This window comes from Ambystoma mexicanum, chromosome 7q (genome assembly GCF_040938575.1).
Source record: "Ambystoma mexicanum isolate Mex_15411 chromosome 7q, UKY_AmexF1_1, whole genome shotgun sequence".
In the NCBI taxonomy this organism is placed as follows: Eukaryota; Metazoa; Chordata; class Amphibia; order Caudata; family Ambystomatidae; genus Ambystoma; species Ambystoma mexicanum.
The window spans coordinates 977,713,256-977,785,134 of record NC_090941.1 but is presented as its reverse complement, the minus strand read 5'-3'; the positions used below and the strand labels follow the sequence as shown (position 1 = coordinate 977,785,134).

Below are 71,879 nucleotides of genomic sequence, written 5' to 3'. Positions count from 1 at the left end.
CTGAGGGGTCTCTGATATATAAAGGCACGTCATCTGCGTATAGTGATATAATTTCGGGAGTATCCCGCAGGCGAATCCCTTTGCGCACGTGGTTGTTTCATACGCTATCAGCCATGGGCTCGATGGCCATAGCAAATAACAAAGGAGAGAAGGGGCACCCCTGTCGTGTCCCCCTGTGGAGGGAGAAGGGAGCCGATAGGCGAGAGTTGACCAAGACTCTGGCCACCGGATTAGTGTAAAGCAGTTTAATGCAGGATATCATGTATGGGCCAATCCCCATCTTCTCCAGCACCGCCCACAGATATTGCCAAGAGACCATGTCGAACGCTTTTTGGGCGTCTAATGTCACAGCCAACGCGTTAGCTTGGGGATCAATTCTAGAGATGACTTTAAACAGCCGCCGAATGTTTAAGGCAGTGGAACGGGCAGGAACAAATCCGCTCTGGTCTCGGTGAATCAGATATTTCATGATGGGGATGAACCTGTTTGCTATGATTTTGGCGAAGATCTTGGTATCGGTATTGATGAGGGATAGAGGTCTATAAGAGCAGCACTCATCCGGGGGCTTGCCCGGCTTAGGAAGCACGGTGATGACAGCCTCTCGCAGGGACCGGGGGAGGGTGGCAAGGCGCAGCGACTCCTCCCAAACCTCGTGAAGGCGCGGAGCGAGGAGAGCAACATGCTCCTGATAGAACTCGGCGGTCAGGCCATCCAGACCGGGGGCTTTCCCCTTAGGGAGGGCCGAAACGACAGCAGTGATCTCGTCAAGGGTGAAGGGAGCATCTAGTTGTTCTTTGGGGGCCAGGGATGTAAGGGACATTGGGATGCGGTCTAGGAGGTCGTCCAGCTCCTGCGGGCTGTGCTTCGGTTGCTGGGCATAAAGGGTTGCATAGAAATCTGCAAAGGTCTCAAAAATGGGCCGGTCGGACCAGTGTCGCACTCCGTCGTTGTCAATGATACTATCAATTCGTGCCCTACCTCCCTCGGCCCGGGCGAGACGGGCAAGAGTACGGCCTGGTCTCTCTCCCTCACCATACTTTCGGGCCGCGATGGGGCGGGCGAGGTATCTTATCTCACTGTGGGCAAGGGACTCGAACGTGTCTAGTTCAGTTCTAATTTGCGCTAGTATGGGCGGAGTCAGGGTGGCCGCATATTCGCGCTCTAGCTCCCCAAGCCTGGACTCAGAACTGCGCAGAGAGTTTGTAATATCTTTCAGGACCCCAGCCTCCCTGGAGATGCACATGCCCCTGATGAAAACCTTAAAGGCCTCCCATCTCACCCTGTCCGTTGTGTCATGGCGTTTGTTTCTATCAAAAAACGAGGTGATATCTGCAAGAATGTCACCCTTGAAGACTATATCGTGTAGTATGTCTGACTTAAATCTCCAGTTAGAATGCAGAGGGAGGGCCGGGCGCAGGGCGATATCCAGCGTGATCGGGGAGTGATCGGAGAGTGTGCGAGGGAGAATCTGTGAGGTGAGTGTTTTGCCCATGAGTCCCGCAGAGAGAAGGAAAAGATCAATCCTGGAGTGACTGTCGTGGACGGAGGAGTAAAATGTAAACTCTTTCGACATCGGGTGGAGTACCCTCCAGGCATCCACCAGACCGGCAGTGAGCATGTGTGCATGGAGGCGGCGAGCGGCCCTGGACAGTGTTCTGGGTGCAACACCGGATCTGTCCAGGTCGGAGTCCAGGATGAGATTCATATCCCCCCACATATGATGGGAACCCCAACATAGCCAAGGAGGATGTCAAGGATATGGTCGAAAAAATCGGGTGCATCCATGCATGGGGCATATGTGTTAACCAGAAGGCACTCCGCATTGGCTAGGAAACAGTGTAGGATCACATATCTACCCAGGACATCAATATGGCTGGTGCGAAGTGAGAACTCCAAGGACTTGTGAATCAAGGTGAGGACCCCTCTGGATTGTGAGGAGAACACAGTGTAATATTTGTTGGGGCCCCATGACGGGGTGAGAGAGGACGATAATTGTGCGAGGGCATGAGTTTCCTGTAAGAAAAGTATCTTGACCCCATGCCTCTGGACATAGGCCGTACCCTGCGTGCCTTCGTGTAATTGCTGAGCCCTCTGATATTCCAGGACATTAGCCTAATGGCCATTCCATAGCAGTTTAGGGGGGATCCGAGTAATGTGTGTCATACATTGCCCAACAAGAGCCAGCCACTTGTGCGGTGGCCTGATGTGTCATATCAAAAGCTGCCACTGTCTCACCATTTTTGTTATTATAACATCCCCAAATAACACCTCCCCCCTCCCTCACTGCCACCCCCAACCTAGCAGTGCCCAAGAACCCACCCAAATTCTCATGGCTTTTGTGCCAAGCCCAACGTGGCTGGACCGACCCCCAAACCAAACAGGGGAATAGCCCATTAACTAAACAAGCCAAACTCGGCATTGCAACTGCAGCGGGGGTAGCTGCTGCCGTGAGCCCAGTCAAAATAGTTCAACGGTGGAGTACACCAAATAGCGTACAGCGGTGCTTAAGTTAAGTTGTAAGAGGAGACCGCATTGTAGGGCACAGTGAGTAGGGGCTGTAGGGATAGTGAGTCCAAGTATAGGTGCCATATACCGTGGACCTTACAGCTGTGACCCACGTTGCATGTCACGAAATTTCACAATGCGTTACGACAATAGGAGAATTCACAACAGGAAAGATACATGAAGTTACAAGTAAATCGCAAATAACAGGCGTGGTATTAGTACCACAATGATGCAAGTAACAGCTGCATGGCAGGCCGGCTCAATCCTCATCAACGGGGTCACCCCCAGGGCCTGGGACAGGAATATGGGACTCAATACATTTCACCGCCTCCTCAGGGATAGTGAAAAAGTACAGTTTATCACGGTGGGTGAGCTTCAGCCTAGCAGGGAATAACATGGCATATTCCACCTTTCTCTCTCTGAGCATTTTTTTCACACCATTAAATTGCCTGCGCTCCATTTGAACACTGACAGAGAAGTCCGGGAAAATGCGAATGATCTGGGACTCAAGTCTCAGTTCCCCTCTTTCACGGGCCAGCCGTAGGATGTGGTCTCTATCTCTGTAGCTGAGCACCTTGGCTATAATTGGTCTGGGGAAGTCGCTCGGTTTGGGGCGAGGGGCCAATGAGCGGTGGGTGCGCTCAATAGTAAAGAAGGGGGAAAGTTGAGGATCCCCCAGGAGGTCTCTCAGAAGGTCCTCGACTGCGAGTTCCATTTTGCCCTTGAGGGCTGTCTCAGGAACCCCTACGATGCGGATATTATTCCTGCGGGACCTGGATTCCAAATCATCGCACTTCGCCTTGACCTGCTTCATATCCCGCACCAAGTCCGAGATCGTATTCTGGAGCACGTGTACCTCGTCCTCAGTGGCACCAATCCTGGTCTCGGCCTCACCCAGCCTAGTGCCATGCTGATCCAATTTGGTGCGTAGGGAGGCTACATTGGCATTTATGTCGTCTAATTTTTCGTGAAATGACGCAAAGTTTTTGGCCATAGTCTCCATGAGCGACGTAAGGTCTGGCTGAGGAGAGCAAGAGGAAACATCCGAGTCGTCTTGAAGAAGGGCAGCACCAGCTTGGTCTTGCTTGGCTAGGGCTTTAGCAAACTTGTCCATTGCCCTAGCCTTGTTGGCCCCTCGTGCTTTGCCGGACATCCTCGGGGGGCACGTTGATAGGAAAGAAAATGTTTTCGTAGGAAGACAGCAATGGGGCCCAAGGGGTTTAGAGAGGGGCTTGACCCGTAATCAGCTAAGGGTAGGCCGTTGCCTGGGAGGCAGAGGGAGGGAGCACCCCCGACTGGCGTGTTCCGGGGCAATAAGTCCACTCAAGGGGCAAGCAGGGTGTCCGAGTGGCAGCATGGACCGGGGGGGACAGTGTCCTGCGGCACCCGCCACTGAGCCAGGAGGGCCCAGGCAGAGGCGGCCGGTAGTGGAAGTCAGCGTAGTCGGAGGTGCAGGGTGCCCCCGGGGCGTGGCGAGAAGGTGCACAGACTAGGGAGAGAAGAGTATTGGACGCCCAGGGTAGCACCAGAAACAAGAGAGTGGTCGCAGGGGAGCCCGATGAGTCTGGGGGTCACTTCCCTCTCAAAATGGAACAGGCGCAGCCCAGGAATGAGGCAGAGCAGGAGAGCACGATGCGCAGCGACCAGTTCCCTCACCCTCCTCACGTTGGGACCCTGCAGGTCGAAGAGTGGGTGTCCATCCAGGCCGTAGCAGGCCCAAGGCCCGCAGCAGTGGGTCCAGACGGAATCAGGCCCCCAAACCTCCGCTGGGGCCCCTGACAGGGAGGCCACGGCACATCCCCACGCCCCCGCCGCCACAGGGGACCAGCGAAGCAGGCAGCGAAGCAGGCGGCGGAGCCGCAAAGCAGAAGTGGACAGATGGCGTCTGTGCGGGGGCCGCTCCAGCAGCCCGCGCCGTGTCCCAGAGTGTCTTCGCCCCTGCCGTCACGGGGAACCAGCAGCGCAGGCGGTGGAGCCGCGAATCAGGAGTGCTCGGGTGGTGTCAGCGCGGGGGCCGCTCCGGCAGCCCCCACAATATCCTCGCCCGCTGGGGGCCGGCGCCGTCAATGCCGCCGAAGCGGCAGGAGCGGTCGGCGGGAGAGCCGCGCCGGCAGGCCACGGACTCCGGCGCACCCCTGCAGGGGGAGCGGGGCGCGGGTGTCAGCAGCACCCGGGAGCAGCCGTCCGCACTGTCCAGGGAGGGAGGGCGGAGAGGGGGTGAGGCCCGGGCCCCAGGCGGCCGCACACCAAGCCGCGGGGGAGCGAACCCTCGCGGGGCGATAGGGGGGGTGGGCTGCAACCAGAGTCACGCGGCCCGGAGGCCTCAACAGGTGGCAAAAAGTGGCTCTGAATGTCCGTTTTCGCCCAGAAACGGGGCAGTATGTAGCAGAGGAGATGGGCGGCAGAATGCCTGGGGTCCCACCTCCAATATATCCGCAGAACCGCTGATTGTGGTGGATTTGTAGCTCGCGGGCCACAGAGCTTAAAAGCTAAGCGGCCATCTTGCTGGCTGCTCAACAGCGCCCCCCACTTCACTATGTTTTTTAACCAATGAAAGCCTTTCTCTGTTGTAGTGTAGGGTATGGCTGGTTATGAGCTTCTGGTTCTTACACTTGGAGTGAGGGCTTGTCTACTTTATCTTGCAAGTTCTTGCAGGGAGGGTGGGTACGGATAAAACCCTTTAGAGCCAGTCTGCCTTGAGGTGGCATTGTGACTGTCCCCTGCAAGGTGACCTGAGGGTCCTTCCCGTACCAGCCATAGGCCCAATATCAGACTCGCTTGTGATGGCACCCCGTCCTCTGATTTACCCTGCTGTTGATCCCCGGATTTAGGTAGGGGACTTCATGGTTGACACATGTGCACAACCCTTGAACCTGCCGTATGTGGTCAGGTAGCCCCAATCTAAAGCACCTGTCCCTGCTGCAAAGCCTGGGTTCCTCCACCCCTACTTTTGGCTCATGGTCACCATGTGATGGCACGTATGGTCTCTGTACTGTCCAGGCTGCTGGAATCCGACACAGGAACCTAGCTCACTCACAGCAGCAGGAAAACGAAGAGCCAATGAGGAAAGGCCAGCGGTGCCACTGGATGGTGGGGGGTGTGGGGGGGTGGGGGGGTGGTGTTGAAGATATTGCTTGTGGGTGAAGGTTTTTCATGGGGAGTCCCAGGTAGGGGCCACAACTATAGACCAGTTCATTGATTATCAGTTTTCCGGGTCATACCAATAGAGAGGATATGTTTTCTTTTTTTATGTTTAAAAGATTTTTATTATGAGAAATCACATACAAGATATTCAATAGCCATTAATAATACAACAAGAATAAGTGTCAGTACATAAATCTGAGATAAGAGGTGCAAATGATTTACAACAATATCCGGTATGTGTATGTAAAAGGATGTAGTTATAATAAACAACGTAGTATTTTGTGATATAAAAAAGAAGGGGGGAGGTAACGAAACAGTAATAAAATAACATGCTATACATATAACAAACATGACAGACAGGACGGAACACATACAAAGGGAAAGAGGGGAGGGAGAAGGAAATATGCAATGATAGGATTAATGGTAGTCTGTATTAGATAAAAAATTAAGAAATGGTTGCCATTTCAAATTGTGTTTGCAGAGTAGAGCAGGAGAGGAAGCTATACAATTTCTAGCCTGTGGATATTACAAATATTATTCCACCAACATTTGTAATGAATGCATTGTAGACTTTTCCAATTAGTAGTTATAGGTTGCAGTGCGACCATGAGACATAGATCAAAACGTTTTTTGTATGTTCATTGGCTATTACAATTTGAAGGAGGGAGTTTTCAAAAATGAGAAAGTCAAAGCAAAAGTCTCGCTGTGTTTTGAAAATAAGTTTGATTGTTTTCCATAGAGAAATCCAAAAGGGTTTAACATGTTGACATTCAACAAACATATGTTTAAATGAGCCTGAATGTAGAGAGCAACTCCAGCAAAGATCATTAGGTAACAAGCCACATTTGAAAAGGGAAGCAGGGGTAGCAAAGGCTCTATGAAGGAAGGAAAATAGGGTTTGGGTTAAACTGGCTGACGAAGTAATTTTTTAGATGCATTCCCACTGTGGAGGCCCGTCATATTGAAGGTCTGGCAGTGTGCAGTTGTCTTTCCAATCTTCATGTAGCGGACTAGCTACTGGAGTTGCCATCAGAGATTTGGAGAAGAAAGGGGTATATTGGAGATATGAATACGTTGATCATAGTTTTCAAACATAGCAGCAATAATAGTCATGTATTGTATCATGGCAGATGCCGGGAGATATTTGATAGCAAAACTTTCAAAAACAATAGGAGCATCATGTGAGAAGAATTGATTGCAGTATTTAATGTTTCTAGATAGCCACGGTGTCCGCAATATTGATTTGCCTTTTACCTTAATGAGGGGATTGAGCCAGATAAGGGGAGAGGTAAAGGCAGATAATTTGGCAATAGATGGGAACATATATATTTTAAGATATAGTGCAGATTGGCGTATACAGGAACATTTCATACGTTTATTCTTACTTTTGATAAGGTAAATATCCGATAGGGGAATTGGGGAGGCCACAGCGTTTTCTAGCTGCACCAAATTTGGAGCATATTCCAATTCTTCTTGGATAAACCATGTTTGGGCTTGCTTAATAACAAAGGCTAAGTGATATTTAAAAAAATCTGGAAAAGTGACACCACCCATCGAGCGAGGTTTCTTTAATTTACTAAGTGATATTCTACGCCTTTCTTTACCCCATAGAAATGTGAGTAGGCAAGAGTCTAAGGACATAAAAAAGGAGAGGGGAAAGGAAATAGGTAGCATATATAGAAGGTAGAGAATTACGGGAGACAGCATCATCTTTATGGACTCTAAACGGCCCCACCAGGATAGATGAAGGGGAGACCATAAAGTTACAAGTTCATCGACTTTAGCTAGTATGATATCTATATTTCTTTTTCACATCTCACAGATGGGAGTGGTCCTATGAACCGCAAGATATTTGAGACCTTTCATTCCTAAGGATAGTGTATAGTGCGGCATGCAGTATTTGTTAAGGGGAAGGACTTCCGATTCATCAACGTTAAGCTTATATCCAGATACTTTAGAAAAGTTAGAAATAGTCTGTAAAAGGTGTGGACCACTTTATTCTGGATTTTTCAGAAATATAAGAACATCATCCGTATATGCAGCTGTTTTAATATGAAGGTTTTGATATAATATTCCTAATATATTATCATTTTGTCTGATGGTCTCTAAAAAAGGTTCAAGAGCTAAGATTAAAAGGATTGGAGAAAGGGGGCAGCCTTGACGTGTTCCTCTGGGCAGAGGGAAGAAGGTAGAAAGTTGTCCATTTACAAAAATTGCAGATTTGGGCATTGAGTAAAGTACATTAATCAGGGACAAAAAGGGAGGGCCAAAACCATGACATTTAGAGGTTTTGAATAAAAAATCCCATTCAACTCTATCGAAAGCCTTTTCGGCATCTAAGGCTACTGCAGCATGAGGATCCTTGGATTGATGTATTAAGTCAATAATATCTAAGAAAAGTCTAATATTAGAGGAAGATATTCTACCCTTAACATATCCAACTTGATCTTGCTTAAGAAGTTTAGGAAGAAAGGGAAGGAGTCTATTGGCTAAAATGTTCGCATAAATCTTACAGTCGGTATTGATAAGGGAAATTGGGCAATAACTTTGAGGGAGTTCTGGGTTTTTATTGGGTTTGGGAAAAACAATAATCATGGCTTCAAGAAAAGAACTGTGGGCCTTCCCTTCTGATATAAAATTAGAGTAAAGATTACTAAGCATAGGAACTATTAGGTTAGAAAAATTAGAATAGAAGTCTATAGGAAAGCCATCAGGGCCAGGTGCTTTGTCTTTTTTAAGATGTTTAATGGCTTGGAAAATTTCAGCAAGGGTAATAGGAGTATTAAGGGAGTTGAGATCTATCTGGAGATAAGTGTTCCTAGGTATGTTAAGTAGAAAATAAATCATCAATAGAGGTATTATTGGATGAAGCTTCTGAGGAGTATAATTTAGAGTAGAATTTTGAGAAAATTTGAAGAATATCTGCATCAGAGCATTTTCTGTTTCCTAAGTGGTTTTGTAGGGTGACAACTCTAGCCTTTTCTTTTTTGAATTTAAGATACAAGTCTAAAGATTTGCTAGCCTTATTGGAGAATTGATAGATTTTTGATTTATATTTGAGCATCTTTGCACAAGAGTATTGAGTAACAATTTTATTATATTGAAGTCTTAACTTTAAGACTTCTTTAAGAATCGTGGGTGAATTAGTACTGGTGAATTGAATTTCTAACGGTTTCAGCTGTCTAAGAATAGATTCCGACTCTTGCTTTATTTTTTTTATTTTTATTGGCTACAAATGAGATAATATTACCTCTCAGAATGGCCTTATAACAATCCCAGTTATTAGTAGTGGATGTATCTTGATCTTTGTTTTCAGTGAAAAACTTATTGGGGCTGATTCATGGAATTATTTGCGCTGAAAAACAGGGATTTGTGTGCCATTCTGCCCGCAAATCCCTGTTTAACAAATTGGGATTTGCGGGCAGAATGGCGCACGAATCTCTGTTTTTCAGCGCAAATAATTCCATGAATCAGCCCCATTATGTTGCTGGGTAATAAAGGGTGTAAATAAGACATCATTCAGTAGGCTAGTATTGATTCGCCATCTATTTGAGGGTTTAGAATTACTGGGAGATTGTAATTGGATGTGAATTGGAGCATGATCAGAGATCATAATGGATTCAATTTGGGCTTTTAGGAGAAGGTTTGCCATGGAGTTGGGTATGAAAATATAATCCAGTCTTGAAAAGTATTTATGGGATGCGGAGTAAAAGGTCAAATAAGCGTCATGCGTCACTAAGGCCTAGTTCCAATATAAAATTGTTGAATTGTTGATGAGAAGTAGAATTGCTAAAGCGGACACTAGATTTCCTATCTAAGATTGTAGTCACCACAAACAATTAAATTATGGGGATTGGTTTGTAGCATGTGATTTCTAAGTTGCCTTAAAAAATTAGGATCAGGGGATGTTGGGCCATAGATGTTAAATCGATAGTTTGAGCAAAACCCATTTTACCATATCATCAGCTTCATTTGAGAGTATGTTGCATTTAAGATGTTTACTAACCAAAGTAATGACTCCATTTCTTTTTTTGTTTGCGGCACTGGAGAAGACCTGACTGACCCAATGTTTCTTAAGCTTGTTTGCCTCTTGGTTGGAGATGTGGGATTCCTGGATGCAAGCAATTGAGGGTTTCAATCTGTTTAGATGAGATAATACTTTTTGTCTCTTAATTGGATTATGTAATCCTTTGATGTTCCAAGAAACTATGTTGAGAGACATGAGAATGCAATAATGAATCTATAAACCACATGATATAGATATACAAAGGTGGCAAAGAATAAGTTGCAAACATTCTTGTACCTGTAGATTAGAATGATATGGCATTTTAGTGCAGGCAATGGTAATGTATCTAGCAAAACAGATGGAGATATAAAGGGAGAGAGACATAAGGAAGGGCACACAACAGAAGGGTATAACATGAACTTAGATAACATTGAGACATAATAAAGGATTATGAATACAGAAGTGGCTAAAAAAAAGAAGCCACACCAGTCCATGTTAGTGTACAAGAAAAAATACAATGGGGGTGGGGGGAGCCGAAAAAAGAATATTAGGCCGCCTAAACACCATTCTGGTGGAGAAGCAGTAAAAAAAGACTATTAACATCTTCAAGTAAAAGAAGGTTATGTATCCATGTCAATCCTTTTCTGAGATTGGATATACCTAGGCAGATCTGCTGGATTCTGAAATGTTGAGGATTGTCCATTAATAGTAACTTTGAGGGTGGCAGGATGTACAATATCATATCTCGCATTTAGTAGCTTAAGTGCTGTTCTGAAGGTAAGAAGCTCTTTTATTTTTGCTGCTGTTGCTTTGGCTAAATCTTGTGTTATAAAAATTATTTTTCATTCCCAGGTTAAATTTCTGTTTTGCCTGACTTTTTCCATAATTAGAGTAACATGTGTAAAATCAAGAAGAGCTAGTATAATTGTCCTGGGTGGGTTATTGGAATTTTGTGAGGGTCTAATTGGGCTAATTCAATGTGCTCTTTAGATGTTAAGTTGTATTGAGGCAGAAATTTCAACAAACTGTGTATCTGGGAAATATGTGTTTTGGGTAAAATTGATTTTTCTAAGTAAATGCAAAGGGGGGTGTTCTTTCTGTATGCCATAAAATTAATGCCTGATGACACTCCATATCTTCCCCCAATCAAGGGAGAGAGGAGGACTTGGCCAATGATAAATTGTGAGGGGCAGGCTTAGTTATGCCCACGCACACACCCACTTGCAGAACACATAAAAAGAGACTGATTGGACAGGCAATACAGTCATTTTCCATTTTCTTGCGGAAAATTTTGCCGGACCACACAACATCTGGAAGGAACATCCAGAACTTAGACTCCAGATAGACTACAGAACTTAAAGCAAAGGCCTAACCCACAAGCTGAGAACTCTTCTCAGCAGGCCTTCAGAATCCAGCAATCCAACCAAATTATTCTACAGCCGGGAGAGCTGTTGGATTCTTTGCCAAGAACTTTTGCCAGAACCGGTAGCAGACCCAGAAAGCAGTGCTGTATCCAGAGAGACCAGAACCAGAGAGACCCAGACCAGACCGCTGTGAAGTGCAGAGCAGAGCTGACCCAGAGAGCTGTGACTTCAGAACCATCCGCCAGGAGTCCAGTCTAAACCTGATCAGACCTTGACGGCCTATTTCAACTTTAGAGTGTGAGTACTCAGCTAGACCTGTGCCAGAACCAATCTCTTAGTTTAAAATAATCTAATTCAAACAATTTTAACCTATTTAGAACTGCATCATAAGAAATCGTGTGTCCATTCTGCAAAACTGTCATCTGTCATTCTGAGCTTTACTTTTATTTTGAGAATCTACCTCCATTGAATCGTCCATATCTTTTGAACCGCTAGGAACGTGGTTCAACTTTCATCTTAAAGCTAAGATACTAAGCTTTCCAACAAGCCTAAAACCGACTTGCTACTCCTTATAGTTCCTCCATAATCGCGATCGACGCACTCGGAAAAAGGTGCTGCGAATTGACAGTTTGCTTCATTTCAACCACGTGTAAAAATATCTGTCTTTTGCTTCCATTACTGAATCCCGTTTTCAACCTGATAACCATCCCTGAATCATTGGTAGGGCTGACCTGAACTGATTTAAAGTATCTCTCACTCACCCTGAACCTCTAGAGGGAATTAAAAGCAATTTCAGCATATTATTCACTTCATTGCCACCACATGTAAAAGGATCTTTCCTGCTTTAAAATCATACCTGTTTTCCTCTAAGCTCGCTGGGGGGAACTGGAACTGGAAATTTGTATTGCATTTTGTATTGCTGAGAATTGTGTGCTCTCCTTCTATCTCCTTATCTTGCAAAAGGGGGGGGAGGGAATTGTCAAAGAAAAAGTGATCATATTATCTTTTGTTGAAATCATATCAAGTTTATTCTGTGCTGCATTTTTCCCTCATTGCTTCTCCTTGAAACCATAAAAGTATTTTTTGCTACCTTATCCTTCCTATACTAACTCCTCATTGATTGTAAAGAAGTGTGCTAGTGTCAGATTATCTATTGTTGATCAACATTATATTCATAAGGGTGCTATCAAATATTAATTTATTATAAAAATATATATATATATATATATATATATATATATATATATATTGTTTAATTTTTCCTATAAATCTTTTAAATTGCAAACCAAACCTACTTCTTGGCTCAGTGAGGTCAGGGGGATGCAAAGAGAGGGGCGTTATATAAGGGTTTATCATCCAGAGTATAACTTGTCATAAAAATATATAAATAAGGGCTTCCCTTGAGCAATCCCAGACAAGGCACTGACTTAGTGGGAGTGCTTGATTGGAGTTACTTAACAGTAGTATTGTCCTATTCAATTCCTTCGGGAAGGCCAATAATACGAATATTTCCATTTCGATTTTCAAGATTTTCAGCCTGTTGTTGTAGAGTTAATACTGTGGCTTCCAATGAGTTGACCTTGTTAGAAATATCCTCTGCATTCCCGACCCGCCTCTCAACCTCATTCATCCTGGCCTCAAAGACAGACCACTTGTTATCCAATTGTTGTAGTTTAGCATTAGTGTCTTCCATGAAAGGTTTAAGAGCTCTAATTTCTGATAATATAATTTGCATAACCGTATCTGTTAAGTTTTCTGTAGGTGGAAGAGATTCACTTTTTTGCCTTTTCAGTGCAGCAGATGATGGAGGTTTATGCAGCAGATGATGGAGGAGGGCCATCTTTGGATTGCACTTTCTTTGTAGCCATAATGTTATTTAATAGAGTATTGTTCCTCTCTTTTCCGCTTCACTTCTTTCCTTATCTTTTTATCCATTAACTGTTTACACTACTTTTCCTTTCTTTCTCCTTTTGGTTTTATTTCCTTCACCTACTTCTTTGTCTTCTATAGTTTCTTTTTCTTTTAGTTTCTCCTTTCTTCTCTTTCTCCTCGTGTGTATAATTCACTTCTTCTCTTCCTTTTCCTCTATCTTCTTTATTTAACTTATCTTTCTTTTCTTTTATCTTCCGTTCCCTTCCTTTATGTTCTTGCATCTTTTCTCTTTCCTCCCTTTCTCTTTTTTCCCTCGTTTTCCTTCTCCTTTTTGTTTTTATTGCTCCTCTCCTTTCCCTTTCTCTTTCTTCTTTTCTAATTTCTTTCTTTTTCCTCTTCCTTTCTCTTCTTTATTTATCCCTTTCCTCCCTTCCTCTTTTTATATTTTCCCCTCTTCTTCTTTCTCCTATTTTTCTCCCTTGTTTCCTTCTTTTTCCCTTTTTCTTTTCCAAGGGTTATTTAAAAGTTAGTAGATGTTTTAAATGTGAATGCAAAGTCTTTTTCTTTTAACAAAAGAATAAACAGAAAAAAACCCTTCCCTCTCCTCCTTTCCCTTTAAATTATGTGTTGTGTGGCATGAGGGTTCCTGTTGACAGAAGCGGGCCGCGCCTGTCACCGCTGTCACCCAGTTGACAGGAATAGCCAGCCACGCCACGCACGGGATGACACGGCTTGAAGGGCCCTGCCTCCCGGAAGAAGACCTCGATGAAGGACGGCTTGCAGAACCTCCACGAAGCTCCTCCGACGTACCGGAATCGAAGCAGGTGCTAAGCGGTACCCAGAGGATCAAAAAATATGGTAAGTGGATAACTTTTTAACTATTTTATAAATGTCTTTAAATTCCACTGGAGCGGAGCCCATGAGCTAGGCTGCCATCTTCCGCTGTGCCAAGCCACGCCCCCGATAGGATATGTTTTCAATAAGTGAAGTTGGTGGTAAGTTTTGCGGGTTACACCCCTTATTTGTGGGATGAAGTTGATGTGAAAGTCTAAGTTATGTCAATAATGTATGCGTTGTCACAGTCATATCGGGCCAGGTGAAAGGCAGGAGTGCGGGGCTGGATTTCCAAAGAAGAGGATATCCATTTACAGCATTAAGGGATTTGTCGGCTATCCTGCATTGCGTGGAGGAACAGTGCATCAAAACAGTTGCTTGTCAAGTAGTTTAAAATGAGTGTCAGAGTAGAGTTGAAAGATGATTTAAACCTATTAATAACAGCTGACGAGCGACTCGTCCTCCAACGGCCAGGATAAGTGTAAAGTGCCAAGATTTAAGTGTTATGGATAGCCTGACCCAGACAAGCGTCTTACCTTTTTCGCCCAAGCGCTGGAGCCATTTTTAAAAGCTTGCGGAGAAAGTTCATGCCACTGCTACCATATGCAAATACATTTAAATAGCCTCTTGGCTTGTTTCTAAACTCCTTGAAGTCTGATTCTAGGGGATTCATAAACAATTGGGTGTATAGACCTAAACTTGTATTGCAATAACATCGAACACACATCTCTAGGCTGGGGAAGGGGAGCTGGTGAGACAGTGTTGATGCACAGGGACTACTGCAACCTGCCAGGAATGATCTGCAGCGGGATAGGATACTCAGAAATGGACTCGAATATTCGGATCACAGGTCACAACATGCATTCATTTGCTGCTGAGAGCAAACATGGTGCGAGTATTTAAGTCTGCACTCTTTGCAATGACATGCCTCTCCAAGCTCTCTCTCACGACCAGCTGGTCTGGTTCTTAAAGAGTACAATAAATGCCAAGAAAAGGAACCTCCAGACAGTGGATCCTAGGTTACACCCATAGTTATGATATGATATGAAATGGCATTTATAACGCCACTATACACAAGTGTTTCAAGGCGCGACGCAGCAAGGAAGTGGGAACAGAGGGAAGACAGAGACAGCGATGCTACTAGGCCAAGTGTCATTCTTTTTTTTAAAAGCGTTATTTATTGATTGTGGTACACAACATTGCAACAACACGACATTCCATACATATCCATAACAGAGAAGTTTAGTTCAAGTTCATAACATAATGTGCGGTATTACATGTTTGACGTATTACTGGGCCCTGTCGGACTACCACTGGTCGAGTCCATTTCACATAGATACACTCTGAACGGGGCCCAGATGTCCTTTGGTTTACTTGTGTTCGGGAGTGACATTACATAGTGTTCCTCGCACTCATTAACATACATTAGCTCCTTAAGAAAGTGATTAATGTGTGGTGCCTGTGCACTCTTCCACTTTTGCAGAATGGACTTCTTGGCCACTGCGCACCTAATGTTAAAGAGCCTTCTGGTTACCTCAGATCGCTTTCCTATATCACCAAACAGGTAGTTTTGTGGCGTGAGGTCTGCCGGTACCTGCGTGACCTCTTCCAGGATTTTCGCCACCTCCCCCCAGAATACACATATGTGCGGGCAGCTCCAGTACATGCGGAACGAGTCAGCCAGTTCAGCCCCGCACTTCTGACACTTGCCAGGACAGTTTTGTGTGAATTTCGCAATTTTTTGGGGGGTATAGTGTAACTTGTTCAACACCTTAAATTGAATCAGCCTGAGGCCTGCGTTCATGTATACCCTCTTGGTCAGTTCACAGTATCTCTCCCAGGATCTCTCTGTTATGGTAGTACCCAGATCCGTTTCCCAGGAGGCCTTTATCATGTTTACCGTCGGAGTGTTGGCCTGTACAGCCGTGTAAAGTCCCAAGACACTGGTTCCCGACTGGGTGGACAGAGCCACGAGGCGTGGGTGTGGTGGGGGCTCATCTGGGAACAGTGGCCATCTAGCCTTAAATGCCATTCTCATTCTGTGATATTGTAATATCATCAACTGGTCTCTCCCCATCCCCGTTTTGGAACTCTTCTAATGTTATAAATCTGCTGTTGGGGAACATGTCCTTGATTTTAAATTCTCCCTCCGGGTCCCATGTTTTCTGCACATCTGGATCGTATGTGGGCGCTATACCGGGGAAGTTCCAGAACGGGGCCTCAGAATAATATGGTGTCTCCAATTCAAGCCTACGGTAAATCTTGGACCATGCGTGTACTGTTGTACTGACTGGATCGAATGGACATTCTTCCTTGTGTTTATTTTGGAAGATGACTGACCTTAAGTTGGTTGGGTGTGCTGCGTGTTTCTCTAAACAGATGTGGGGTGAGGTATCTTGTTCATCGTACCAGTGTCTGACAAACTGGGCCTGTGCCACCAGGTAATATAATTTCGAAGTCTGGGGCTGCTATGCCACCTTTGTTATAGGGTTCCACCATTTTTTCCCATTTCATTCTGGCCGCCCCCCGCACCAAACAAACTCTACAGCCATGGATCTAAGAGTGTCAAAGAACCGTCTACCAGGCCATATCAGGATATTAGTAAATATATATAATAGCTTGGGTAAAACAACCATTTTCAGTATAGTGACCCGGCCGATAAGTGACATGGGAAGTTTGGCCCAGAAGCGGAGTTTAGCGGAAATCATATTTAATAATGAGTCATGGTTGTTCGAGTATAGGGATGCTTTGTCTCCCGACACAATAATACCCAGGTATCTTATCTTAATAGGAGACCACTGTAGGCCCTGTGTGTTGTTTGGATATCTAGTGGCAGGCGTCAGGGGGAAGGAAGATTTCAGATTTGGAGCGGTTGGTTCTATATCCTGAGTATTCTGCAAACTCATGTACGGTTTCCATTGCTGGCCTCAGGTGTATGTCTGGCTCTCAGACGTATAACAGAGTATCATCTGCATATAGAGATATTGACTGGTTAGGCCCGCTATCTTTTTACCCCTCTGCTCCTGATGTTCCCTAACTGCTGCTGCGACCGGTTCCATTGTAGGGGCGAACAGTATGGAGGAGAACGGGCAACCCTGTCTCGTACCCCTTCCCAGCTCGAACCATTCAGACATGGTGCGATTAGTCAGTACCCTGGCTGCCGTGTTAGTGTATAATAACCTTACGCATTTTAGAAAGTATGGGCCTAGTCCAAATTTCTCAAGCAACATAAACAAGTATGTCCATGACACTGAATCGAACGCCTTTTCGGCATCCAGAGATACGGCCACTGCCTGGGCTCCGGGTTTAATCTGGGCCATAACGCCGAACAGCCTTCGGAGATATAGTGCCGTTTACCTGGTGGGAATAAATCTGCATTGGTCCAGATGCACCAACACGGACATGTTGGGTAGGAGTCTCGTGGCCAGGATTTTTGCAAATATTTTTGCATCACAATTTATAAGGGATATGGGCCAGTAAGAGTACATCTCATTCGGCGGACGCCTGGGCTTGAGGAGCACCGTTATTATGGCCTCTCTCATGGATGATGGAAGTGTTCCCAACTCCATGGCCTCCTCCCATACAGACGGTAATACTGGGGCCAGCTCCTCATTGAGCTCCTTGTATAACTCGGCTCCCAGTCCGTCTGAGCCGGGTGCCTTTCTGTAAGCTAACGATTTTATTGCTTCCTTTATCTCGTCGACCGTTAGGGGCTGGTCCAGCAGCAGTCTATGCTCTATTGTCAATGTCCAGAGTGTGATTTTGTCTAGATATTCTCTAATGTCAGTGGCTGCTTTCAGGTCATGATTGGCATATAGTTCTGTGTAGAAATGGGTGAATTCTCTATTTATGTCCTCCTCACTTGTGGTTACTGTGCCGTCCCCCCTATTATGCTGGAGATCGGTGTATGATGTCTCTCAGCCTTTAACAGGTTGGCCAGGTGCGACCTGTCCTGTTCCCCTCGCCGTATCGGCGTGCTCTGATTGGAGTTGCCATATACAGTAGTTCCCTGGTGGCTAACCTATTGAACTCTTGCAGGTTTCTGTTGATGTTCGCCAGGGTGTTGTCTTCATGTGCGGTTGTATATCGCGTTTCCAACTCTCCCAACCGTTTCTCTATTTCCACCAGTTCCACCCTGACAGACCTCATCAGCCCCGTGTATTTGGAAATCAGGATCCCCCTCACCCATACCTTGAATGTCTCCCATAGAGTTGCATATCTATTGGCTGAATTCTTATTGGTTTCAAGGAAGTATTCTACCTCTGTATGTAGTGCGTCTGCTACTGTTGGGTCTTTAAGGATGTCAGATGGAATCCTCCATCTTCTGACCGGGGGTTTTAGATTTTCTAATGTCATATCTTGATATGACATTTCTAATTCCTAATGCCTAACTTCTTGATGGCTCTGGCCTTGGAGAACACCAATGAACTAGAACTGAAGTAGATATAATTTGCATTTTCCCTATACATGTGCAAGATCCACTAAGTCGAAATCATGGACTTCCAGTGGCATTGATCCAAACAACTATCAGTATGTTTTGTTAGAAATGTTGATATTGGGAAAAATGGCATGATCTGCTGCAGGTGGGAAATTATGTGCTCTGTCTTATACTTTATACAGTTTAAGGAAATAGCTTGTAATCATGATGTTCAGATACCAAACACAAATGCATTGGAATCACTGTATTTTGTTGTTAGGTGTCATTTTTCTTTTATGATGGATGACATATGCATTTGTAATTTGTAATTGAACGTACAAATGTTATGTTTTGTTTTTTTTATCTTTTTTATATTATAAAAATATAATCACCTAATAACCCTTTTCTGTGATATAATTTATTTTAATATGGGAGGTATCCTACGACATTTCTACAATGTCAGTAGTAACACATTATATTCTCCTAGTCTAAACATGTATGTGTCCCTAAAGAATACCTGTGTTTACTTTTATCTAAATCCCACCACTATTACCCAGTTAACTTTAAACTAACTATATGTCTCAGACAATTTTACAGCCACTATGAGAATTTGAAAGTAGATCACGCTTTGAGGTAACCCACCAGCCCGTTTGTCACACTTTATTCAAGTGTGGCTTATACTCCACATTTGTTCCATCGCTCCCATCCCATAACATTTCCTGGTTCCCCATTTGTATTTTTACACGTTGATTTTCCCTCTATTCTTTATTCATTGTGTATTTCTTCCACCCGAATCATCTTGGTTTGGACTCCATAGATTGTCTGTCCGGTCGTATTTGTCCTCTTTTTAGGCATGCTTTGCAGCAAGTTCCTGGAACTTTCACTGCATAGGCCACTTAGTCCATTCAACGATATGGGAGTTTTCACAGGAGTTTGTCCACTGTCAAAACTGCACAGCAGACACATTTGTGTATGGGCATCTGGTTAGGTCCCTTGACCCTTCTCTCTGCTCATAGGTTCGAGTGCCGCCAATTCTCCGGGTATGTATAGGGTTCTCTTTCTCCCCGCCTTTAATATAAAACTGAATGAGTTTCCTTTGAAAAATAAGTGTCTCTATCGTAAATTTCTTTCCTTTCAACCCAACCCTTTAAAACCCATTTATGTGTTACCTTTAAACATTCCATTCCTTCTACTCCTCAAACTATCCAGAAGAGACCACATCACTCCAGCCCTAAAAACACTACACTGGTTCCCAGTAAAACTTTGCATCACCTTCAAAACAATGTGCATAACGCACAGGGCAATCAGCGGACAAGGAGCAGAATTCCTACAAAAGAAAATAACAGTCTACAAACCAACGAGACCCCTCCGATCAAGCAACGAAATCCTCCTGGAACTCAAACCATACCTTAAGAAAAAACTTGGAGGCACCTCCTTCTACCACTTAGCCGCAAAAACCTGGAACAACATCCCAAAAGAAATAAGAAACACTGAAGATCACCTAAGATTCAGGAAATCACTAAAAACCTGGCTCTTCAACACCACAGACTAAATCTGGAAACCGAAACTGGAAAAAAGAGGACTAATCCGGAAAGGACACGGACATCCCCGACCCAAGAGGGTAGCTCCCACGGCACCTGGATGGGTGACACCTGATAGACTGGAACACAGGCGGCACGCACGAAGACTGAGCCAACTCCCCCAGACAATCCCACCAACACTTTCGCCCGTCCCTTAGTTACCGCCAGGTACCACAGTGGTGTGGAATTGTCGAGATATTGGAAATCACCACTCTACCTGAGAGGTTGACATTGGCAGGTGCACTGGCCACAGGAGTATGAAGGGAGGATAAGGGGAGCTATGAGAGAGCATGTTAGAGGTGGGGGCCAGAGGAGTAAGGAACCTTGTATGCCAGTCGGACCCAGATCAGGACAGAGCCGCACCAGAGGAAACTGCACAAGCTGAGCACCTGAATTCAGCATAGAGACACAAACTAACCAACCCTACTAACAATTTCCCTTTCTGCATATACCTCTCAAACTCCAAACCAAACACAACCAAAATCTACAGCACAACAACACGCACAAACTTCACTACATTGCAACGACAAAACAAAAACATGCATAGTCTTGCACAACATTACACGACGACTACCTGCCGCAAACACCCCAGGCCCAGCCAACGGACCCACCGGGCTGAGGCCGCCAACAGCACATCACTGCTCGCTTGCACTTTTCCTGCCTCCTCCCACTAACTCAACCTCCCCTCCTCTTTCAGAGCCGCCAGAGCACCAGGGGACCACTCCGGTGGTGATATTGCACAGTACAAATGTCCTTTAACATTAACATTAACATATCTAAAAGGATAGGGGAGTGATCCGATACGGTACGGGGAATTATTTCACTATTATCGATTTGGTTCATAAGAGATGCGGACACCAGGCACTAATCTATACGAGATTCAGTGTCATGTTCTAAGGAGTAAAATGAGTACTGTCTTTTATGTGGGTGTAGTGTTCTCCAGGCGTCCACCATTGTTAGTTGCAATAGGATATGTTGTAGGATAACAGCTGTTTTCATGGGATTTCTGTGTTTAGAGGTGGAGCGGTCTAAAGTAATATCCAAGATGGTGTTGAAATCTCTTCCCCACAATATTTGCTCGCTTCCAGAGAAGCCTATCTCTTGCATTACATTTGTGTAGAAATCAGGGTCGTCCACATTTGGACAATACGTATTCACTAATATTAGTTCTTCCCCAGCAATGCTGCCCCACACTCTAACATAGCGACCCTGAGGGTCTATTTTACTTTTTCCAAAATGAAAACCAATGGAGAGGTGGATCAGGGTGAGTACTTCTCTTGCCTGTGAAGAGTATTCAGTGTAATATCTATGCTGCTCCCACCCTCTCAAGAGCTCAGCATTGACCCTCTGAAGTGCATGAGTTTCTTGTAACATGATTATCTGGGGATGGTGTCTGGTGATATAAGTCCCCACCTTGTTCAACTTGGCGCGGTTTTTCAGACCACGGATGTACCATGTGAGAAGTTTTAGCTTCAGCCCTCGAACCGTCATATTAGGATGAGCCATATCTGTATTCCCTCGTTATGTCTCTTGTCTTACTGTTACTCAGGAGAGTTCCATGTGTTGCAATGTCACCACAATTTTTAACTTGTAGGACTCCTCCAACTGAGTCCCAGAACCTCAACAGCCCCTGCCCATTCCCACACTGCTCAACGGAGCTAAACATCCTGTGATACTTTGGTCCCCCACCCACATCATCTCTCCCAACTTGACGATGCTGCCCTTCAATTTTCATTCCCTTGAACTGGTGGAGCTTTCCTGAGGGTCGCCTGTTGCAGTCATCTGGCTAGCCCCAACGGAGGCTCATGGCTCGGTTGATCATAAGTCTTTGTTCAGGCCGTCCATGCTACTGTACTTTTCTTTCTTGTGGCGGTAGGTAGCTGGCTAGTATTCCCCCTTTCAGTCTGTGTGGTCTCGCTACTCATCTCTCGGTTGTGGTCTCGCATTTTGGTCAATCGCCCGATTTCCAGGAGGCAACGGATGGAAGCTTCCACATATGTCATGGCTTCTGTGGGGTTCTCCAAGACGTGAGCTCTACCCCGTGTTGTATTCTCATTTTTGCCGGGAAGATAAGGGCATAGGGTACATTGCGCATCCGTAGCTGCCTTTTCACCCTTTCATAGGATCTCCTTTGTGTTTGTATGTTAGCTGAGAAATCGGGGTATATGTGAATTCTGTTCTGTTTGTGATCTAAAGTTCCTTTCTCCCTGGATAATCGAAGTATGGTGTCCCTGTCCCTGTAGTTAAGGAGCCGTGCAATTATGGTGCGAGGGGGAGTTCCTGGTTTCGGGGGTGTGCTAGGGTACGGTGGGCCCTTTCAATTAGAAAGTGTTCCGAAAAGGAGTCGGCTCCTAGGATAACTTTCAACAGGTTTTCCACTTGTTTCTCCATAGGTCCTTTGCCAAAGGTCTCTGAAACCCCAACGATCCGGATGTTTTTCCTCCGGGATCTCGATTCGAGATCTTCACACTTGTTTTGAGTTTTATGCAGTTCCGTTTTGAAGTGGGCTATGTCGCGACTGTTGTGAAAACGTATCCTCGCTCGTGCTTATCCTGTTTTCTGCCTCAGTGATACGCACGCTCTCTTTTTCCACTCATGCTTTCAGGGATCCGATTGTCGCCACTATGTCATCCGAACTTAACATTCACAGCCATGAACCCATTCTGCACCAGCATTGCCAGGCGATCTATTGGATAATTCTCCTGCCTATCAGGTGTCTGTGGTGCCCCCCCAGCTGCCCCATGCGGTTGCGAGCTGGCGAAGGTATCCATCGGGCCGGTCCTTTTCCCTCCTGTACCCTTCTTCTCGTTGCGGCCAATGTGTTGTGACTTGCGGTTGACGGTGGACTGTGTTCTCACACGTATCGCCGCCAAATGCGATGTTGCACAGTAGAAGATGGGGGGGTGTTTCCCTGCATGTCTGCTCCTAGCTCAGAATATTCTGCATGTGTACCAGAAGTGGTCCTGGCAGTCCTGTATTGGCCAGATCCTCCCTGGCTGATCTCCAGGCCTGTTTGGATGATTGCCTTGTTGGGGCATGTAGCCGGGACAGAATTAAGCTAAGAACCCTTGTTATCACACATAAGTGCCTGTCACTCTCTGCCCCATGCTACCTATTGGACAAATTCACTAGACACTGCTCCAACAGACCCACCAGAACTCCTTACCTGCAACAACTAAAGGTTCCCTACTACAACCTAAAAACAGCAGGAGGATCAAGTTTCCCAGTTCTCGCAGCTCAATGCTAGAATTCTCTCCCCCTTGCAATCAGATCGGAAGCTTCTTTCTGGCCATTCAGAGCCATGGTGAAATCCTGGCTCGCAACATAAACACCTTGCCATTTACTTACACATACTCCAAGCCTCTTCTCTCCGCCATCTAAAACTGTATGTCCTACTTAAATCTTGAACCGGACCACCATGTAACTCGGTCCTCACTTTCCGTTGTAATTATTTCATGCCACTCTCTGTACCATTCCCTTTTACCGTTGAATGTATGTACCCTTTTTATTTGTTGCTGTGTTTAACAATATGTAACTATGCTGTGCACATAATTATGCGCCCAGCTACCTGAGGGTTCGGACGCGCTCTATAAATAAACTAAATTAAACTAAACTAAGCAGCGCTCCTGGAGCAATAGGGATCGCCAGCGGAGGCTATTTGGACGTGTCCTTATTTTTTTAGGACATATTAGGGTTGCGAGCGGTTGTTCCGCGCTTGAGGATTTGTACTTATTTCACCAGCAGGTTCAGCCTGCTGTGCCACCTGGGACTGCAGCTGTGATATATAAATAATGTGGGCCTCCCCCCTCGGCAGTTACCACTGTGGGTCGTGTGCTGAAAAAGTGCACCTTGCGGGCGCTTAATGTGCCAACAGGGCCTCCTCCCCGGGCCCGGTATCACTTACTAGGTACGGGGGGTGGCGCCCTCCCCGTGTGTCTCCAACTTCGGCCCGCTTCTCTCAGCGGAGCCGCGGGCGACCGCCGCGTGGAGATGTGGGCCCGGAGGCAGGACCCCGCAACAGCCGCAGCGCCTCCAGTCGCACACTCGGCGGGAGTGGCATACGGCTCCCGGGTTCCTCTCACCCACTTCCTCCTTCTCTCGTCACCTTCCGCAGATCGCTAGTGTCGCTACAGTCGCTCCAGGGCGGGATGGTACTGAAAGGATATATTTAGTACCAGGATTGCTTTCGAGCGTGAGCTCTCCCTCTAGGCAGCCATGCTCGATGCGCGCAACAGCGCCCCCCCCGGCCAAGTGTCATTCTGATCGCGCAAGTGCCGGGGAAGGGGGAAGGGGGAAAGGGAAAAGTGTGGAATGGGAGGCGGGTGGGGCCAGTGCAGTACATGGGATAAAGAATAAACACAAAACAATAAGAGAAGTATGGCCAGCTGGTGGCAAGGGTAAGTGCAGACATCAGGTGTCAAATGCTGGTGGGGGACTGTAGGGGTACAGAAACAGGCCCCAAGGTCAGGGGTTGCCAGGGAAGCAGTGCAGGTGTGTAACTGGCAGGGGAGGGTACCTGGCCCTGAGATCAGAGGGTGGCAAGGTAACCAGTACAGTTTCAGCCAGGAATTCAACAGGGGAGGGGAGGAGAGAAAGCAGAAGCAAAGGGGAAAGTTTTGAGGTGCTTCCGGAACCGGAGGTGGTTCTCCTCAAGTTTCAGGGAAGCAGGGAGGCTGTTCCAGAGGGAGGCCCCAGCTGAAGAAAGAGATCTACCAACAAACTCGTTGCTTGGAGAAGCGACTGACCCTGAGGGAGTTGGAGGCAGATGAGCGAAAAGCTCGGGAAGGAAGATATTTATGAAGAGAGAGTTGAAGGTATTGAGGCCCCAGGCCCCAGAAGGCCTTGTGGACAATGCAGAGGGTTTTGAACTTAATCCTCGCGGCCACTGGGAGCCAGTGCAGAGATTTCAGTCCTGGAGAGATACGATCCCTGGGCTTGAGGCCAAGGACAAGTCTCGCAGTTGCAGTTGCAGAGGGCGGAGAGTAGAGGCAGGCAGATTTAGAAAGAGGCTGTTGTAATAGTCCAGCCTAGAGAGAACCAGGGCTCTGGAGACAGTGAGCTTCTGGGGGAAGGAGAGGAAGGGAAGAATACCTCTGAGGAAGTGCAGCTGGTACTGGGACTTTTTAGAGATGTCAGAGATATGAGGAGAGAAGGAAAGTGTGGAGTCGAAGATGACACCAAGGTTTTTAGCCTTGCAGGTGGGAGCAGGAAGAGTGCCATGGTGAGTAGTCTCCCTACTGTTTCTGTCATCACAAGGGCTATCTCTCCGCATAAGGGAATCTTGAACTCCACTGGCCACCTCCCCTGGTCACTTGCAGACCTCTATGCAGGACCCTTCCCACACAATACGTGCGCTGCCACTCTAACTGTGCATGGTAGGTCTCCTTGTTCTCCACCCTCTTCAGCTCTTAAACATCTGCTCTTTGTGGTGGTGCTTTTCGTGTTGGCTATGCTCATTAGTACTTACCTTATTATTCCCGGATCTACCACCCCCAGATACTTTTGGATGTAAAATGAAAAAAAACGCAACATGCTTAATGTGAACACTGTAGCCAATAAGAGCCTGAAGAAACCCTTCTCCGTGCAACACTGATCAAACAGTTTAAGCCATCCTTCAGCTTCAGTTCACAGCTTTGTTTTTAGTAAAGATCATGTTGACCGGTCCAGCCATCACTCAACCGGGACCAAACATCGAGGTGAATTCCATAGAGTGAAAATACAGAGAGAAGAAGGCCCAATACAAACAGAGCATATAGTTCCCGTTTCAATTGACGTAGGCGGGATGGCTTAGCGATCAGGGGCGTTGCTAGTGGAGGCTAAGTGGGCTATAGCCCCTGATCTTTTGGTTGTAGCCCCGGATAGAATCTCAGGAGCTACTACCAAAAGGCTAGCTAGCCCCCCAGTCCCAACAGTTTCGACATCAGCGTAGCCCCGGGTCTTTTCCAGACCTAGTAACTCCCCTGTTAGCGATGATGGCAATCACACTTTTAGGATTGAACAGCCCAATAGAATGACCCCATAAGTAAGTATTAATACTGGACGAAATCTGGACTTGCTCAAACCCTTGTTATCCACCACCCTTGGGGGAATCAATTGTGCCGTATAACAGGCTATGCCAGATAACAGAATGTCTATATTCCGTAAGCAGAGAGCCAGGAAACAGCTGAAAATGCAGGTGAAAAGGCATCCTGGACTTCTCCATATACTTGCACTCTACCATCTGCAATGCTCTCTAATCCAGATTTTTACACTTTCTTAAGCAGCATTTTAATATCCTGAATGCTACTATGAATGGCCATGACAGGTGTTGTTAAAAGAGCATTGTGGGTAACGGAGTGCCGGATAACTAAGCTTATACTTTAGCACCTTTTCATTTTGTTTCTATACTGGGCAAGCTAATCACCTCTGGACACAAAAGTATATTTTTGTATTGGTGTTAATTTTATTGCAAAACACAAATCTCCATACAAAATAACTCACAATTCTCAATACACACAAACCATGTTTGCCCTACCACACCCCTTAAAATGCCTTGCCCCCATATTCAGGGAAACATGGTAGATCCCTGATTGCATACGTGGAACACTGCATAGTTTTCAACTGCACCCCCACAATGTGGTCATCATGCGCACAGGTGGACTGTTCCAAGACCAGCGCCCCCGCAAGGTTTGTTGTAATCATCCATTCAACCCCCCCCAAATGACCAAAACGCTTTCCACCGAGGCACAGGAGACTTCAATTCTCTCTTTGGCTGACTTGTTCTCTAGCTTGCAATTTATATTGCCAATTGTGTACGTTGTTAGTCACTTAAACCCCCCGCCCCTTCTATCTCTGAAAAAGAGACAGGAGAAAAAAAAGTAAATCTTCATTCAATTTCTAGTCTTCGGCGAGGGGTAGAATTTGACATTTTCAAAAGTAATTCCTTTTGCCGACTGAAGTTCTCAGATTTAAATACGAGGTGATGGGACTCTCTAACAAGTTCTATATACACATATACAAGTCAGCCTACAATCAAGAGAATTATACAGCCTCCAGAGTAATGTGCAAACTGTTCGCCCCTCAAAGGTCCAAAAGGGTAATGCTTATTTCTCCATGGGACTTTCTTCTTTGGTTTTGTGGGAGATGGTCTATGTAAACAATCACACGACCTATAAAATGTCCACATATTGCTAGGGGGGGCAGAGGGAGGCTATAGCCCCGGGTCTTTTAGTTGTAGCCCAGATAGAAGCTCAGGGGCTACAACCAAAAGGCTAGCTAGCCTGGAGTCCCGACATTAGCGTAGACCCGGATCTTTTCCAGACCTAGCAACACCCCCTGCTACGTATGCACAATTATTTAAAGATGACAAGAACATAAGGCCCATGTGCTATGGGCCCCCCTCAGGACATGTTCATGGCATTCCATAGATATTTGGGGGCAGTACCAACCTTTAAATCACTCCTATTAAAATGTGTTGGCGTCTAGGGGGGTGAACTCGGCGTTGACATTCATTAGAAAATGATGGGACCCAACTAGCACCCTGGCCTTCTCAATGAGAAAAATACAACACATCCCCCTTCACAATGACAAGGAAACAGGAATCACTATAACTCGTCGCGCATTTTGTCACCCTTGGGCCTCACTAGCCGGCCAATGAAAAGGATGGAGTCTGTTTTGTTGTCCTTGATGAGGAAGATGAAGGGATGATCGACATAGAAGAGCTTGGGGTTCCTCAGTTCTTCGCGGCCATAGATGTCGGCGTCGAAAGGGTTTCCGTGAGTGTCAAACTCCAGGGCAGCGGCATGAAAGACGCTGGCCAGATAGAGATCCTTCTTGCCAGAGATCTTGGATAAGTCGGCTTTGGCCTTGTCGCTGGCTTCGGTCAAGCCAAGATCAGCCAAATGTTTCTGAAAGAAAAATATTTTTGCGTTACTAGGCGCGTCAGAAAAGAAACAGGTTTGCAACAAATCACAAAAACCTTGGTTTCCCATCCAAGGTTCGGCCTGTAGGTAAAGATGCACTAGAACTCTAACAGCCAACGTATTGATTTGTACATGCTAGTTCAACGTCACAACACCTTCATACTACAAATTTGATACAAAACAATGTACTGAAATATAAATCTTTGCAGGCCACACTGTCTGGAGCTCATACATTTACATTAAGTGCTCCTAGAAAATGACGTACAAGCCTTGCGCAAGGCTTATATGCCATTAATTCACGTTTCAGCTCTTTTTCTGGGATTTGTACGGTGGAGAGGGGCAGAACGCAACTTGTGTTTCTGCCGCCTCCCTTCCTCTGCTCCATACAAATGCTTCAGCATTTGCGCTGGCATGGATTTTCATGCCGACGCAATTGCTGGAGATCCCTATGGGGCCGCTGGCTTTATGAACCAGAATAAAGCTGACGGCCCCATAGGGATCCATTGTACATGCTGCCTGCCATGCTCGCATGCAAGCAGCGTGCACAATTAAAGACTACCTGACATGCTTGCATGCCTGGCAGCGTGTACCTGTAACTGTACCATGTTGGCATAGCAAGTAGTGTTCACAAGTAACATGAAATGCTGACCTCCCTTCCCAGGCTCTCTGCACCGCAGTTCTGTGTACTCCGTGACTCCCTCTCTCTTACTATTCCACTATTCTTGCTTCCGGCCCAACCCACTTAGCCCGGACAAACTCTAGACGCCCTCATCTTTCGTGACATCCCTATCTCTAACCTGGTCACCACTCCCCTCTGCTGGTCTGATCACTATATTCTCTCCTCCCGCTTGTGGTCCCTTGGCCCTCTGAGCCACCCCCAGCACGGCCAACCACCTTAGCAATCATTCAACCGCCAGCCCTGCTTCTGACTCTCCCTCTGACTCAGTCCTTGCTAACCTGCACCTTTCCATCTCTAAGTAACACCCTTGACACCTTTGCCCCTGTCATAATGATCCACCTGAAACCTGCCTCCAAGATTAATAACACAGTGACGTCAGCCAGATACAAATTGATGTTTTGATAGTGGCGAAACAATAAGGGTCTTATCTGCTCAGCTGATCTGCCCTCTGAAGTCTAAAACTCTCTGTCCACAAGATGGCTGCCAGCACATTTACTGCTGTACATCCCGCCCCCCGTCCTCATGGAAAACATCACATGTGATGGGTCTGACCCTCCACTTGCCTACTAATTTAATTGCGGTCACTACTGGCCTGCTAAGGTAATATTTGCTACTAGCTGGTCATTATAATTCCACCATCCTTAATAATTCTGACTATATTAATTTGCTTTCCGACACAAACCACTTCAGCCACTTTTTGGGTTGCTACCAGCTAGTTTTGCGGTCACTAATGGCCTGTAACTGAGAGTTGCTAATGGCCTGTTAATTTAAATGTGGTGCACACCGGCCAGATGTTCAATACTGGAATACTGGATGGTTGAAATACAATGGCTTTCTTATAGACCTGTATATTCACTCTGGAGGAAAACTTGCTCTTCAGACCGACATGCATGTGGCATGCAGCGTGGCAAGGACCTGCATGTTGCACCAGCAGGGACAGTAACAGGCGTGCACAGGACGCTGAGCTATGTCGCAGGTGAGGGCCCTGTTAAGGGGACAAGGAATTGAGGAATCTGAGGAGTTATTCCAGCGTTGCCACTTGCCAGTCACTATCAACATGTCTCAGAAATCGATGCAACTGTTTCTTCTTTTGTGTGGCTTTTACTTCTCCCTCCATCTTCAAAAATAAAATTAATTGGCCTACGTATGTTGCGATTAACCTCACCTGTACTAGCAGGGCCAATTAAAAATCCTGACACCCATTACCCAAGACCAGGGGTGTTACTAGGTCTTGAAAAGATCCGGGTCTACGCTAATGTCAGGACTGTCGGGACTCTGGGCTAGCTAGTCTTTTGGTTGTAGCCCCGGAGCTTCTATGCGGTGGCACAACTAGCAGACCCAGGGCTATAGCCCACCCACAAGTCCCCCAGTGACGCCTCTGCCCAAGATCCTTCTTCAGTTTAAACATATCTAACACACCTTCCATCACAGAGCTCTGTCAAATGTGGCACAGTAACAGCTACAGTGCTCAATGGCAGCGGTGTGCTCAAGGGGCTGGCTTACACATATGATGGGCACCTTTTATTACTAACAGAAGGCAGTAACCAATAACCCCATTTGCGTAAGCATGTAATAAGGATGTCTGTATTTGAAGAAGGCAATACCTGAAGATCGTGGCTAACTTCCATGCTGACTTTGGGCAAGGAGACGGCCACGGCTCTCTTGTGAAGCTGGCCCAGCCAGGTTTTCAGTTGCTCTCTGGTCAGCAGCTTCTCTACGCGGTCAAGGGTCTCGACGTGGTTCGGCATGATGAAGATCATACTGGACAGCTTGTGGGCAAGCGGCATCTCCACGATCTGGAGCGCGTTGGCCGTATCGTCATAATAACTGTACAGACCTAAGGACAGACCAGATCCAGAAACATGAATCCCTGCAAATACTGTTCTACAAGACGATGCATGGTTACTTAAATCTCATTGTGGAGCATGACAGAATGTACAGCGCATGACATGGTAGGGCATACGAAAGGATCCACCCACCCATCTTTCTGCCTGGGACATGTTACTGTCAATTTCTATAGCGGGCTAGACCCTGTGCCACTATTATAAGAACCACCCCCAGTACCCTTACTTCACCCCCACCACTCCCTAGTTCACCAGCCCGTCCCGCTACCCGCCTCCCTTCTGTTGTGGTAAAATGTCCCAGCCGAAAATGCAAGCAGTCGGCTGTGGTTAGATAGATGGGTACCATGAAAAAACCTGCTAGCCATTTTATTGTCTCAATCATTAACAAGGCATTGAAACTCAATATTAGTTCAATTCCCTGGAGATTTGAGGCCTTGGGCCAAATTGCAACCAGGCCTTACACAGAGGATTTTTGAAAAGTTTGCTTCCACGCCAAGCACAGATTAGCATAAAATGCCCTCCCAAATCATGTCAAAATGTTTATGGATCAGGCACACACTGGAGGTCATTTTCCAACTGATGTAATGCAAACAAAAGATATGTTTATGGACACCTCAAGCATGACTTGCTGTACATAGAATGTTATGGTCTATGAGTCAATTTTGAGCAGTGTCTTCCTTAAATTGCACTGGAAAAAAGAGCCGGGGCTCATGAAGGGGTTGTGGCCTAAAGACAGGATCGCTTGCCAGCTCGTTAGGCCATGAACCCTTGATGAGCCCCGGCTCAACGGGCTACAAGCATCCCCGCTGTGCTGATCACTGCATTTATTTTCTAAATGTTTGCTTGGCAGGGAACAGCACCTTGCCTTTTCAGCCTTAATGGTGGCACTGCCCCTCGCCAGTCTGGGAAGGGATGCCTCGCAGGTGCAGTGCCACTGTTATGGATTAAAGGCATTTCTTTCTGAAGCTTGAAGCCTTGTCATGTAGTGGGTGATGCTGCCAGGGGAGATTAGTAAGGCCCGGCAAAGCTTCGCCTCAGAATGAGATGTGAACAGATGGAGGCTAGGACCATGTAGTTGGGCCAATACTAAAGGGTATACTTTATAGGATTAGCCATGTTGTTGCTTTCTGCTGGCTCTGAGCATGCTCCCACAGCTTCTCCTCTGCCACACTCTTGTGGAACAGTAGTCAGCTGGAGTTGGAATTAATGCAATGCCCCTCTTCCTGCCATGACACCAAAGCATAGCAATAACTATTTTCTTCCGCAGTTCCTACCTGCGTGCAATTCTGTTCCGTCAGCTTACATGGTGATATTTGCTGTGCCACTTAGGTTTCATTACACTTATAATGTTATGTCACTTGTATATTCTTCTAGTGCTTTGCTTGTACCTAGTGCCTCACTATAGCATCACAGGGTGCGAACGGACACAGTAAATGCATAGGTTACCAGGATGCTGGCTGGGGTGGGACCTATATTGGGGATTGTCATCCGTGCGTAATGGAGTGGGACTGTATTGTGAATTGTCTTCTGTGCGTAATGCAGTGGGACTATGTTGGGAATTGCCTTCTGTGCGTAATGGAGTAGGACTATGTTGGGAATTGTGTTCTGTGCGCAATGGAGTGGGACTATGTTGGGAATTGTCTTATGTGTGTAATGGACTGGGATGGGACTATGTTGGGAATTGTCTTCTGTTCGTAATGGAGTGGGACTATGTTGGAATTGTCTTCTGTGCGTAATGGAGTGGGACTATGTTGGAATTGTCTTCTGTGCGTAATGGAGTGGGACTATGTTGGGAATTGCCTTCTGTGCGTAATGGAGTAGGACTATGTTGGGAATTGTCTTCTGTGCGTGATGGAGTGGGACTATGTTGGGAATTGTGTTCTGTGTGTATTATAGTGGGACTATGTTGGTTATTGTGTTCTGTGCGTAATGGCCTGGGATGGGACTACGTTGGGAATTGTCTTCTGTGCGTAATGGAGTGGGACTATGTTGGAATTTGTGCGTAATAGAGTGGTACTATGTTGGGAATTGTCTTCTGTGCGTAATGGAGTGGGACTATGTTGGGAATTGTGTTATGTGTGTAATGGACTGGGATGGGACTATGTTGGGAATGATCTTCTGTGCGTAATGGAGTGGGACTATGTTGGGAATTGCCTTCTGTGATTAAAAGAGTGGTAGTATGTTGGGAATTGTCTTCTGTGTGTAATGGAGTGGGACTATGTTGGGAATTGTCTTCTGTGCGTAATGGAGTGGGTCTATGTTGGGAATTGTCTTCTGTGCGTAATGGAGTGGGACTATGTTGGGAATGGTCTTCTGTGCGTAATGGAGTGGGACTATGTTGGGAATGATCTTCTGTGCGTAATGGAGTGGGACTATGTTGGGAATTGTGTTATGTGTGTAATGGACTGGGATGGGACTATGTTGGGAATGATCTTCTGTGCGTAATGGAGTGGGACTATGCTGGGAATTGCCTTCTGTGATTAATAGAGTGGTACTATGTTGGGAATTGTCTTCTGTGCGTAATGGAGTGGGACTATGTTGGGAATTGTCTTCTGTGCGTAATGGAGTGGGTCTATGTTGGGAATTGTCTTCTGTGCGTAATGGAGTGGGACTATGTTGGGAATGGTCTTCTGTGCGTAATGGAGTGGGACTATGTTGGGAATGATCTTCTGTGCGTAATGGAGTGGGACTATGTTGGGAATAGTCCTGTGTGTGATCGAGTGGTACTAGGTTGGTAATTGTCTTCTGTGCGTAAGAGTCTGCAGCTTTTCATGAATGGTGTGCTTAATGCATAGACATGTGAGCAAGACTCAAATAAAGTGCATGCAAGCAACCATAGTCTAAGTGCGTGGTGCAAGTGTTTTGATATGGGATGCGACCTACAGAGGATGTTTGCTGTTGTGTGTGATGCCTGCTACGTGCCAACCGCCATATCGCCATGACTACAGTATGCATGCACAGCAAAATGCTTGCTTTTCATATAGGATAGAGCGTGTGAAAGCCACTGTCACATAGAGTAGTATCTTCCATGTAAGAAACGTCCAATGTCTTGCATGATGGTCTACGGCTCGGCGTGCTCTTGTGTTGCTGCATGGGGGGGTCGCTGTGGCAAATGTTAAATATTGAAGATAGAAGAGTCAAGCCATGAGGGGCCCTGAAAGGGCTATGGAGAAGAGAGGAGGGATGCAGACCCTCTGATTCTCACGTAAACATCAACAGTCATTTATTAAAAATGCAAACTGCTTGCCGAGGATCAGCAACGTTAACACTTGCGTGCTGTGGGCCCCCCTGCGTGCAATTCTAAACCTTCACAGGGTGGAGGGGGGGAGGAAAGGGTAAAGGCAAGGTGAACTCGCTTTCCGCCTTTCATTTTCGTCTCTGTCTTGAGGAAAAGTAAAAGCTGCTTGTAGAAAGGCTTTGCTTGTGGTGATTGCCAATGGATTCCCATGGAACCCGCCTTCTGCGCAGGTGCAAAACTGAGGCAGATCCCATATGAGTCCAGCCCTTTTATGCTTCCATGAAAACCTCATGCAGGCGTAAAACCAAGTGCTCACGCCAGGTGGCAGATGTGAGCATGCAGGAGTAGGGTGACCAGATTTAAAAAGTAAAAAAACGGGACTGGGCAAGTAACATGAAAGTAGAACTAGCTCTTGAAAGTGGCTGTCAAGGCACTGCACTTCAGTAGCATTTGGAGGAGAAGGGGGTTTAAGCGTTACTGTTCAAATAAACACATATTGTAATTAATGTATCACAAACTAACACTGGGCCTCATTATGAGTGTGCCAGTCCGGAAACTACTGTGCAGGTAAGCTTACTGACAATGTTGTTTACGGACCGGCACACTACGACTCCGCAGGTGGGTGCCGTCACACCTGGCGGGTGGAACGGCACTCGTCCGTGGAGTTTCACAGAAGCACCTGCACCGTTATAAACGGTGCCAGTGCTTCCGTGTTCCCCATTCCCATTGAGTCCTATTGGACTCAATGGGAATTACAAAATTACCGGCGCCTGACTTCCCGGGCGCCGGTCTCTTAACAGCCCGGTGGCACCGGGAAGCCAGGCGCCAGTCATTTTTTAACGGGTCCGGCGGCAAGCCGCCGTAACAACAGCAGGCTTACCGCCAAACCCGTAATAAGGCCAACTATCTTAAGTTGTAAAATGCAGCACTTATTCTGTGCGAGATTGTGCACTCCTGCCTGCCAGCTATCAAGACCTGCTACCAAAAACCGGGACCACTGCAGTTTCCAATGGAACATAATCTTTAGAAAGGGGGACAGAGTACCAAATTCCAGGACAGTCCCGGCAAAACCTGGATGTCTGGTCACCCTAGCACGCCGAGATCTTATCTCCGCTCCGTACTCCTCCTCGGCCTTGTGTCAGCCTACAAATAGGCAGGAGCAGGAAATGGAGGCATACAAGTACTACCTCTGTGGCTTTTTACCCCACTATTTCCTGCTGTGCCTATTGCAAAATGAGGCTGCACGTCTCTCCGAGTAGTTATTCCTTTTACACCATTTATTGTGTTCTTTATTTTACTAAAAAGAGGCCTCTATATTAGGTGGTAAAATAGCTCACTTAGTTAAGCCATTGCTTCAGAGAGCCGAGCGCAACCTGACACCACAGGCTTTAACCCCGGCACAACATTCATCCCTGCTTCCTTCTCAGGTCAATACATTGAGTACCATTATAATGAGGTAATAACACTGGCTACTAAAATTCTTAGAGGCCAGAGGAACCCAACATGAAGTGTTGATGCAAAATGTGACCTTTTTTTATTACTTACTCTCAGGAAAGGTTATGTTCCCCTGCAAAGGCTTGGGGTTTTCCACAATGCTAAAATCAGTGTATCTGTGCTTTGAAGTTGGAATGCAGTAAAGAAAGATTCCAATCACAGAGGCCAATGATAAGTCTTCTTTCTATCCTCATGAGCCAGTGATTCGTTGAAGGTGTTGCCTGTTAGCCAAAAGGTTTTTTGATTTTTTTTTCCTCCGCGAGGAACGATGTGAAAACAAGTAAACCTACCTGTACGGTGCATCATGGGAATTCCAACTGTGAAGGAACGGCTCACCATGAAGCCGCGATTATCGACCATGGTGTGATGGAATCTTTCGTCCCAGTGCGCTACAACAGACAATACAAACAAGGGATATTAATGAAAGATGAAGCCGCAACTGCTGAGCCTAAACACTTCTATGCACTATGTTTACAGGATACCTTCAACCCCAACTAATTGACACCCAGGCATCGAATCTGCTTTCTTGCCCAATGTTACTTACGCTTGAAAAACATGGCGTTGACAATCAGAGCCCCATCCGTATTCTGAACATCGTTGGTCACTTCTGGAAGCTTGCCGTCGGTGGTCTGCGATGCCCATTCGTTGATGGATTTCAAGGTGCTCCTCTTGTCTCTGAAGTTGATCTTGGAATGCTCGTAGTTGTAGTGCTTCTTGCTGTCCTTCACAAAGTCGTCTGCAAAGTTGATGGACGTCGGGCCGTAGAGGCGGTTACCCATCTTCCAGGTTACGTTGCGGGCGGTGGAGTTGCTGACTTCATTCAGAAGCTCAGACAACCCAGCGTGGACGTACTCGTCTTGGAGCTTGTCGGCACTCAGGATGGCTTTGGCTTGGGTGGCCGTGCTGGCCTTGCCTCCGAGCGAGACCAAGCCCAGCGAGGAGGCCACCACCACAGGGGAAACGAGGATGTTCTCCATGTTCTTGTCCTTGGCCATCGTCTGGTAGAGGTTGAACCCTAGTGTTGCACTTTTATCCGCCAGGGCGGTGGCCTTCTCACTCAGTTTCTTAATCTCTGCCGCACCATCAGCTGCCGGCTTATCTTCTGCCGGTTTAGCTGCTGCCGGTTTAGCTGCTGGCTTATCGGCCGCAGGCTTAGCTGCTGGCTTCTTATTGACTCCTGCATTGACAGCAAGCAAGATGCTGAGGAGGACAAGTCTGGTCAACCACATGGCTTCAGAATGACCCGACAGCACTGCAATCCTACAAGAAAGGAAAAAACAAAACACAGATTTGCAATCATAAATCTGAGAGCCGTGCAGATTGCAAAAATCCGAAATGTCTGAAACCCCTCTAACACTCTTTAAAGAGCGTCTTTCACTTTACCATATATGGAAAAGGGAAAGAAGTACATTTCGTAAATGTTTAGCTTGGAGTTCCATAGAGAGAAAATTGACACCAAGGAAATAAGAAGGCCCTAATAAGAAGTGTCTGAAAAAAAAGAGGACCTCATTTGACCTTCAAGGCCATCTGGCCATCTTGAGTTAAAAAAAGGTTTGGGAAACACAAAATGCTAATGGCTGGAAATGATCTATGAAGCTTGAACTTCTTGGACTGTCTCGATGTGGCATTCTATTCAGTCTTTTTTCCTAAATGTCTGGTCGAGAGAGCATTAGCCCTCTGCTGCCAGAGTTGTTGATGATACATATTAGAGGGGCCCTAGTGCCAGTCAGCTGCTCTGCCATGCAGAATGGGTGCATCCAGCTTAAAGTTCCGTAAGCCCCTTGGCCGATTTGCAGGAGAGAGTGGGCTGTCAACGTGGGAGTGAAGGGGGTGTGGGGTATAAATGACACTTTTAAAAACATGTTTTGTTTCCCTGCTGCTTGGTACATCGATTTTTATTTTCTTCAATTGTGTTCTGAATGATGCTATTTTTGCTCTTGGTTTTCTAAGGTCTGGCCTGGGACACGGGACAAAGAGAATGTACGCCTAGGAAGCCAGGCATAATGGCTTTGCCAATGCTTGTTTTATCTCGTCTGCACTTTTTTTTTTATAAGAGGGGAGTTCGGCTTTGTATTTCTGCAGCGTTCACGTACGTCACCCTTTCTGGGTCGTTGAAGTTGCCAACTAGCCTTACGGCATTTAGCCCCTACTGGCTTTTTAACCAACCGCTTTGACTTCTGGGATAGGCAGAGCCACACTTATAACTAAGAAATAGTGAAACTAGTCCCAGAGCTGTTGGCTAAAAGGCTGGCAATGGGTAGGGTGCTCCTGGTGGGGGTCTCTTGGTTGGCACTGAAAAATAATTCACCTCCGTCATTCATTGGAACCTATGTTTCCTGTCTCGCGATAACGAAAATAGCTCCCTCTAGTGGCCGGAGTCGTGTGCACGCTCTGCTGTCTCCTCGCCACAAAGTGGTCCTTGCCAACATTCCTGCATATTTATCTGGCTGCCAGTCCCTGGCTCTGCCTTCGCTTTTGTGGTCCAGGGAACTGCCATTTTTTTCCAGTAGAGCTTCCCGGATTCCCAACTCTGGCACCCTTTAGCAAGCTGTTATGAAACTTAGTTCGGTGCTTGCGTTTGTGGATAACTTTTGTTTTCCGCCCCGAGTTTGTATTGCACCAAGTTTGCCTTCAGCTATGATTTTGTGTTCTCGTTAAACATCGGTCTATATGAAGTTTTTTCTGACTGGTGCTGCGTTTTGTACATGTAGGCAGGCTGGTGCCTGCAGCCAGGGGTGTTGCTAGGTCTGGAAAAGACCTGGGGCTACTCTGATGTTGGAACTGTTGGGATTGGGGTCTAGCTAGCCTTTTGGCTGTAGCTCCCGAGATTCTATCCGGGGCTACAACCAAAAGACCAGGGGCTATAGCCCCCTTAGCCCCCCCCTAGCAACGCCTCAGCCTACAGCGCTCATCATTTTGATTTACAAGTGCCACATGACTTCCCGTTGTCTTCGTATCCCCCCCCCCCCAATAACCCTGCCCCCGCCCTCCCTGCTGGGACACCACGGCACTAGCCTGCTGCGGGCATAAAAGGAACTGCGTTTTATAAGAGTACGGCGGTCTACTCCTGCCCGGCTGCCCCTAAAATAAATACCTATAAACCAGGCTTCCAAAAGCAGGAGTGTCGCCGGATCTGCGCCTGGCTCAGCGCCCCGAAGACCCACTTCAGTTTGGAAACTTCGCCCCTCTTCGCGAGCCTCTGTAGCCCAAACAACGCAGCATCCGTGCCTGCCCCGGCCGGCTCCCACTTCTGACGAGCACAGACACAGGGAGGGGTCGTCTGCTCCAGGCCCAGAGGAAACCTCCCTTTCCTCCCCCCCTTACAGACATTAACACTTCCAATCCCAGCGTACGCTGTGTGTGCTGGGGAAAAACACAGGGATGTTTAACGAGGCTCTTGCGTCTGATTGCACTGTGCCATGCAATACGACAGGGGACGGCCCCAAGCGCTTTGAAACACATTGTGTATAGGCGCTATATAAATAAACTATCATATCATACTGCACGCTGTGAAAGGCTGCATGCATGTTTGGCGTTTATATAGGCGAAGTTAGTTATAAAACAATACGGCCGGCCACAAAAAAAAAAAGTATACAGAGTGGCGGACAAGAAGAGGAGGGGTCAAAGGGCAGTTATACTGTTCTTTAATTCATTATTCTTTTATAACACACTTAATCCCGAGATTAGTCTTTAATGGTAATGATGTGTTATTTATATAGCGCCTTAATTCCAAAGCACTTTACAGAGCACATATTTACATACATTATCACCCAACCGAAATTGGTACTCATTTATCGACCTCACAAGGATGAAAGGCTGAGCTGGCCTTTGCGGGATTCGAACCTGCGACCTTCAGATTTTGCTGCAGCTAGAGCTCAACCCGCTGAGCTATTTTACCGGCTTAAAGCTAGAACAGGGGTTTCGAACTGGTGTTGCTCTGCCGCGTTGCCCCTGAGCTATCCTCCCAGCCCCTTATATAATTGTTGCTCTAATACTGAGGATTGGCCTCTAGTAGGCAGTGGCATCTTTTAGTGCCAGTGGGGACAGTGAAGAAGGAGGCTGGGGGTGGGGGGGTTCATTGGGCACCAGGGGGGAGGGCGGTGGCACCCCCGGCCTGCTCCCTCCACTGCTAGTAGGCCCTTCATGATACAGCCATGTTATCACCATGGAGGCTTCCGATGCAGAGATGGGCAGAGGTGAACCATTGGACCGGTGTGCGCCAGGGGGCCTATGCTGGTGATTATCGGCCCTCTGCCATGGCCGCTGTTCTACTATGCCATGTATTGCGAGACACGTTTGGCATGAGTAGCAAGATGACACGTACTACCTTTGGTGTGGTGACTTGGGAGTGTGCTTGTGTGCACCCTACCCCCAACATCTCCTGTGACACGAATGTTGCTTAGTCCCTGGTGCCCCCCCCTACCTTTGACTGGCACAACAGTAGCTGCCGTGTTATAACCACACACACCCCACTACTTATTTCTCACACTTTGCAATTTAATAGCCTAGCCAGTGATGGGGAAAACACATTCCATTTTTGAACAAATAACAAGTCATGGCCCATTCGGGGCCCATCCACAATGTGATCAGACATCAAACACTTCAAAAACAACGGTGTTGGCAGGAAGTCTATATACCTTCAAATTGTTTCATACTGTGGTCAACGTTTGCCCTTTTCATTCTGAAAGAAAAAGGACATATCAAGCCGGTCCTGGAGGAAGAAGGTCATTAATACAGCTTCATTGAGTTGTGTCCTCTTTGGGGGCCTAGGCCTGTAGAGAAACGGGTGGGCAGAGGGCTGGCACTACAGGTCTGGGCAGGTACCCGTGGATGCTTTCCACCAGGCCTGGCAGTTCTTGTACTTACACTGTCACAGGAAGCGCACGCTCACTAGTACATTTAATCAGGTGTGCACTCACAAATACACACAGAACTATACCCCAACAATCATGGTTTCTAAAAATGCAATCCTGCATGCACCTGATTCAGTTCCAAAATCGGGGTTCATTTTTAGGTTCAAGCTTTGTTGATTTTAGAAGGGGACTTTCATTTTTGGAACTAAAACATTGTTTCAAGACACCGTGATGCAAATTCTGAATTCTTGGCAATCTGGGGCGATTTACTTTGAGTTATGACATCAGCACACCCTGCAAACGGACCAAGCTTTTGTGTGGCTTCTAGGAGTGGTTCATTGGATGTAGCGCTTAATATTGGTGCTCAGTGTGTTTCTAAGCACTGCTGCGTTTGGTGGTTAAGGCACGAAGGCACAGGGGGATACAGCGATGTCGATATGCCTAAAGTCACACACTTTGAACAAGCAGGGAGGCCAGGATTAGAAATGTGCTCTGATGTTCGTGGTTTTGCACACAATAAAATCCCATTGTTTGAAATATGGTACTCGTTTTTGCATGCAGTCTCTGGTGCTTGTTTAGAAGTTCGTCAGTGACAAGCTCCAAGCCATCCCTCCCCAGAGCTACCACAGCGTGTCACGATTGGGCCAGGGATCGGCGGGAGTGATGGGGAGAGAGAGGAGCACCCCGCACCTGGGAGTCTTCTTAGCAAGAGCTTGTGGTCTTCGCAGTGTGACCTGCGGAGGCAAGCAGTCCATTGGAATCCAGCTGCGAGCCCAGGCAGGTTTGAGCCGGTGGGCGGCGCTCTGCTTCTGGAGGATGGATGAGAGGCTGAGCCGGGCAGGTTTGGATTTCATCCGCCCACGTGGCTCTCGTGTGAGACCACCGCAGACCCCCCCTGGGCGGGGCCTGGGATATCTGGTTACCGGTTGCTGATGTGGCAGGGAGAGACGTCGTGGGGCTGATGCAGGAAACTCGGGTACCATGTCAGAGGCGTTTCTAGGGATGGGGGTTGGGGGACTATAGCCCCTGGTCTTTTCGTTGTATCCCTGGATAGAAGCTCAGGGGTTACAACCAAAAAGGCTAGCCAGCCCCCAGTCCTGACAGCCCCATAGATCTTTTCCAGGCCTAGCAACACCCGTACATGTGTAGAAACGGTTGCGTTTGCAGCCTGCCCTCTTCCCAAGTCACCCGGCAGCTGCAGGGGTCTCGGGTCGTCAAGCTAGACCCCTGGGGGTCGATCTGCTGCCCAGATCTCCGGGAACTAGCTAGTAATGGAAGGATTGCAGTGGCAATGCAACCCCAGCCTGCTTCCTGCACCCCTCAGCTGAAACGTGTGGTGTCAGTGTGCGGGGTAACATACAGACCCCTGATAAGCTTGCACCCCCGGCCTCCTGCATTTGTCTAAGTCCCCCCTCACCCCAAAAGCCAAACAGTGGCCATGGACGTCAATGGGATGAGCCTCTCTGACCCCTACAAACCACCTCGATGAATTGTTCCTCTCAGTTGACTTCAATGGGACCCACCCCGCCCCCCCCCCAAAACTGCATCTACTCCTTGCCGACCAGCACGATGGCGAGGGGCGGAGGGGGGGGGGGTTAGCTTTGATATAGTGTGTACCTAGGCAGGGATCGATGGGGCGCTGTCTAATGGTTATGCATGTGCTCTGGTCAGATTAAACACGAACTTATCCTTCCCACAAGAAACTTTGCCCGTTCTCCCTGGCAAGGTGATCGTGTGTGCCCGCCTGGGCACACAGCACGTCTCCATCGTGGTATAGTCTGCTTATAGCCAGCGAGCAGAGGCCACACAAGAGACTCCAGCCACCTTCCACACGAGCCCGGCTGCTGAAGGCACTGTTGCCACCCGAGGCTGGTGACCTTGGCGCGCTGTTCTGCTGCATATCAGCCGTGAGGGAGTTTCCCCTTTCCCAAAACCCTGAGAGCTACGGAAGCTGCCATCGGCCATGGGAAAGGACAGCCCTCAAGGAAAGCACCACAGGGCCACACTTTCGACTGGCCTGGACGGAGGGGGTGGGGAGGTTGATCACAAGTGTGATCAAATCTCGACCAGCGCTTCCCTGTCCCCGATGCCGCTCTGACACCGCATTTGTGGCCAGCGGCGCGTCGCCTGGGCTGGGGCAGGCAAAGCAATGCTGATTTAACGCAATGTTGCCCATGGATGGGTTGAGAGACAGTGCAGACACAGAACACACCCAGCAAAAGCACAAACACAACCAATCCCTCAATCTGCAACCGAGCAAGGAACCATTGGTCGCTGGCTGGAGTTGCGGCATGCATGCATGCACCCACCCGCCCTTGCATGCACCGACCTTTCCATGCACCGACCCAGCAAGCAGCACAATGGGCATCACACCGCCGGATCTGTTACAGGAACTCCACCCAAAAGTTTCACCCACTCTTTGAGCAAAAAAGGACATCTATTCACAGACGACAGAGTTACACTTCCAAGCCAACACAAGATCACACGTCTGGACCCCTTCCCCGGGACTGGATCGCTCTTACAGAACTCAGCCTCGCCCGCTGCCCCCTTGATAACTTTGCAAACAATCGACGGGGAATCGCCCCAGATAAGCCACCGTGCGTGAGCTTTGAGGGGCGCACGCGGCACTATTCATCTGGTAACACTCCTTCTTTCCTGGTGTACGACATTGTCCAGTGCCCTCATCACGGTTTCTAGATATACTGCACATTATACAGAGTGGACACTGAGATGTGCCCCCCCCCAACTCTTGACTGAACCCCAGTCTACAGTTCTCAGAATTCTACGTCACAGCAAGGCTGACACTATAGCCATTCCTTAATTCTCCTGCTACTGTTGACTGACTGAGGCTTAGTTGCAGGAGCACACAGCAGTTGCCTGTGGTTTCTTACCTGCAAAGTCTTTCTTTCGCTGCTGCACTGCTCTCTGTGGTGCTGCTGCTGTTACGATCGTGCAGCTGTTGCAGCCAATCACGCCTCTGTCTGCGCCGCCCGTCTCCTTCCTGCCGCCTATATAGCCCCCAAAAGAAGGTTCTGGAAGTCTGGGAAAGACCTTAAAAGAGCCTATTCAAATGAGACTCTTTGAACTCTGTAAAAACTTGCGTCTCCATCCCTCCCACTTGGTCCGCTCTCCCTGCCCCCTTCTCAGGGCTCTGTCTGGTCCTAGTGCCCACCGTCCACAGACTCCTCACAGAGGTGCTGTCTTGGTACACCAGAATCCTTTACGTTGTCGGATACCCGGTGGGGGGGAGGAGGGTGGGATGTCGTGTCCAAGTTGTAATAAAAATATATCAGTATTAATACAAATGTGTTTTGTTTTATGTTGCCTGGAATGTTGCGGTTATTAGGCTTCGAAGACTTTCGAAAACTAGCACCTAAGCGAACCATCGACACTGCCACATAACTGACGTGCCCAGGTTCACACAAGTGATCAGTTCTGCACCAGACAGGGGAAGGTCTTCCTTCCCTGGGACAGAGTCCTTCATCTCCAAGCTGTTCTGTCCTGCGTCTTGCGTCACAGTTGGGCTTCAGCACAGGACATGCTGGTGGCGCAGGGTCACATGGCTTCTTGTGTTTTCCTTGTCCCTTGGGCTCATCTCCATCTTCACCCCTTGGCGGTGCATCACATGAAACATTGGATCCCCTCTTCCTAATCCCTGTGGTGGCTGCACATGGGATCCCTGCGGAAGGGGATTGGGTTGGATCATCCCTCAAAGATCATCCTGTCCACCGATGCCAGCAGCCTGGGCTGGGGGGCTTCTCTGGGATCCATGACGGTGCAGGAAAGGTGGGGTCTGGAAGGGCCCCACCAGTCCTCCTATTGGAGGGAGTTGGCAGCTATTTACCGGGTCCTGCTGCAGTTCTTTTGCTGGCTCCGGGGTCGGGCAGTGCTGGTCAGAACCAACAATTCTTCTACCATGACCTATGTCAACCACCAGGCTTGGGGTCCCTGAATTCCTTGGCAGTGTGCATAGGGTCCTGGGCCGATCTACATCTGTTGTCGCTGGAGGCAGTTCCCATTCGGGGGGTGGGGGGTGGAGATTGTTGCGGCAGACACTCTCAGCAGGGTCTTTCTCAGTTCCCATGCGGTGGTCTTGTCGGACAGGGTGTTCTCAGAGATCTGTTGGAGGTTCTGGACTCTGGTCTTGGATCTGTTTGCTTCCCCCTCCTCTGCCAAAGACCACAGGTTCTGCTCCTGGTTCCCTATGGTGGGTGCTTGGGGGGGGGGTGGATGCCTTGAACCTAGAGTGGCCTCTGGGTTTCCTATTTGCCTTCCCTCCTATTCCCCTCGTCCCCAGGGTGGTACTGAAAATAAGGCAGAACATGCCCTTTGTGATCCTTGTGGGCCCCCGGCTGGCCCCGCAGGGGGTGGTTCCCATCTCTTTTCAACCTCCGGTCCCAGGAGGCCTGGGTGGATTCCGAGTTGGCCCTGCCCTCTACGAGCAGGTCAGGGGTTGGGAATCCATGTGATCCGCTGCTCAGCCTGGCTATTGAGCGGGAAAGGTTGCGAGCCTTGGGTGTCTCGGGTCAGGTAGTTGAGACCATCCTGCATTCTTTATTACTCCTAGTCCTCCTCAGAGTTTTCAGAGCCGCCCACTGGGAACAAAGAGTAGTCAACGCTAGACCATTGTGAAACCCATCAAGAAGGAACAGAAGAACGGTCGGGATACCACAAGAAAGGCACCCAGTGTCAAGAGCCTGCAATTGACACTGGGTGCATTTCAGAGCCTGCGATTGACGCTGGGTGCATTTCTTGTGGTATCCAGACCGTTCTTCTGTTCCTTCTTGATGGGTTTCACGATGGTCTGGCGTTGACTACTCTTTGTTCCCAGTGGGCGGCTCTGAAAACTCTGAGGAGGACTAGGAGTAATAAAGATTACCCATAAGTAAGCAAACTCGTGGACATCATTTAGAGGGGGCCAGGGGTCGCAACTGCAACCCCTGAGGCCTCCCTTGCTACCCCTGTGGCTGTTTGGCATGTTGCTCTTTGTTTCTGGAGTGGCTGGTTTTCTGATAGCTATAGCTGGTAAGATAGCTCAGTGGGTTGAGCACTGGCTGCTGCGATGTGTGTGTGATCTGCAGGTTGCAGGCTCGACTCCCAGCAAGGTCAACTCAGCCTTTCATCCTGCTGAGATTGATAAATGAGTACCAACACAGGTTTTTATATTGTATGTATGTTTGTTCTATATGAAGCGCTTAAGCGTAAGTGCTATATAATAACACATCATTATCGTTTGGCCTTGAACATCTGCTTGCATTCACAGTCATTTGTTAATATGGGCCTATACGCACTGATATTAATGATACATATGGTGATCCATTCTTGTATGAAATGTATATCACTTTACAGTGATATTGTAACCATATTTTTTTGTATGGTATTTAGAAACAATGCTTCGTAATGGCACTTCCTGTTTTGTTGAGGAGTGAAAGATCGTGTTCCATCACTTCCCAAGATGTCATTACTGAGTGCATCAAAATAGCTTTGACTAACAATTACTTTATTGTAAACAGCACTTTTTATTTACAACAACATGGCACAAGTATGGGGTCTACCTTTGCCCCGGACTTGGCCAATCTGTTTATGGATGACTTGGAAAACCGTTCAGTTTATGCAGAAAACAACCCATTTAAACATCTGATGAAGACCTGGCATAGATACATGGACGATGTATTCATGTTGTGGTCAGGCAATGCACAAGATTTGACTCTGTTCCTTACATGGTTAAATGAACAAGAACTATGCATAAACTTCACGATGACAACCAGCACTTAGAAGATCGCTTTTCTAGATTTAGAAATCTACAAGGGAGAAAACAACACTGTGGGGACAAGATTGTTCAGAAAGCTAACGGATAAGAACTCACTACTGGTGTTTGACAGTTACCATCCAGCCAGTTTGCGTGAGAATTTACCTTTTGGTCAATTCCTATGCATTCGGAGGAATTGCACTCAAAGAGAGGATTTTGATATGAGCAGCAAAGACTTATCCACCAGACTGAAAGCCCGAGGATATCCGTCTCATGTAATACGGAGATCCTTTAAGAGAGCTAGGAACATCAATAGGCAGGATTGCCTTAAAAAACAGCCTAGGACGAAAGAAGATAAGATCCCATGTGTGTCAACTTTTTCGCCTGTAAGCAATGCACTGCGACGGAGTATACTTAAAAACTGGGGGATGATCAACACAGAGGACTTTACAATAATCAAACCACGTTTTGCTTTTAAACGCATGACAAACTTGCGTGATAAATTGGTCCACACATACAAACCGGATACCGTGCAGAAGGGCCCTATGCAGTCTACGTTGTGGAACACACAACCAGTAGTGTGTCACTTCAAATGTGGCAATTGTTCTGTATTTAATCTCACATCCACCATGAAGGAGATCGTTTTAAAGGGTAGAAATTGGAAATTAAGAACCTTTTCGAATTGCAACACAAAATGGGCAATTTATGTGATAAGATGCCCGTGCGATTTACTGTATGTTGGAAAAACTAAACGACCCATACGACAGAGGATCTGTGAACACAGGTCCTGTGTTAAAAATAAGGTACCTGATAAGCCCCTTGTGGCTCATTTCATTTCTGCTAAACATACCCATGAAGACATTCGCTGGTCCATAATCCAAGTAATTGGGCCCCACCCAAGAGGGGGGGGGTAGAGATTTGAAATTAAGGAAGACAGAGCAGAAATGGATTTATGACCTTAACACAGTCAAAGACGGTTTAAATATCGCCATAGAGTGGGGGCTATTCATACATTAAGACACACATGGGAGGAGACATACATTAAAGTATTCCCTATAGGTCGTTTCTTCATTCACGCCAGAAGCTAGATATAAAAACTGATAACAAATTCACATACTGTGTTTAACGACCTATTTTCCAAGGAGACCTACACATTAGACTGAGACACACTATGCCGTACTTGTGCTCAAGGGCTGTGCCACTCAGTATGAAAACTATGCCACTAGGGTGGTCGAGACTATTAGTCGTGTGGGTTGTAGATGCAATCCTCTTCTCTATGCACTATCTTGAGTCTATCTGGGCATTGGCGATACAGTTTCGTGATGCACACTACATTTCCCATGATTCACTGGGAATATAGTAGTCTACCGCGCAAGTGCGCAAGACAGCGTCATGACGCCATCACGCGAATAGGGCAGATAACAATCATGTGACACCGGCTGATACGATTGCCCGGTGCAGACGAACACTCGCGCGCAGGCAAACGAGACGGAATAAACTCGTGGTAAAAGAAAAGGTAAATGAAAGGATTTTTCAACATACAAAAGAAGGCAGAGTGAGGGGTGTTATTCACATTAAGAATGTTGTTGTTATAGGTTTAACTATCTGGGACCTCCTTTACGATGACCGACGGCCATTAAGAAACACGATTGAATACAGAAAATCATGCATATATGCTGCGTTGCACTCGCCTTGCCTAGAGTTTTTTGGTAAAACAGAGTGATGAAGAGGCAAGTCAGACAATTTAAAAAGAGACGGGTTTATAACTTGTTTGTGGCATTGTGTCTTTTTTTGTAGATAGACAGCAGTCCTGAGTATTCGCTGAACTGACAGATCCCTGAAATTGAGAAGAATTTCTTCAAAGGAAAAGTGAAAATAAGAGGTATTTGAGATCAGCCCAGTAGAAATAGATATTCAGGGTTGTTGTATTAGAAGTTCTGATGATGACAATGTGCCATGAGAAAAAAGATATTTTTTACATAGTATTAAGTAAAAAGAGAAATTGGTTGATGTTCTAAATAAGTATGGCAAAGGTATATATTCAACATAAAAGAGGTTGTTGAAGAGAGTACTCTGATGAAATTATAGTCAGGGACACGTTCCTTGGGGTTTTTTGAAAAAGATGAGTTAGAACATGTATTTTACATTTTTGCCTTGTTGATGCATTACACAATGCTCACACAAGATATTTATATGTATGTCTGTCTTTTTTAATGTTGTAGATCTGTGGGGGAATACCTCGCTCGTAGTATGCAACACGCATAGTACGGTTGCGTGACATGAAAGAAAATGTGTCCTGAAGACAGAATCTATGAAAATACAAAAGACAATTGGTTTGAATTGTATTTGAAGAACTGTATAGATTCCAGAAACACATGTTGAGTGTTGACACACTGTGTTCCTTACAAAAGGGGAATATTATATCTTGTACATATCACCGGTTTGTGGGTATTTGCAAGAGTCATGTATAAGAACACGGCAGGATGTGTTTAAAAGTATACTGATTGCAATGAAATGGTGTATAGTAGAGACAAACACAACACTTGTTTTTACAAATGTATGATCTTTTTTATGATTGTTTTAAATGCAATATGATAGACATTAAAATATGTATATTTTTGGAAAAACCATGTGTGCCTACCTGGAGTTAGAAAGGGTGGATTGTGTATGTGTGAGGCTGATGTCATAGACAGCTTTATACCCTAAAGGAAGGAAGCCGTTTTTATGGGTTGCGTTTTTTTGTGATAGATTGTAGTCCTTTCCCATACGGCCCCTAAAAAGAGGACAATACAGCTCTGGTTAGCTGATGGACTTCAGGGTGGGGTCAAATGACATCACTTCTTGTGATGTCATCAGAGGTCAAGAGTTGTGTGATGTCACTTCCGCTACCACTGGCATTTTGGTGAAATGACGTCCCTGATCGAAGCATTACAGAATGGCACTGCTGAAAGGAAAGTGACTAACTTCATGCTGCGAGCTGCTGGGTTCTCCTGAAGGTTACTGGTCCAAGGAAAACACATGAAAATGAGCAAACAATTACATAGACATCAAACTATCAATCCATATAACATATGGACTTTGGCTAATGTCCTAAATATTCCATGTTGTTAGTGGATATTATATAGCACACATGTTGTCACTGTCATGGCCTCTTGGGACTTAGGAACCTGAAAGAGATGGATTTGTATGGATGGGTGCCAGGTTAGTAGGAGCAGAGGAAAGTATCTGTTGCTGCAGTGTGGTTGCACACACATCAGTGGGAGCCAGGATGGTTTCTAGGTAGGCCTCGTGCTGCTTTTGATGGTGAGGTGTCTGGAGACCCAGCCTGGGCATATTCTTGAGTGAGTATGTTTGGTATGATGTGCGCGAGCTTGCATGGTGACTCAATCTGGTTCATGCACACATGTCTTGTGTACTTTGAGGCTCTTCTCACATGGGTGTCATGCATAGGGGGGCACAGAACACACAGACAAGCACATCAAGTGAGCATAGCAGGATTTGTCTGGGGTTCACAAAGGAAAAAGAAGACTACACAAAAGAAGAGTGGCCTGCATGATCTTGGTGTTTGCTAGTCCCTTGAAGGTTCGTACCCCCAAAAGAGCACACGGGTCCTCTCCGGGTTGCCTTCTGTCAATGGTTCCTTCCAGTGAGGTTGTGCCCTTTTCCGGTTCCTGTGGCCTGAAGCAAGGTGTCAGCTTTCCTCAGGGAATGAAAGGGGCAGTTCCCTGGGCATGGTCACACATGGTGTTTGTCGGTACACCCAGGGCAGCCGCAGACGGCTGATACACACCCAGGCCTGTCATGAGTGAATTGCCTCACGATGCTGCGACTACAAAAGTGTGAAATCTCAGCGGCCTACGTGTCCTAACTAGTCATGGCGTATATTGATAGTTTATTGTGCCACCAGGTGGCTTGGACACAGAATTATTATGTTATGGACCAGACGTGCAGAAGAACCAAAAGCCACCTCTGCCTGTTGGGACTTTGTGTTCCATCGGCTATTCAGGAATACACTGATGACCTTTTCCCCTGCCCTGCTGCCTCCGCGGGGTAATTGCTGGAGATGCCAGGAGACGTTCACAGCAAAGACACATGAGTGCACTATGATTTGGGCACTGAGCATGATGGAAGGGGGATGTCTGATTTGCAGGCCTCCTTTGAGAAACAGAATGACCTGCACCATTGCATTTCTAAAAGTCTAAAATGTTCTGGCCTACACCACCCTGCCAGATGGCATCCAGTCACAGTTTGATTTACTCTCACGAAGCGTGTTACGTCACAACGCGAATGATGTTATCACGCACAAGAACGCTGCCATTAGTGAGTGCAGCCTATTTAGTATATTCACGACAGCAGGGATAGCTCTCAACACCGGGGAGGTGCATCTCAGCAGACTTATTTCTCCTACTTGGAGGTAAGGCAATATTAATGCACCACACCATTACTCGCGTAGTTACCTTTTTTGGCACACAGGTGTACATTTTGCCTTCCTTCTTTTTCTTTCCTCTTCCACAGTGCACCTAACAACCACGAGACGCTGAGCTATGTTGCCAGGCTCCCTCTCTCTTTAAGACAGGACCCTAGGGAGCAACTCACGTGGGTTGTGACGTGAGCCGGAGGAGGGGAGGAGAAAGCTCACTTTCGTTTTGTAGTTGAATAAAGATTCACGTTACTTAATGCTGAGGGTGTGCGTCCACCTTTACCTACGGCCCACGGAGGCCAACAACTGGCGACGAGGCTCACTCCTCGTAAACCAGCGTCCTCCTTTCAAGCGCGGGCGATCCTGCCGCTCTGTGGCCAGACAAGGAGTCCTGCGGTGCACGCGATCCCGGGCCCCGCCTTCCTCCAACACGTCAGGCAGTCCGCCCAACACCTGCGGTCCCACAGCAGACCAAATCCCAGGCCTTGCCGCCATCCGTACATCCTGCGGAGTCCCCGATCCCGGGCCCCACCTACCAACTGAAAGTCAGGCAGTCCGCCTGACACGTTGCAGCTCAAAAGCAGACCTGATCCTGGGCTCTGCCGCCCTCCCAGAAGTTATCCTCTGCGACGGACGGCAGGCAGGAAGACACGCGCCGTCCCACAGCCGTGTGGCAGTCCGCCAGCGGCGAAGTTCCGGTTCCTCCCTGCTCCACTTGTGCAGTGCTCAGGTGGGTGTCGCCCTTCCCCCCACATACTGCTTCCCCTAGCCTGCTCCCTGCAGACTTGTGGAAACCCACAACAACTCTACTTGGCAAGGACAGCCAGTCTAACAGCCAAAGACCGACGCACACTGGAAAACTGTGCTTGGCCACAATAGAAGGACAACTGAAAGAGGTGCCAACTCTGGCTGAGCGACACACAAGTCCATCCCCTCACAACACTCGGTGTAAGCCACAATACAGAAGCCATCTTTTACAGCCATCTGTTGAGCAATGCCTGATTGACTTTGCCTGCCACCACCACATTAGCACACCTCCCGATCAAGCGGGGAAGGCCCCAGCACCTCCAGCGCCTGCAACAAAGTCATCTGCCACCGCATGGCACATTCCTTCGCCGTTCTCTTTGACCCTGCAAGCCGACAAAGGGCCCCGGTGGGTGGAATTGCTGGAGGACTTCAACAATTTCATCACAGCAGCAGGTGAAGAAACATCGCCAAGACTGAGCAATATGTTTCTTAACACAGTTGGCAATGAAGTCAAGACATTGATTAAAACCATCTCAGCGGCAGAACACCCTGATTTCACGTCACTACTCACGGCCCTGAACAAAAGACTTTTGTCGTGCTGTACTCAGACACCCAAGGGCTTACAAAGATGAACTTGAAAGGCTAGCCAAGGTGCACACGGAGCTAGCTGTACAGGACCAGACTATCCTTCTACGTGGGTGCCGACTGGTCAACCCGGCAACCCTCATTCAGAGGTCATCAAGTCAGCCCACGAAGGCCACAGAGGGGCAGACAATACCAAAAGGCAACTCAGATGCCACGTCTAGTTCCCGTTCTCGGTGGGTATAGAACTGTGTAGCTTGCCAATGCACGGCCAGAGCTGAACCCTGGGTCCCGCTCTGACCAACACAGATTCCAGACCACCCCTGGGAGAGAGTTGCACTGGATTTCTACAGACCCCTTGAGACGGGCGAATACGTGCTACTGTTCATCGACGAGCATTCCAGATTCCCTATTATGAAAAAGGCAAAGTCCACAGCATTTTCCCAGGTAGCTGCCATCTTTGATGAGGTCATCAGCGAATGGGGAATCCCGGAGACAATCAAATCGGACAATGGGCCACCCTTCAGTGGCCATGAGTTTGGGATAATTGCAAAACACATGGGATTCAGTAACCAAAAGATTAGACCACAATGGCCACAAGCCAACAGGATGGCAGAAAAGATTCATGGCGTCAATCAAGAAGACGCTACAACGAGCTTGCGTCGAAGGCACTGACCCACATCAGGCACTCTGCCGAATGCTAAGAGCCTATCGCAATACGCCCCATGAGGTCACGAACAGGACCCCTGCCGAACTAATGATGAAATACCAGGTCCACACCAGAATCGTCAGCAACCCAGCAAACCACCCCAAAACAGACTCAGAAGTCAAAAGGAGGGACGCTGAACGGAAGGAAAAGGCACGACTAGCGACAGATGAAAGAAGAGGAGCTCGACCGACGGAGATGAAGTCTGGGTCCAACAAAACGCAAGCAAGAAAACTGACCTACAGTTTGCACCGAAGCCCCTACAGGTTACAGCTATCAAAGGGACAATGATAACAGCTATGAATGCTGAAAAAGAGATAACCAGAAACAGCTCACGGTTTAAACTGGCCAGCAGAGGAGAAGAGGAGAGACCTCCACCTCCTGAACCAGATCCGGAATACCATGACGCCAGGGATGAAACATAGATTCCATCCAGAGCATACGGCTCGACAACAGGAAGAGCTGCTAGACCCCCCAGATGGTGACTCTTCACAAGAGCCACCAAGGCGTCCACAAAGGACCATCAAGAAACCGCCAATACTGGTTGAAGAATGTTAAAGCACACGTAAGGACATTTGTCCGGGGGTGTTGTTGCCAGGCTCCCTGTCTCTCTCTTTAAGACAGGACCCTAGGGAACATGTCACGTGGGTTGTGACGAGCCAGAGGAGGGGAGGAGAAAGCTCACTTTCGTTTTGTAGTTGAATAAAGAGACGCGTTACTTAATCCTGCTGGTGTGCGTCCTCCTTTACCTACGGCCCACGGAGGCCAACAAGCTATTTCCCAAGTGTACAGGAATAGTTGTGTTATATACCAGGTATGTGGTACAGAGTTACACGTATTTAGAGTCTTATCACCTCTCCAACTGTCATGGCTATTTCATGTATGTCACAGAATGTACTTTGCAGAATACTAAAGAAGAGCTGCTGGCTGTGCACGGGCAGGCAGGTGGGGCATTGCATTGCCGGGTGGCGTATTGATTGGACACACATTTAAACATTGATTTGATTTTTGTTAAGATGCACGTGTTTTACCTTTACTGACTTTCTTTCTTTTTGCATTTTCTATCTAGAATATGGTCCCCGAGGAAGGACTAATAACCGAAACATATTGGACCCAGTTGTACATGTACTTCCTGTATTGTAGAAATTAAATGTTGTTTCATCAAGATTTGCTGTTTGAACCCTTTCTGTGGAACACGGGGATTTTGGACATTGTATGTCTATTGCACTCTACCGTGCTTTGCATGTATCTACATGAGGGGTCCTTCCAAGTTCCCAAGAGGTCAAGGCACAGTTGGTAATTCGGGATAGCTCCCAGGCCAGGTGGGGCCTTTTGGCTACAGGACCACAGAATCCGTTTCCTAGGATCATATGTTCACACAGTATTTTTGGTCGTGCCGGCTTACTTGCTTTTGTTATTGATATGATATTTAATACCAAGAGGTTTCCAAGCGTGGACCGGGGATCAAACCTGCTGTCGTCTCGCTTTCAAGGCGAGCGCGTTGCCCTTGAACTATCCTTCCGAGGCTTGTGCCACAGTTACCCACACCACTATGGCCAGCACCCCATTATCAACCAGCCTAGCCATCTGTGACGCAGCCCCTCCTGCCCTACAGATCAAGGAGGGACTCATGACCTCTACCTTTCGACCTTTGACCCTATGTTGGTCATACCAGGGTACCTCACCCTCCACAGTCCTTTGACTCCCGCTCCCGGACCCAATGGTTGAGTTGGTGCAACTTGGGCACTCTCCTGGTAACACAACAGAGACATACCTCAATTAATAATCTGAGAGTATTTTTTGGGTTCAGAGCAGTGCGGATTGGAACCCGGGGGGGGGGGAGGGGGTGAGTTTGCCAAGGCCAGCAGTTTCCTCCGAGAAAAGAGTAGGAAACTGTGGGACTGGGCCAGCCATATTCCTGCACTCTCCGTTGGCCCGAGCCAGAACCCCCCTGTTTTTTAGTGAGTGCACACTCACTCTCACTTGTTAATCGACTTCGTGTTCAATGCAGCTGCATCGTGTTTGCTGTGGCTGGCATGAACAGTTTGAACAGTGCACACCACTTCCAAACACGGACTCTGCAGCTGCACTGTGTGTCCAGTGGACGTTGCCGTTGCCTAGTTACAGGGAACTGCAACCCTTGAACCCCCCTGCATCCTGGCACGGTTACACATTCCTCCCACATTCCTCTCTGAGGAGCTACACAATGCACTTTCTCGTGCTCCTTGATTCCGGAGTGAGAGGGGTGCCCGTGTTTAAATCACAATATCTACTTCCGAACCGCATGCTTTTGTGCATAGTTGTCACACCTTTTCCTGAGGCGCTTTGAGGCATACTTCGAGCCGCTCTCTTGAAGAAATAAATCATTAAATGCATTTTCTCGAATTCACAATCCGCATAATTGGAGTTTAGCATTTTTTCCCTTTAAGTGCGCTCGCCATTACACAAAATAAATATATATTTAAAAAAATGCTCCGTAGAACACACCAGGTTCACATTACACAGTATGACACCAGCATATCCCTAAATCAGGCTTAACAGCTGCTATGTGCAATCCCCCCGCGCACCCCCCCCCCATCCGACCCCCGAAGAGGCAATTGGAAATGGCAGATGTTGGCGGGGGTTCGCATCAGCAAATACAGCTGCTGAAGGACTATCCAGGGCCCTCCCCAGGCTACTATAACCGGACCCGGCCACGGAGACCAAATAGAGCACGCACTAGTGCCACAGTCAGAGAGACTGGGTCTATTTGAGTTTCCACAGTAGAAGGTAACTCGATTATTTCACTTTAAAAAAATAAATAAATAATTACAAATATTCAAAAAATGGCTTTAAACTACGGTTAACAGAACTTGCGATGGATGAGGCATGTTTATATATTTATTTATTTATTTATTTATTCGGATTTGTAGAGCGCACTGCAGCCCACGGGCATCAAGGCGCTATCAAATGAGCGTAAGAAGGCTTGATTGCGGATTACATGAATGCTGCCCACAGAGTTTGACTTATTGCAAGGTACAGGTGACAGGTACTGAGGCGGATACAGTATAGGTTACAACATTGCAGCCGCAAAATTGGATACAGAGTAAATACATAAAGTATTAGACAAAGAGCCTGGTTTTGATGGCTTTGCGAAAGGCCGCATGAAAGTCAATGGTTTGGAGTATTTTAACATTTTATGTAATAATTAGAATGTTAAATGTTATGATATGATCGTTTATTTATATAGCGCCTATACAGAATGTGTTTCAAAGCGCTTCAAGGCAAGGGAGGGAACAAGGGAAAATACAACCACATTCTTACATGCCATGAACAGTAAGGATGTGAAATTAACTATCGTACTGGCCTGACAACATTTCAGATAGTGCAAGAGCTAAGACATAGATAAGGAAGGGGGGGGAGAGTGGGAAGGAAATGGAAACAGACATGCGACTACCGTACTAGGCCTGACGACATTTCTGGTAGAGCCGGAGAAAAACAAAAGGTGAGGGAGAGGGGTGCAGAAAGGGAGGGGAGGAACAAAACAAGCGACTATCATACTAGGCCTGACGACATTTCAGATAGTGCCGGAGGGGTGGTGGGGAGGGAAAAAACAGTAATGGGAGGGAGGAGGAAACAGACGAGGTTGCTATCATATTAGGTCCAGGGACAATTCTGATAGAGTAAGTGCATAGAAGAAAGGAAGGGGAGGAGATAGGAAAAGGGAGAAGGGAAAGGAGGAAAGAAAAGAGAGTAAGCAGTCAAAAAGAGTGGAGAAGCAAGAGTGGAGAGCGAATACAATTGCAGAAGTCAGTAGTAACACATAATGTTGCACGCCAGGATACAAGATGAAGATGGGAACAGCATGATTCAGGGCCACCATGAGTACAAGATACAAAGGAAGTCCAGCATGATATGAGAAAGAGTGACACACACCTGTAAGCGAGAAGGCGGGGTGGATTAGTAGGATGAAGAGGGAGTAGGATAGTGAGAGAAGTGGTGTTCTGTTGGCAGCTTCAGTTCAGTATATACCTTGCACTGAGCTTTGGTGTGAGTATCGGATCAATGTCAGTCTTCGTGCGCTGTTTGTGCGGCTTATGTGTTGTTTGTTGTTGCGGTGTGGTGAAGGGCGTGTGGCTTGCTGTGCGAGAGGTGGTTGTGTAGGTTTTTGTATGAGGTAAGTATGCAGACATTTTGAGCATTTTTGGTTAGTGGGTTATATGTCTCGCAGCTGACCTTCGCAGTTTGGCTGAGCGCTTAGATTTGAGAATCCTGTAGAATGGGGGAGAGGCCCAGGTTTCACAGTACATTACGTTTCCCCGCACAGTAGAAAGAGATGGGGGATATACCTAGACTTGAGAGTCCTGTACAGTGGAAGAAAGGCCTAGATGCCTATGTTCCGCAATGAGTGTGTTTTAATATACAACAGACAAAGGTGGAGGCTACATCTAGATTTGAGAGTCCTGCAGAGTGGGTGTGACGCACGTTAATGTTCACAATTCTAACTAGATGTGGCACTTGCTTACAGTCACAAATATATCTAGATGCGACACAGAACAAGAATGTGCATGGGGATGAGGGCTGCAGACAGCCATAGCCATCGAAAACCCCTTTGCAAGGGAACAATATCAATCCAGGACAAACACTTTGCTGGTTAATCTATGTTACAGCTTTTATTCATTACTCATCAGAGATGATTAATAGCGGTGCTGGCCCCTACTATAGCCCCTCCAATTCATTCTAGATAGCATCAATAAATAACTTACATAAAGGCATTTGATTGTTCTGGAAGACAAACAGGCCACTTTGTTAAAGAGTCAATTTACGGGCAATCCTAGCAATGCTCAGAACCCTGGGGAAAAGAAGTACATTCCCCTGATGGACTTCTGCCCTTCCGAGCCTTCTAACCGGTGAACTATCCTTCAGTTTAACATTCCTTCCGGGTGAACTTCACCATGTTTCTACCAGGAACAGCTCATTCTCCCTGTATGTAGCTAAACCCAGGCCGCTGTGCCGTTGCTGAGGAGTCCAACTGTCCGTAAGGGTGAAAGTGCCCGTCGCAACCTCCCTGGCTCCGGTTGCCAGTGGGTAATGCTGGCGGTTGGCATCCGCGGCATGATTCCTCCTCAGCTAGGATCGGCCTGTAACGCCACCGTGCTCCCCACACCTCACATTTCCCAAACTCACCCTTTTAGTCCTAACTGCATCCAGCTTTCAAGAGTGTACCAAAGATATCTAAAACGGTGTGTCCTCCGTCAGATAGGTGCACCTCATCTGCAATGCAAATGGTCGGGTCCTCCTCACAGAGCTTCCTTTGACTGATGAAACCCAGCTCTGCCATCTGCATGAACTTTTCCATCATCCTATTTATCCTCTGTATAGATATGATACGTTATTAATAACGCGCTTAATACCCAGAGGTTTCCCCGGGGATCGAACCTGTGGTGCTCCGTGTCGTCTTGCTTCCAAGGCGAGCACGTTGCCCCTGAGCTTTCCTCCTGATATCTCTCGACTGTATTACCTGACCAGACTCCTCGTCATTCCTGTCTGGGAATTATTTCGAACCAAACTATTTCAGTACCCCCCAACATTTGTTCCACGGTCATTACGCCCTCTTGTACTTGGCGCAGCAGCAGACCCCTGCCTATCAAAGTGACAGCCTTACCACCCAGGTGGATACAAAAAAGCAGTAGGCGTTGCACCTGTTCTCAGCCTTCTAACTCTGGGCAGCAGGGCAGCACCCCACAAACCCCGGTGCACCAAGACAAACCAGGGTTCTTCTCTTCAAATCAACATCGCTACCCCTCCGTAGCCACTGGCTTTTCTTTTCTTTTGTGCTCGTGCCACAAACGAATGCCGGATGGGACACCCCTTCACATCTGCTCAAGACAATCACAAAAACTTAAAGGCCACATCCATCAACACTACACACGTCATCTTTATGATTGTATTCCATGTTCCTCTCTCGGGCAGTGGAGATTGGGATAATCTCCACCACTCTCTCTGGAATGCAGGAAATAGGATTTCTTTCCCTAATCCCTTAAAATGAAGAGGATAGGACAGGTTCCACCACTCGCTACCCGGCAGTGGAGAGTAGGATCATCTTCATTGCTGTCTCCTGCATGAGCGAAAATAGGGGGATGCCACTACTCTCCCTAGAGTGGCTGACAGTGCGGTAAGCATCTGTACTCTATACCGAATGAGGGGAAATAGGGTGGCTTTCACTACACCCTTCTGGGCGGTTGATAGTAAGGTAATCTTCATGATTCTCCCCTTGCAGGGGAGAGGACAGTGTTTTTCACTAGTCACTCCTGAGGTGAGCAGAGTTGGACGTATTCTACTATTCGGTCGGGTAGAGTCAACTGGATTCCGCCACTCGCTTCTGTGTTAGGTATAGCATGGATTCAGTGCCCCAGCTTCGGCCACAGAGAGAAGGAGAGGAATGAATTCTGCTTCTCTCTGTTCTCTATCTTGGAAAGAAGGATGGTTCCACTGTTCCCCTGGATAGTGGAGAATAGGATGGTCAGGGACGTCATTTAGGGGTCGCCTCTGAGGTCTCCCTTGCGACCTAAAAAAAAAAACTTTTTTTTTGTAATGTAAGCTCCTGGGCTGTGGCCAGCACCATGTGGCTCTTTACTTCTGGAGTGGCTGGCTTTCTTGTTCAGGCCCCTTAAAAAAATAAGAAAAATAAGAAGAGGAGTGCCACAAGTCTAACTCTTTCAGCACTGACCCTAAATGAGAAAGAATAGGCATACCAAATAATGTGTCTTTCTGGAATTCTATACAATAATTGCTAGACTCATGAAAGGTTTATTTCAGGCACACTTCAGGGGGTGAGTCACTGATTTTGTCTGTTCCTAAACGCCTCAACTCAGCCTTTCATCCTTCTGAAGTCGATAAATGAGTACCAACACAGGTTGGGTGATATTGGGTGTACATTTTTCTGGTTTATAGTGATAATTTCGAAAACAAAAATTTCAAAAGCCAAAATATCGAAAAAAATATCGAAAAAAAAAGAAGTCACATTTTTTTTAAATTATTTTTTTTATTCGAAATAGAGGGGTTCCCCCCAACCCCCTTTTTTAAATTTCTTTTTTGTTTTACCCATTTCTTTTTATTCCCGGACCCCAAAATAAATATATATATTTTTTGTTGATATTTTTTTTGTTGGTGTTTCGACATTATTGTCTTTCGAATTTTTTTTTTCGAAATTATGACTGACCACCATTTTTTCTATATAAAGTGCTTAAGTGTAAGTGCTATATAATAACACATCATTATCATTTGGTCATGGACGTCTGCTTGCATTCACACTAATTTGGTAATATGGGCCCATACACACTGATCTGAACAATACATATGGCGATCCATTGTTGTATGAAATGTACATCACATTGTAGTGATATTGTAAGCATATTTTTTGTAGTGTGCAATGCTATGTAATGCCACTTCCTGTTTTGTCAACGGGTGAAAGGTTGTGTTCCATCGCTTCCCGAGATGTCACTTCGGGGTGGGGTCAAATGACATCACTTCTGGTGATGTCATCAGGGGTCAAGGGTCGTATGATGTCACTTCCGCTACCCCTGGTATTTTGGTGAAATGACATCTCTGAGGATGGGTTAATGGGGAGTGGATGGGCAGGAGTATGGCTTCCACTATTTTCTCATCAACCATGGACTTCAGGATGACTTCTACTACTCTTCCTTGCAGGGTACACCGCAGAATAAATGTCTTCCTCTCTCCTAGACTGGGGACAGGAAGATGGTTTCACCGTGTTGGTGTGCAGAATACTATGATGGCTTCCACCAGTCTTCACTTGACATGTGATACTAGGATTGTAAACCTGGATAGTGAAGAATAGAATGACTTGTAATATTCTTTCCTGGGCTGGGGGGAGTAGTAAAGCTTCCACTAATCTCTAATTGCCCAGCGAGACAGAAATGATCCACACCACTCCTCCTGCTGGGGTTAGGGGTTTGGTATCATCACTCCATCCAATGTGTTCAAGAGTAGCATAGCTCCTTCTGCTAGTCACTCCTGGGTGCTGGAAGCTGGGGTGGCATCACCACTCTTTTGTGAGAGGGGGCAGTGGGGCGACTTCCATTACTCCCTTGCCAGGCACCATTGAGATGATGATCTCCACTTTCCTCTTTTCCCACCGACCATAGAGATGCAAATTGTTAGTTTCTCTTGTGTGGTGGTGTCTCGGGGCCTGGGATGTTTGAGCCATGCATGGTGGGGTGAATTCCTTTACTCCCGTGCCAAGGTCTTTGAAATGATCATCTTCACTTACTCCTGGACCCGAGAGGTGGTGGAGGATAGGTTGGCCCCTGACTGCCTTGCTGGGGAGCATGGGGTGACTTCCACCACTCCTTGCTGGGAGATGAAGAGATGGCTTTACTACTCTCCAGAGTCCTTTAGAGTAGGATGTTTTTCACTTCACCCTCCCCAATGGTGGAAAGTATGGATTGCGTCTGCTTTTCTCTGCTATCTCTGGGGAGAGCTTGATAATCTTCTCTAGTCTGTCCTTGATGAGTGGGCCTGAACAATCAAAGCAGAGCACCACTCCATCCCAAGACTCAGGAGCTTGCCAACAACACTCACAGATCTGCAACCTGCTTAAAAGCATATGCTTGTTGAAGCAGGGATTGTTTGTGCATTCCAGTTATCACATGCACAAGTATTAACAGATACTTTCAGGAGAAACTGAATACAGAAACAAAGTCTTACATTCTTGTTGAAGCTGGTCAGATTGGTATAAATGACCTGAAATGTACAGACATTTTTTTCTTAGGGTGACCAATCAAGCCTGCGGAGCCCGACTTCGATTATTCGCTCAAAGGGGTTTCTTACTGAATCACTTATAAGACATGTTTCAAATAAACAATGGTGGACATTCTTGTGTTCCCATAATGCTCTTTGCTTTTATGCAAATCACAAGGATTGGGTTCCTAGTCCGGCTGTAGCTATGCCGGAAAAACCGGCAGGCTGCCTCCGCACCCGAATGAATTATCCGCCTCCAGACTTGCGGGATTTACCGGGGCATTACTGGTATTTCCATTTCCTTCTGCAGGCGGGTGCCGTTACTCTCGCCAGGTCAGATCTGGCGGGAGTGACACCTCCCACCTGCAGAACTCTTAATCTGCCGGTCTGGAGACAACGGTGGTGGCGGGTTTACTGCATCTTTGTTTCCGGACCGCAGACTCTGAATGAGGCCCACTGTGTTGTGTGAGCTAGCATGGGGCCACCGCCTTGGCCTCGCCCTCTCCTCCCCACGCCTGTCCCGCCAAGGATCAGAGGATTCCCACAGTACATTTTTTTCCATTTCCAGCACTGTGGGTGACATTTGGATGGTTTCAAAAGAGTGATATGATCTGCGTCAGCCTGGGCAAACCATGCCATCACAGTGGGACCTGCTCCCCTTTCTGTCGAAAACGGAGAGTATTTAAGAGTCTAATCCCCTGTAATCTCGTCCCGTCCCTTGTTTAAATGCCCCCATGGACCTTGTCTGATCTCTACCAGGGAACCCGACGTCACTCATGTGCCGTGCTGCAGCATAACACAACCACCGCCAGGATTACTTTTCTAAAGGAAGCACACCCACAACAATCAACGCCCTAATTATACATTTAATTTAAAGATTTTCCAAAGCAACCTACAATCGACTCCTTTGCGGTACGGTGGCCGGCAGCCTTATAGATTGGATGTGCTTTTGAGTTAGAGATTTGGGTTGTGTTTCGCAGCACAGGCAGCGTGTCTGCTCCCCACGCTGTGCTGACTCCAGAGAACGCAACTCGCGCAACAGGGATTACACTCAGACCCCCAGGCCCCAGGGGAACGGTGGGTGATGAAACTGTCCTTTAAGGCGGGGTGGTGTCTGCAGCTGGATTCCTGGGCGGGTTCTGGCAGCTCTCGGAGTTCCCCCTCCCCCTCACTGCCACGTAGCCTGGTTGGTTGCTGGGGGGAGGCTGCTCTGCTGCTCGGAGGCCAAGACTTTGCTCGCCCACCCCTCCGCCCAAAGGCCCAAAGGCCTGGCTTCTAAAAGAAACACACCAACAAATGTCTTCCATGCAGGAAAGCAGTAGTTAGAGGCCCCCTCCCTCTTCCCCCAAAAGAAGATCCAGAAGAAGAAGTACACGAAGTTCGGCCAGAATCGCGTTCATGTCGACCCCCACTCTTTTTCTGGGCACACACTACCTTCGCAGTGTTGTTTCTGCTGATTTGCATCGCTATTTTGGGATGCTTAGCTATGACACGTGTGCTACATGTCTGTGCTATGCTATATTGCCCATGCTTTAAATGTTGGGGGAGGTGCTAACTTCAGAGACTGGAGCAGGGGCAAGCTTACTTGTGTGGGGGCATCTAATCTCTTTACACATTATAATGAGAATATTCTGGCGCAGCTTCAATGTAAGAAGCAGTTAACTCTCTCCTTCACGTCTGAAACCACACCTTTAATGACTTCCGTGAGTATGAGCTGTCTCCTGTCCCCCTTCTAATCACTCCCCATGCTTGTTATGTTGATGTATAGCGCACACCACTACCACACCAGGGGCGGTCTACAGGCCCTCACGTGGCTCTGCAAGAAAAGAGGGCAGGGTGTGTTAGTGAGGATAGGATGAAAGGATAGGTTCAGAATCAGGAGAAACTTGTATCTGTGTGAGTTGGTTGTGGCATCTGGCTTGTTGTAACCGTAAAGGTAAGACTGAGCACCTTGGTTATGTACTATTGTTTATGTTGGCTGTGTGAATCATGCGCGGTTAGGGTGGTAGTATAATCGTGCGCAGTGGTTTGTTGTATCTGTACGGGGGAGTCCAGTGTTGTGGTTGTTTATTGTATGCAAAAGAAAATTATGTTGGTGTGTGTTTTAGTGCATTTTGTGTGTGGTTTGACTTTTTTTTAAATGGTTGTATGCACTGGTATGTTCCATGCGTAGAGGAGGTCCAGTGTCTGGGATGTTTGTTGAGTGCAAATGTTTTGTTTTGGTGTGTGTATGTGTAGTTTGGCTAGCCCATAGGCGTGTATACTAATTGAGCGTTATGTTGGTATGTTCCATGTGTAGAGGAGGTCCAGTGTCTGGGATGTTTGTTGAGTGCAAATGTTAGTTATGTTTTGGTGTGTGTATGTGTAGTTTGGCTAGCCCATAGGCGTGTATACTAATTGAGCGTTATGTTGGAGGAGCAGGAGTAGGGTGGATTAGTTAGTATGTTGGTTACTCTTGACAATTCCTCCAAGTATGTCCTCAGAGCTCATCCAGGTGCAACTCAGTGGTACCCTGCATGTCTTCCGGTTAAGGTCTGCTGGCCGCTACCGCCACCTCTCCAAGCTCAGAGCGCTACCATCTCCCACAGGTTCCTGTGTGTGCAACACACTGGCTACTCCCAAATGGTCCCTATTTGTTCAGCAAGAATTATTTGGTACAATTGTGCTCTGGCACATTGTAAGATTAGCAGCTAAAATGAGGCATGGCTAATCTTCATAAACCTTCAGGAAGTGATGCATGGCTGATCTAGCAAAACTATCTAGAGTGACGCATGGTTAGTCTACATAGTTCAATCTAACGTGGTGCATGACTGATCTTCCCAGATTGGTCTAGATGTTGCGCGTGGGGTGTCTTCACAGATCTGTCTAACGTGAGGCAGGGCTACTCTTCGCAGACCTATCTAGGTGTGACGCATGACTGGGAGAGGAGGATTGGGGAGGGGTTGGGGCATTACTTTTGGTCCTCATTGGTTTTGCTGATAGTGTCCCATTGTGCTGGTCATTGGCAGTTAAATAGCCATTTTTTAAAGTTGTTTACTGAAGGTGAGTTGTTCTTCTGTGCTTCTAATTTCCCTTGGCATTGTGTTCCATAGGTCAACAATTAGGCCTGAAAATGCAGTTGCTCTGAATTTCCTTTTTTGCTATTGTTTTGTCTCTATTTGTAGGCCGTTGCTTGATCTTAGGTCTCTTCTTGGTTTATAGTGGCTGATTTTGGCCTGGAGAAATTTGGCTCCTTGTCGGTGTAGAGATTTGTGGGCAATACAGAGGGCCATGCATTTAATGCATTATTTTTACTGGGAGACAATGCAGGCTTCTCAGAGCTAGTGTGATGTGGTCTCTTCTGTTTAATCGGAGGAGTATCCTTGCTGCAGTGATCAGGCATTCTGAGGTAGAGGCTGTTTACATAGTCGATGCTTGACAATATCAGGGATATGCTTTGAGGGTTCTATGTGTGAAAAGAGAGGTACAGGAGAATCCCCCTGAGGAGTCTCAGGAGATAGTAGCACTTCTTTGTGATAGCGTTGACTTGTGGTTCCAAGATAGTCCGTTGTCCATGAGCATTCCTAGATGGTTTATCACACTTGAAGTTTCTATTTGGGCTCCCATGTCTGGCGGGCAGTCCAGTTGTGGGTTGGTTCTGTTGCCCTCTGGTGGTGAGATTGTTATTCCCGTTCTGGCAGGGTTCAATTTTAGGTTGTTCATTGTCATCCAGCTGTATATGTCTGTGAGACAATTGTCAGGGGTATTGTTTGGTTATTGGGTCGTGGCTAGCTTCACAATCAGTTGTATGTTGTCTACTTAGTTGTAGGCGGTCAATCCGTGGGTTCGAATGATTTTCATAAAGAGGGACATGTAGACGTTGAAGAGGAGGGGGGAGAAACTGGATCCTTGTGGCACTCAACAGGAGATATTTTTGGTGTTTGAGGTGAAAGGCAGTGGGTAAGTTCTTTCGGTTCGATTTGTGAGGACAGAGATTAGCCATTTTAAGGCAGAGTCTTTTATGCCGCATTCCACCAGTCTTTATATTAGTGTTGTGTGGCTGATTCTGTTGAATGCCACTGAGATGTCCAGTAGTATGAGGACAGATTGAGTGCCATTGTCTGCATTTATATTTAGGTCGCCCCATATGGATCGGAGTGCTCATTCTGTGCCTCTCATTGGTCTGGAGCGAAATTGCGAGTGGACGAGTATCCCATTAATTTCTACATAGTTAAGTAGGAGTTTGTATTCATGGTTCTCATGTACATTCAAGTACTAACACCCATCACGATTTCAAATGCCTTTAAAGGCATGCATAAGAACGCAGGTGCTAACAATGAAACACTTAACATTAGTAATTACCTGGAATTGGTTAAATGTGCAGCCGCAGGTGCCGTTTATTCCCCGTGTCCTGTTGGGTCCAGCTACGGCTTTGTAGGTCAGCCTGGTCAAGTCAACATAGCCCAAAAGTTTAGGGAAGGGGCCAAAGCCGATCTGCCCAATGTTCGTTGCTCCACTGCTCTGCACGTTTATGTCTGATATGCTACACTGTGTTATGCTATGCACTGCCATGTCATATTTTTAAGCTGTAGGAACATTTTGGTATGCTATGACCTAGGTGTTTTCTTTCCAAAGCAAAATGCATGTTAACTGGACTCTGCTTGGCTTTTGCTTATTTTTCACTTGCATTTGTATAGGCAGTGCACAAAAGGTTACACCCGCAATTGCAACACAAAAGGTCACAAACCCGCGGGTGCGACCTTTTGTGCGTTGCTCCTCCTGTCAATCCCATCCCCCTGCTCCTACTCCCTCGCCCATTTACATCTCAGGGACGGAAGTAGTCCTGGAAATGTAATCTGGTAACCAGGCTCTACAACTCTCTTTTCTATGATTTGCATGATGCCCTCTATTAACAGGAAAGATTAACTGCAGCACAGGCCGAGAAGGCTATTCAAAGGCAAGCTTATGCAGATGAACTCCCAGGAGCACCGAGCTTCAGCAAAATAGGATTCCTGCCTCACACACCACTATAACCATTCCCATAAAGATCGTAGCTAGTCTCCAGAACCTCTCGGAGGACGTGTACGAGGCTTTTGTTCCACGGGCAGCTGTGATTGAAAACCTACACTCATTTAAAAGTGGCCATATTGCCATCCAGCTTTTCCATCTATACAACCTGGCTGTTCATGTTTATTTTGTGGTTTATGGGAGGAAGTCGAAAGGCTACATCCTCGGTTTTCTTGGGACAGATTTGAACGCAGCCAGGCTCGCAATATTATTCTGGTGCTGTGGAAGGCTTGGAAGTTTAACCCCTGCTGAGACAAAGACACTGTTTGCATTATCAAACACTTTGCACAAAAGCACAAGGTTAGGTTGTTCTGAGAAAGACTACTGCTGTGGTGATTTGGTGCAGTATACAATCTTTGTTGTTAGCATAACATAAATAGAAAACAACCAAAATAAAGAGGCACATTTGCACATTTTTCAGGAAGTTGCAAACATGGTAAATTTGCATTTATGACATGCTACCCCCCGGAAATGTTGTCATTGAAAGGATTTGCAGGTGTACAAGCTGCTCAGGTCACCATTTCCCTTGCCTGTAAGCCCATTTTGGGGCACATTAACTTTTGTGTCATGCCTATTCTCTCTGCTTTGGCTAGCTGTTTTTTGGGTGCACTGAGGTTCAGGTTTTGTAGCTGTGGCCCTGAAAGCTTCCCTCTCTGCTCCTCGGTCCTATGATATGGCTTTGCTGTGATCTAATGCACTGTACAGCGAATGGCATAGACTCATGGTAACATCCAAAGCATGGTAACATGAGATAAGGAGGTCTATCTACCACTGCATACATACTCTGTCCGGTCACACATCCACCACTGCCTTTTACGTAGTCTAATTAACATATCTTGCAGAGGCAACTCAGACTATATTTTGTCACTATAACCTTTGATAGCCTTCTTCCATGTAAGGCACCACCCTGTCTCACCTTGAACTAAGATAAAGTTTAGCATGACATGACATGGAACAAACGCTTAATTTTCCTCTGGACATCAAGGGACTAGACCTTTTTAACTCAACGACTCCATTCCCTGAGCTTCTGTTACCAATGACATTCATCTTTATTTACAGTCTATTCTTGATTAGGCAACTGCCATGGTGCATGCTCCAAAACCCCTGGAACTGAGGGGCCCACCCCATTCAATGACATCCAATAGGGCTTATCAAGCCCCAAAGGAGCGTCCCAGAACCTCCTGGACTCAGTCCTGGCACCGTTGGCGCCAGGCTCATAAGATGGTTTGAACCATATGGCCTACTTACTCAGCCTAGTGAGGCTGAGCCTTTCTGCATATCCAGGGCGTGACCGAGGGACTACTTTACCTGAAAGGCAGGGTGTGGTAACGGGACTACTTGCCTGGTACTACTTGCAAGGCTATTTAAGCCTCAGCCTGCAGGCAGAACACGCTTCGCGTTATTATGCACTCCTGCAGCGTAACGCTCACTGTGTCTGCTCTGTCCTCGAGCTTCTACAGCCACGCCCGTTCTGAGATTTCCATCCATCAGTGCCTGAAAGAAGAAAGAGAGAAGAACAGGTGTTATTACAGCGACAAAGGCCTTACCTGCAAATCTCATCCATCGGTCTCGCCTTCAGCTGATCTCCGGATCGCGGTCCTTGTTGGGAAGAGAGCATTCGCACAGGCCTCCAATACTCATCCGCGCATCTGCATTCCTCCAGAATACGTCAGAGCGGTTCTTCCATCCATCATCCTGGGGCCGCGCCTGCATAGAAAGAACAGAAAACAGCAGGTTAGCCACGCACAAAACAAAAACGAACAATTATTCAGCCATCCAGCACCACTCACCCACGCTAATACTCACCTGGAGGTAACCTGCCCAGCATCCTAGGAGTCAAATCTTCATCCAAACCTCTGTACGAATCCGCACCTGCAAGAAAGACAAAATGCGTTTAAACCTTGGGAAATAAAGACAATTGAGCACCTGTACCAAGCATCCATTGGCATAGAGACTTACCCGCTTAATCCAGATATTCCAGACACTGCAACAGCTACTCTGGTCCAGTGAAGTAACTGTGTCCGGGGAAAGACTGAGCTTAACGCGCTCCTGCTGAAAGTCAAGCAGGATGGAGAGCCAACCTCACAAAACTCAAAGATGAGCCAGAAGAGGAGTTGGGCATCAGTAGGTTGAAGGAGGCAGGACCAATCCAGCTACACTCTATAGCTAATATCTTGTGTCAACATTGCAGACACACCCCTCCTGGGGTGATAACAGGGGAGAGGACATCATCATACCACCAGAGCTAGCCAATGCAGACATCATTCGTACGGCTACGTGCTACGCCCCCGTGGAGACCAGGTGAGCGTGCAGAACGCGAAGACTTCTACAAAATCTCCACCTGGGCATCATGGAAACCGCTGAGACAGACCAACTAGCTCAGCTTTTGGGGGAACTCAGGGCCGAGGTACATTCAAACCAGCAGGAGACCAATGCTTTAAGGAGAAAATTGATTGTGGCCAAAGATCGTACCGATGAGCTTGCTAGACAATTGCTTCAATCCCAGGCGGGGCAAACACTGTTACCAGGATTGGGGTCAACAGTTCCGACTACACCCAGCAATCCAGTTCAAGTAGTCCTTCCAGGAGCAGTACCTTTGGCACCTCCAGAACGCTTTGCAGGAGACCCAAAAAGGTATGCAGTCTTAATAAACCAGTGCCGACTACATTTCCTATGTAGGCCAGGGGTCTTTCCAAATGACCAATCTAAGGTAGCCTTTGTATTGTCGTATCTCAGTGGCAGTGCTGCGGACTGGTCGGTACCTCTAGTCAATCAGGACGATCCCATCTTGCGAGACTTCCAGAGGTTCCAAATGAACGTGGAGAAGTTATTTGCCCGCCACTTTCAGGGTTAGGCATTGGATAATGAACTCTTGTCCCTACGCCAAGGCAACCAAGATCTGTTGACGTACATCGCAACGTTTAATAGACTGATAGTGGAAATCGATTGGCCAGACGACAAAAGAACAACTCTGTTTTACCGTGGTTTAAGAGGGGAGTTAAAGGATGTTTTAGCTCAAGTGGTCAACCCTCCCAGTGATTGTGCGGAATACATCGATTTGGTGGTTCAGCTTGATCATAGACTACAGAACCGTAAGGCAGATCGAGCTAGAATGGACACTCGGGTTTTTGTGCGTCCAAAGGCAAATGCATCCAAAACCACCGACTTGGCCGAGCCTATGCAGATTGGAAGAGTATGTGGGCCGTTATCCAAGGCTGAAAGAGATAGAAGAAGACAACAACAGCTGAGTTTGTATTGCGGCTCAGCCGGCCATTTCCTCCAAGACTGCCTCATAAAACCACCCAAGAAGGCAGGAGGGGTTGCCGGCATAGTGGAAACGGAGCCGGAGCCGGAAAACTTACTCGCCCGACAAGCGTAGAGGTCCGCTTGTCGAGCGAAAAGAAGGACTCTCAGACCTCGCACCTAGGCTTACCAATGATCCTCATAAATCACCAACAGCCGTCCCGAATGCATGCAGTCAGAGCATATATCGATAGCGGAGCCATTGGAAATGATATGGATCAAGAATTGGCTACAAGGATGAATCTTCCTCTGTGCGAAAAGGCAACAACAGATTTAGTCACCACTGTCGATGGAACTGAGATCGCTTTGGTTCAGAGAGACACTTTTGTGCCAAGACGGACATCGGGAAGACATTGTGTTCGATCTAATCAAGGCTCCACAATTTCAAATAATTCTGGGAATGCTATGGCTAGAATCACACAATCCTTGCATCGACTGGTGTGCTAAGAGCCTGACGTTCTCAGTCGAATGTGCTCGTACTTGTTATCAAACAAAGGAACCTTTGGTTAAGGAAGCGACAACAATTATGAGTCTGACTAATCCGCTACCTCCGGTATACCAAGATTATCAGGATGTTTTCCAGAAGGATCAAGCTAATACTCTTCCTCCCCATAGATTGTACGAGTGTCAGATCAACCTTATACCTGGCGCACAGATTCCATGTGGGTGAATCTATGCACTCACGGAACCTGAAAATCTGCATCTAAAAAAGTATCTGGACCAGTACCTGGCTAATGGCTTTATCCGCCCATCCAAGTCCCCGGCAGCCTCGCCCTTATTCTTCGTGCCTAAAAAGCAAGGAGACCTTAGGACTTGCATCGATTACCGCGCATTGAGCCAAGTCACAGTTAAAAACCGTTACCCCTTGCCACTAATTCCTGAACTATTGGACCAAGTTAAAGATGCCCGAATTTATACCAAGCTTGATCTTCAAGGGGCATATCATCTGGTACGAATCAAGAAAGGGGACGAATGGAAGACCGCCTTCCGCACCAAATACGGGCTATTCGAATACCAAGTGATGCCCTTTGGCCTTTGTAACGCCCCAGCGACGTTCAAATATTTCATGAATGATGTCCTGCGAGAATTGATTGATGTGTGTGTCGTAGTATACATAGACGACATTCTGGTATATTCATAGTCTGAACAGGAACATGTGAAACACGTCTGTGCTGTTCTGGACAAACTTCGACAACACAGACTATTTGCAAAACTGGAAAAATGCTTCTTCCATGTTACGTGGTCGAGTTCCTTGGGTTTGTCCTAACCCCACATGGTGTACACATGGATTCGCGGAAGGTTGACGCCATTCTCAACTGGCCTTCTACAACCTCAATTAAAGGAGTTCAGAGTATGCTCGGATTTGCAAACTTCTATCGCCGCTTCATTCCAGGCTTCTTGCAGCTAGTACATCCCATCACCTCTCTACTGCTAAAGAAAAAACATTTTCAATGGTCAGAGGAGGCCGAGAAAGCCTTTCAGGACTTAAAACAAAAATTCAACCCAGCCCCGATCCTGAAACACCCACGTCCAGACCTACCGTACGTGGTTGAGACCGACTCTTCCAGTTCGGCAATGGGAGCGGTCCTCTCGCAAAAAGATCCTGAAATGGGTCAACTCCACCCAGTGGCCTTCTGGTCATGGAAATTCACGGCACCAGAATTGAATTATGCCATTACGGACAAGGAACTTCTGGCCAGTAAGGCGGCCTTCAAGGCTTGGCGGCATTACCTTCTAGGAGCAAGACATACAATTACAGTAATCACCGATCACGGCAATCTACAGTACTTGAAGGTGGCAAAGGCTCAATCATCCCGCCAACTCTGATGGACATTATTTTATGCTGAATTCGACTTTGTGATTACTTACCGACCTGGTTCTCGAAATGGCAAGGCAGATGCTCTATCTCGCATTGGGGTAGAAGAGGAATCCACCAACCCAGACCCAGTGCCCATCATTCCCGGAGAAAAAATCTTAGGAATAACAACGTCTCTAACCTTAGATGACATCCACGAAGAAATCACACATCTCATGGATGCTGACACTTTGAGAGATTGGCCTACCAAAAGTGTTCACCATCCAGTCTCAAACCCCTTACCATATTTTCAGGGACGTCTCTATCTACCCAGTAGAAAACTTCAGGAAAGGGCCATCTCTAACTACCACGAATCACTGGTGGAAGGTCATCCGGGGATAGCGAAGACCGATGCTAAGAGCAAGCAACACTTTTGGTGGCCAACTTGGCGTAGGGACATCAAGCAATTTGTATTATCCTGTGGAGTTTGTGCACAAAACAAGACCCTAAAGAAGAAATCGCCAGCTCAACTGCAACCACTGGATATTCCACCTAAGCCTTGGCATACACTACCTCTTGACTTTATAACTGACCTTCCTCCTTCTAATGGGTTCAACACAATTTTGGTGGTGGTGGACTTGTTTTCTAAAATGGCTCCTTTCATCCCTCTAAAATGGTTACCCTCAGCTTCAGTCCTGTCTAAAGAATTCTTAGAACAAATAGTCCGAATTCATGGATTCCCGTCCATCGTGATTTCAGATCGTGGCAGCCAATTTATCTCACATTTTTGGAAAAAATGTTGCGAGCTAGCGCAAATCAACGTAAGACTCTCCACCAGCCACCATCCACAGACTGACGGTCAGACTGAGAGGACCAATTAGACTTTAGAACAATACCTCAGATGTATGTTAGACCAAACGGAAAGCACTTGGAAGGACATCTTATGGATAGCCGAATACGCCTACAACAATTCTCTGCACTCCAGCATTGGACAGAGCCCTTTCTATACCATCTATGGGCTACATCCACGAACCTCTAAGAAGTCGTCAGACATGCAT

General features: G+C 47.0%; 1 protein-coding gene and 1 long non-coding RNA gene across 5 annotated transcripts; one reads left to right on the top strand and one right to left on the bottom strand.

Moving 5' to 3' along the window:
* The first annotated feature begins 13,607 nt into the window (after positions 1-13,607).
* LOC138528443 (uncharacterized) lies at positions 13,608-53,097 on the top strand. Of its 2 annotated transcripts, none has more exons than XR_011284145.1 (3): positions 13,608-13,749; positions 47,278-47,362; positions 53,005-53,097. It is a non-coding gene; the product is annotated as an uncharacterized lncRNA (long non-coding RNA). The 2 variants fall into 2 exon arrangements; XR_011284146.1 differs by lacking the exon at positions 53,005-53,097 and adding an exon at positions 47,703-48,387.
* On the bottom strand, positions 26,143-42,800 carry SERPINH1 (serpin family H member 1). Of its 3 annotated transcripts, XM_069640076.1 has the most exons (6): positions 42,623-42,797; positions 39,516-39,559; positions 35,423-36,138; positions 35,169-35,267; positions 29,907-30,139; positions 26,143-27,608 (listed from the first exon to the last, which is right to left on the bottom strand). In XM_069640076.1, the coding sequence occupies exons 3-6, from the start codon at positions 36,105-36,107 to the stop codon at positions 27,306-27,308; spliced, it is 1,320 nt and encodes a 439-aa protein (XP_069496177.1). In that variant the 5' UTR covers positions 36,108-36,138; positions 39,516-39,559; positions 42,623-42,797; the 3' UTR covers positions 26,143-27,305. The 3 variants fall into 3 exon arrangements, with proteins under 3 accessions (XP_069496177.1, XP_069496174.1, XP_069496176.1); XM_069640073.1 differs by lacking the exon at positions 39,516-39,559 and having other exon boundaries at positions 42,623-42,800; XM_069640075.1 differs by lacking the exons at positions 39,516-39,559; positions 42,623-42,797 and adding an exon at positions 37,973-38,233.
* Positions 53,098-71,879: the final 18,782 nt, after the last annotated feature.

Bases quoted from the DNA above. Each gene is read 5' to 3' on its own strand.
- SERPINH1 (XM_069640073.1), bottom strand. From the start codon at position 36,107: ATGTGGTTGACCAGACTTGTCCTCCTCAGCATCTTGCTTGCTGTCAAT. The intron at 35,268-35,422 runs GTAAGTAACATT...TGTCTGTTGTAG, and splicing joins CAACGCCATGTTTTTCAAGC to CGCACTGGGACGAAAGATTC. The intron at 30,140-35,168 runs GTAGGTTTACTT...GTCTGTCCTTAG, and splicing joins TCCCATGATGCACCGTACAG to GTCTGTACAGTTATTATGAC.